Source organism: Choloepus didactylus, chromosome X, assembly GCF_015220235.1.
Source record: "Choloepus didactylus isolate mChoDid1 chromosome X, mChoDid1.pri, whole genome shotgun sequence".
In the NCBI taxonomy this organism is placed as follows: Eukaryota; Metazoa; Chordata; class Mammalia; order Pilosa; family Megalonychidae; genus Choloepus; species Choloepus didactylus.
Genome location: NC_051334.1, coordinates 84,096,822 through 84,168,910, shown reverse-complemented (window position 1 = coordinate 84,168,910; position 72,089 = coordinate 84,096,822). Strand labels below are relative to the sequence as shown.

General features: G+C 38.8%; 2 protein-coding genes across 2 annotated transcripts; both read right to left on the bottom strand.

Annotated features, from left to right (window-relative positions):
• Positions 1-39,431: 39,431 nt before the first annotated feature.
• LOC119522217 (trafficking protein particle complex subunit 13-like) lies at positions 39,432-41,926 on the bottom strand. The gene is given in 3 exon segments (XM_037820839.1): positions 39,432-40,206; positions 40,208-40,316; positions 41,917-41,926. Coding segments are annotated over 3 exon segments (894 nt in total).
• A 27,308-nt stretch (positions 41,927-69,234) lies between these two features.
• LOC119522216 (zinc finger protein 551-like) lies at positions 69,235-70,032 on the bottom strand. Its single transcript, XM_037820838.1, is given in 1 exon segment — positions 69,235-70,032. A coding segment is annotated over 1 exon segment (798 nt).
• Positions 70,033-72,089: the final 2,057 nt, after the last annotated feature.

The window sequence follows — 72,089 nt, the reverse complement described above, 5'->3', positions numbered from 1 at the left end:
TGGCACTTGTATATTTCTGTTTATTTTTTAAATAGTTTTATTCACACACCATACAATCCATCCTAAGTAAACAATCAATGGTTCCTGGTATAATCACATAGTTATGTGATTATAGTTATTCACCACCACAATCTATATGAAGACATTCCCATTTCTTCCACAAAGAAAGAAGAGGGAAAAATGAAGAATAAAAAAATTAAAAATAAAAAGTAGAAACAACAATAACACCAGTAAATTTCATAGTGTTTTAACATTGCCATTTAACTTTTATCATTTACATCTTTCTGCTGAAATTCCTTCATGTTTATGCATCTTGTTCACCTTTTCAACCATATCATGTAATACATTTTATAAGCTTTATAATTATTTTGTATTGCGTATTATATGTCTTGTTTTATAAATGAATATTTTATAAAGAAAATAATCTCTATGATTATTTTAAAGGTCCCACCTGCTAGTTTCAATATCTAAATCACTTTTGAGTCTGATTCTGTTGATTTCTTTATGTCCTGATAATGGTTGTTTTTATTTTTTTCCTGTTTTTTTGTGTATTTCCAAATTTTTTATTGAATGTCAGATAATGTGTTTAGAAGAACAGTAAGGGATAAATTAAATGTTATTTACATTTGGAAAGACAGACCCCCAGTTTCAGAGATTTCTCATGGAGCACAAATGAACCAACATATAGTTGTACTCATGGATAAGATTTATTACAGTGATGTATTAAGGATGTAGAGGAGATCATAAGGGAAAATGACACAGGAGAAGTCTGAAGGAATCCATGAGCAGGCTTCCTTATACACTTTCCTTCCCAGGAGAGATCACACAGAGCTCACTCTTCCCCAAGGAAAAACATGCAGCAACATGTATGCCATGTTTCAGCCCAGGGCAGCCCATTGGAAACCCAGTGCCCAAAATTTTCATTGGAGGCTAGTCATGTAGGCAACCTCTGCCTATAACATATCAAAACTTCAGACTCCTAGAAAAGCAGGTGTTCTTCATTAACCACATTTTTTAAACACCTTTTAGGCAGAGTAAGCTGCTCATCATTTAGGGAAAGTTTTAAATAAGTGTAAAGAAAGTTAACCAAATTCCCAGACTCCTGACAGGGCTAAGCTTGCAAGCAGACTTTTCTAAGGGTAACATTCTCAGGCTTGCTCTATTAATACTTTTCTTTCCATGTTTTTCCTCTTGACCTTTGGCCAAGTCACCTTTACAGCAAAATTATGAACAGTAGGGTCCCACACAAATGGGTGAGACCAACTTGCACCACTGGCATCAGTTAGGCCACCTAGGGGACATGAATTTTGCTATTCAATACAAATTTCATTAATCATAAATGTCTATCTTAGAAAGGCACTTGGCTTCCTACTTGTCCCTGTATTAATCATTTTTACCTGATCCAAATGCATCAATTCAGGCATGAGAAAATTGCACCAGTAAGTTGAAACTGACCTGAAAGCCTTGCAGAGCTGAGGCAGTGACATGATACTTAGGGTACACAAACAAGAAGTATAATCTGAGAGGGCACATGTGGTACCCCTGGAAATAGAGTTTACTACTGTTAGAGCACCCCATTCAGGACATATATTGGTTGGGCAGTACATTTTAACAGGACTCTCAATGGGGTTTCCCACCATGAATCCTCCTGCCCTGTGGTTCTTAGTCTAGTCTGAAAAATTTAATTCAGTCCTTTAGTTCAGATACTGCCTGAAGGCAGTGAGTTCCAAATAATTTTGCTTTCCACTGAACTGTTCCTCTACCTCTTGGGTGTGGATGACACATGGAAGTATTCTTTGTGGAATGTCCAAAAGCTGAGTCCACAACCTGTGGTCTCATAGACAGGGCTGTCTGATATGATCATTGGCTCAGCTTCCAGTTTGAATTCAAAGCACTTGCAGCAACATAAAAGACAACATGGGCACTTTACTTCAAGAGGTGGGGAAACATTTAAAAACAGTTCTGATAAAAAATGATCATTGATGCCTTCTTGGGATATTGTTTTCTTTCTGGTATTACAAAAATCAGTGTGCTCATTCAGCAATCATAATTTCACATTTTAAAATCACCCCATACTCTCAGCCAGACCTTTCATTCTGGAAAGATTGTATGTAAGAGGGACAAAAGCTTTTACTTACAGATACATACACATACATGCATACATCATTTTTATATCATTTAATTAGAAAGATATATCATGTTAAGGAAATGATCAGGAAATTCCTGAATTTTTGAGAAATTTTTCAAAATGGTTTTACATTCACCCCACATTGTTTGTCCTGATCATTTATCCAGTTGAGCACTATAGAAAACATTGATCCTTGTCTGGGCCAGCTTCATTTAATAATCAAATTACATCACTAAGGTGTGGGTATCAGGAGAAAGTTGAGAGTTGTGGATTTGGGCTATCAATTCATTGCAACTAATCCCAAAACCTGAACACAATTCAATAACAGTGAGAGAGGATTGAGATTTGAATCTGTCAGGAATATGGAGAGGGGTCACAGTTTCTATGATGCTCCCTCCCCCAACTTTCAGCTTAAAGCAGGAATCACAAGTTTGCAATGCAATTAGTCTCTATCAGAAATATAGAATCAATCAGTAGCTCAATTGCAAATGGTCCCATCAGAGGTCAAGTCCTTTCCCATGGGTATCTGCAAGTGACCCAAATGGTCCAGTCACATCCAGGATGTTTTCATAGTTTATGGCTCCAGAGAGGGGTGGAAGAATTTGGACCAATTTCTGTTTGGCACAGGTAATGATGAAGCTAAATCTCATAGCAGACAGTATCAGATTTCAGATTAGAATCAGGTCCAGGTAACCAATATCTGTGAATTCAGGATCCAAAAAAATCCAGGAGCTTTTCTTCAGCATCAGCAAAACTATGACCTGCAGGGCAATTTAACTGCAAACAATGCTTTCCTAAGCCCATTCTATCCTGTCAGTCTTAAGAGTCAAAATTGACTCACTGCACATCAGGACAGAAAAGACATCAGCCCCTAAGTTTCAGACATCTACTTTCATAAAAGTTCATAGCAACTAAATACTGCTTTTCTAAACTCCAAAATTAAACTTTTATCCAGATATTGCCTCAATTTCCATGCTGTCTCCCTTTTTCTGGTGCTTCCAATTAACAAAATCCATGACAAAAATCACTGGTTATTGGGGCGTGTTTTGTTTCCAATACTCAGAGTTTAAATTTCAATTTGACCAATGGAAACAAAAAGCAAGAAGTCCCTATCCCACGAACATTTTTTTGCAGCTCTCCCAGATTAGGATGATCCCTCTAGCATTTATGAAATTATAAGCATATAACATTTTTCGTTAATTTTGTCATATACCCAGATGCAATTATCCACAAAGTATAAGCCATTTTTAAATTCTCTTTTTTTCTCATTTCAAGTTTACTCCAACTTATATCAGTAAATTATGAACTAACAGGGTTGGCATTACACCTGCTGGAATAGCCTGTCTTTAATGCAAGGGGAGTGGGCTGCTGCAGCAGCAGCATCTGGAGCATCCCCTCCCTTTTTTCACTTTTGATTTATCTAAAGCCTGGATCTTGTCATAGGAAACTATTTAACTTTCTTAAATGCAGTTTTATTGAGACATATTCACATGCCATACAAACTATCCAAAATATACAAATACTGGCTCACAGTAACATCACATAGTTGTGCACACAACCCCATAATCATTTTAGAACATTTTCAATACTCCAGAAAAGAAATAAAAACAAAAGAGAAAATCCAAATCCTCCCATACCTCCTTGTCACTCCCTATCATTGACCCATAGTATTGCTGTGGTACCTTTGTTCCTGTTGATGAAAGAGAAATAAAATTTTACTGTTATATCTGGAAAATCCTGAGAAATCAATGATACAGCTACTAGAGTTAAGAAACAAACTTAGCAAAGTAGCAGGATACAAGATTAATGCACCTAAGTCAGTAATGTTTCTATATGCTAGAAATGAAAAAAGTGAAGAGACACTCAAGAAAAAGATACCATTTTCAATAGCAACTAAAAAAATCAAGTACCTAGGAATAAATTTAACCAAAGATGTAAAAGACCTATACAAAGAAAACTACATAACCCTACTAAAAGAAATAGAAGGGGACCTTAAAAGATGGAAAAATATTCCATGTTCATGGATAGGAAGGCTAAATGTCATTAAGATGTCAATTCTACCCAAACTCATCTACAGATTCAATGCAATCCCAATCAGAATTCCAACAACCTACTTTGCAGACTTGGAAAAGCTAGTAATCAAATTTGTTTGGAAAGGGAAGATGTCTCAAATTGCTAAAGACACTATAAAAAAGAAAAACCAAGTGGGAGGACTTACACTCCCTGACTTTGAAGCTTATTATAAAGCCACAGTTGTCAAAACAGCATGGTACTGGCACAAAGATAGACATATTGATCAATGGAATTGAATTGAGAATTTGGACATAGACCCCCAGATCTATGGCCAACTGATCTTTGATAAGGCCCCCAAAGTCACTGAACTGGGACATAATGGTCTTTTCAACAAATGGGGCTGGGAGAGTTGGATATACATATCCAAAAGAATGAAAGACGACCCCTACCTCACACCCTACACAAAAATTAACTCAAAATGGATCAAAGACTGTATAATGTGGCAAAAACTGGAGTGGCCAATGACTGTTACTAAATATACAAATATAAAAATGTTTTTGCATGTGGGAAAGCAAATGAATGTCAACCATGTAGAGAGTTGAAAAGGGGATGGTATTCAGGAAAAAACATAATCAAAGCAAACTGGAGTCTATGGTCAACAGTAACATTGTAATATACCTCCATTAAATGTAACAAATGCAATATGCCAATGCTAAATGTATATGAGAGGGGGATATAGGGGAGGAATATGGGATTCTTGGTAGTGGTGTTATTTGCTGTCCTTACTAGTATATTGTATTGTATGACATGTTATTTTTCTTTTTATCATTTTTTTCTTATTGCTAAAAAAAAACAATTTTTCTTGTAGTAATCAATATGTTCAAGTGCTGATTGTGGTGATAAATGTACAACTTTATGATGATACCATGAACAACTGATTGTACACTGTGGATAAATGTATGGTATGTGAATATAACTCTATAAAATTGTAGGAAAAATATATATAGGAGTAAAAGTGTTGGAGAAAACATGGTGAGAGGGATGATGCCTCATGAATATGGACTAACTACAATGTGTAAACTCAAAATTGAATCTTAAAACATAGCCTAACATGGACATAATAATTGTAATAGTCCCTAGATTGTAAGCTCTTACAGCAGTTAACTCTATCCCTGAATTGTAATGCCTATCTCTAAACTTTGAGATGCTGATCCCCTAGCATATAACCTGATTGGTCTCTGGAACAATGCATATCTCTGAGACACCTGAAACTCAGAGCTAGAGCTTGGCAGATATGAATGTCAATATTAGTGCATACAGCCACTGTCAAAAAAAAAAAAAAAAAGCTGAAAAAGAGCCCAGACTTCAATTAGTGATACGAATGAAGCAGATCTGGTTAAGACCAGGGCAAGCCAGGCCAAAGGGTAAAGGTTGAAACTGATTGTGTTTTTAAACTTCAACTTCCATATGAGACCAAGGGAAGAGATATCTATTTGGTACAGGACCTAAATTTTCTAAATGGTACAACTCTACAGTCAATTTGTTCAAACACCACAATTGCATGGAACTTTGGATAGGAAGTGAGATACAGTAGGTTAGTATAGGCTGGAGTGAAATAGTGACATATCCCAGAGTAATTTGGGCAGATAATAAAAAATATATTTACAGCCTCTCCATCCCCAGCTCCAAGGATCTGGGGGGAAGGTGCGGATGTGTTGGACATCATCACCTGGACTGGTGTTGATGTTGTCACAAACATTGGGACTGGTGGTTTGATGTGCTGAGCCCTCGATCATGGGACTTGCCCTTATGAAGCTCGTTACTGCAAAGGAGAGTCTAAACTTGCATGTACTTGTGCCTAAGAGTCTCCCCCTGAGTACCTCTTTGTTGCTCAGATGTGGCCCTCTCTCTCTCTAACTGAGCCATCTCGACAGGTGAACTCGCTGCCCTCCCCCCTACATGGGACCCAACTCCCAGGGGTGTAAATCTCCCTGGCAATGCAGAATATGACTCCCGGGGATGAATGTGGACCCAGCATCGTGGGACTGAGAGTATCTTCTTGACCAAAAGCGGGATGCAAAATGAGATGAAATAGTTTCAGCGGCTGAGAGATTCCAAATGGAGTCGAGAGGTCACTCTAGTGGACATTCTTATGCACTATATAGATAACACCTCTTAGGTTTTAATGTATTGGAATAGCTAGAAGTAAATACCTGAAACTACCAAACTCCAACCCAGCAGTCTGGACTCCTGAAGACAATTATATAATAATGCAGATTACAAGGGGTGACAGTGTGATTGTGAAGACCTTGTGCATCACACACCCTTTATCTAGTGTATAGATGAGTAGAAAAATGGGGATAAAAACTAAAGGACAAATGGGGTGGGATGGGGGATGATTTGGGTGTTCTTTTTTCACTTTTGTTTTTTATTCTTGTTCTGGTTCTTTCTGATGTAAGGAAAATGTTCAGAGATAGATTATGGTGATGAATGTGTAACTATGTCATCATACTGTGGACAGTGGATTGTATACCATGGATGATTGTATGGTGTGTGAACGTATTTCAATAAAACTGAATTTAATAAAAAAAAAAAAACAGCACAGTACTGGCACAAAGATAAACATATTGATCAATGGAACTGAATTGAGAATTTGGACATAGACCCCCAGATCTATGGCCAACTGATCTTTGATAAGGCCCCCAAAGTCACTGAACTGGGTCAAAAAGGTCTTTTCAAAAAATGGGGCTGGGAGAGTTGGATATACATATCCAAAAGAATGAAAGACGACCCCTACCTCACACCCTACACAAAAATTAACTCAGAATGGATCAAAGATCTCAATATAAAAGAAAGTAGCGAAGTTACTGGAGTAGGATATAAGCTCAGACAGAAGGATCCAGCTTGCTACAGCCAAGAGGGACACTTTGAAGAAAGCACAGGAGCTGCAGATGAGAGACAGTTTGAAGACGGCTGTTGAAAGCAGACTTTTGGAAAGAGGAAAAATGCCCGAAGAGCAACTGAGAGTGACATTTTGAGGAACTGCAACCTAGAAAGGAACATCCTGGGAGAAAGCCATTTTGAAATCAGAACTCTGGAGCAGACGCCAGACACGTGCCTTCCCAGCTAACAGAGGTTTTCCGGACACCATTGGCCATCCTCCAGTGAAGGTACCCGATTGTTGATGTGTTACCTTGGACACTTTATAGCCTCAAGACTGTAACTTTGTAACCAAATAAACCCCATTTACAAAAGCCAATCCGAGGGAGGCGGGGCAAGATGGCAGACTGGTGAGCTGTATGTTTTAGTTACTCCTCCAGGAAAGTAGGTAGAAAGCCAGGAACTCCGTGGACTGGACACCACAGAGCAATCTGACTTTGGGCATACTTCATACAACACTCATGAAAACGTGGAACTGCTGAGATCAGCGAAATCTGTAAGTTTTTGCGGCCAGGGGACCCATGCACCTCCCTGCCAGGCTCAGTCCCGGGGGAGGAGGGGCTGTCAGCTCCGGGAAAGAGAAGGGAGAACTGCAGTGGCTGCTCTTATCGGAAACTCATTCTACTGATACAGACTCAAACCATAGATAGACTGAGACCAGACACCAGAGAATCTGAGAGCAGCCAGCCCAGCAGAGAGGAGACAGGCATAGAAAAAAAACAACACGAAAAACTCCAAAATAAAAGCGGAGGATTTTTGGAGTTCTGGTGAACATAGAAAGGGGAAGGGCCCTGAGGCGCATATGCAAATCCCGAAGAAAAGCTGATCTCTCTGCCCTGTGGACCTTTCCTTAATGGCCCTGGTTGCTTTGTCTCTTAGCATTTCAATAACCCATTAGATCTCCGAGGAGGGCCCGTTTTTGGTTTTTTTTTTTTTTTTTTTTTTTTTTTTTTTTTTTTTTTAATCCTTTTTTCTTTTTCTAAAACAATTACTCTAAGAAGCCCAATACAGAAAGCTTCAAAGACTTACTATTTGGGCAGGTCAAGTCAAGAGCAGAACTAGGAGAGCTCTGAGACAAAACGCAATAATCCAGTGGCTGAGAAAATTCACTAAACACCACAACTTCCCAAGGAAAGGGGGGTGTCCAACCACAACCATCATCCTGGTGGACAGGAAACACTCCTGCCCATCGCCAGCCCCATAGCCCAGAACTGCCCCAGACAACCCAGTGTGATGGAAGTGCTTCAAATAACAGGCACACACCACAAAACTGGGTGTGGACATTAGCCTTCCCTGCAACCTCAGCTGATAGTCCCAGAGTTGGGAAGGTAGAGCAGTGTGAATTAACAAAGCCCCATTCAGCCATCATTTCGGCAGACTGGGAGCCTCCCTACACAGCCCACCAGCCCAGAACTGCCCTGGGGGGATGGCACTCACCTGTGACATAGCACAGTCATCCCTCAACAGAGGACCCGGGGTGCACGGCCTGGAAGAGGGGCCCACTTGCAAGTCTCAGGAGCCATACGCCAATACCAAGGACTTGTGGGTCGGTGGCAGAGACAAACTGTGGCAGGACTGAACTGAAGGATTAGACTATTGCAAAAGCATTAAAACTCTAGGATCACCAGGGAGATTTGATTGTTAGAGCCACCCCCCCCTCCCTGACTGCCCAGAAACACGCCCCATATACAGGGCAGGCAACAACAACTACACACGCAAGCTTGGTACACCAATTGGACCCCACAAGACTCACTCCCCCACTCACCAAAAAGGCTAAGCAGGGGAGAACTGGCTTATGGAGAACAAGTGGCTCGTGGACGCCACCTGCTGGTTAGTTAGAGAAAGTGTACTCCACGAAGCTGTAGATCTCATAAATTAGAGATAAGGACTTCAATTGGGCTACAAATCCTAAAAGAAACCTATCAAGTTCAGCAAATGCCACGAGGCTAAAAACAACAGAAAATTATAAAGCATATGAAAAAACCAGATGATATGGATAACCCAAGCACAAGCACCCAAGCCAAAAGACCAGAAGAGACACAGCACCTAGAGCAGCTACTCAAAGAACTAAAGATGAACAATGAGACCATAGTACGGGAGATAAAGGAAATCAAGAAGACCCTAGAAGAGCATAAAGAAGACATTGCAAGACTAAATAAAAAAATGGATGATCTTATGGAAATTAAAGAAACTGTTGACCAAATTAAAAAGATTTTGGACACTCATAGTACAAGACTAGAGGAAGTTGAACAACGAATCAGTGACCTCGAAGATGACAGAATGGAAAATGAAAACATAAAAGAAAGAATGGGGAAAAAAATTGAAAAAATCGAAATGGACCTCAGGGATATGATAGATAATATGAAACGTCCAAATATAAGACTCATTGGTGTCCCAGAAGGGGAAGAAAAGGGTAAAGGTCTAGGAAGAGTATTCAAAGAAATTGTTGGGGAAAACTTCCCAAATCTTCTAAACAACATAAATACACAAATCATAAATGCTCAGCGAACTCCAAATAGAATAAATCCAAATAAACCCACTCCGAGACATATACTGATCACACTATCAAACACAGAAGAGGAGCAAGTTCTGAAAGCAGCAAGAGAAAAGCAATTCACCACATACAAAGGAAACAGCATAAGACTAAGTAGTGATTACTCAGCAGCCACCATGGAGGCAAGAAGGCAGTGGCATGATATATTTAAAATTCTGAGTGAGAAAAATTTCCAGCCAAGAATACTTTATCCAGCAAAGCTCTCCTTCAAATTTGAGGGAGAGCTTAAATTTTTCACAGACAAACAAATGCTGAGAGAATTTGCTAACAAGAGACCTGCCCTACTGGAGATACTCAAGGGAGCCCTACAGACAGAGAAACAAAGAAAGGACAGAGAGACTTGGAGAAAGGTTCACTACTAAAGAGATTCGGTATGGGTACAATAAAGGATATTAATACACAGAGGGGAAAAATTATGACAAACATAAGCCAAAGGATAAGATGGCTGATTCAAGAAAAGCCTTCACGGTTATAATGTTCAATGTAAATGGATTAAACTCCCCAATTAAAAGATATAGATTCGCAGAATGGATCAAAAAAAGTGAACCATCAATATGTTGCATACAAGAGACTCATCTTAGACACAGGGACACAAAGAAACTGAAAGTGAAAGGATGGAAAAAAATATTTCATGCAAGCTACAGCCAAAAGAAAGCAGGTGTAGCAATATTAATCTCAGATAAAATAGACTTCAAATGCAGGGATGTTTTGAGAGACAAAGAAGGCCACTACGTACTAATAAAAGGGGCAATTCAGCAAGAAGAAATAACAATCGTAAATGTCTATGCACCCAACCAAGGTGCCACAAAATACGTGAGACAAACACTGGCAAAACTAAAGGAAGCAATTGATGTTTCCACAATAATTGTGGGAGACTTCAACACATCACTCTCTCCTATAGATAGATCAACCAGACAGAAGACCAATAAGGAAATTGAAAACCTAAACAATCTGATAAATGAATTAGATTTAACAGACATCTACAGGACATTACATCCCAAATCACCAGGATACACATACTTTTCTAGTGCTCACGGAACTTTCTCCAGAATAGATCATATGCTGGGACATAAAACAAGCCTCAATAAATTTAAAAAGATTGAAATTATTCAAAGCACATTCTCTGACCACAATGGAATACAATTAGAAGTCAATAACCATCAGAGACTTAGAAAATTCACAAATACCTGGAGGTTAAACAACACACTCCTAAACAATCAGTGGGTTAAAGAAGAAATAGCAAGAGAAATTGCTAAATATATAGAGACGAATGAAAATGAGAACACAACATACCAAAACCTATGGGATGCAGCAAAAGCAGTGCTAAGGGGGAAATTTATAGCACTAAACGCATATATTAAAAAGGAAGAAAGAGCCAAAATCAAAGAACTAATGGATCAACTGAAGAAGCTAGAAAATGAACAGCAAACCAATCCTAAACCAAGTACAAGAAAAGAAATAACAAGGATTAAAGCAGAAATAAATGACATAGAGAAAAAAAAAACAATAGAGAGGATAAATATCACCAAAAGTTGGTTCTTTGAGAAGATCAACAAGATTGACAAGCCCCTAGCTAGACTGACAAAATCAAAAAGAGAGAAGACCCATATAAACAAAATAATGAATGAAAAAGGTGACATAACTGCAGATCCTGAAGAAATTAAAAAAATTTTAAGAGGATACTATGAACAACTGTATGGCAACAAACTGGATAATGTAGAAGAAATGGACAATTTCCTGGAAACATATGAACAACCTATACTGACCAGAGAAGAAATAGAAGACCTCAACCAACCTATCACAAGCAAAGAGATCCAATCAGTCATCAAAAATCTTCCCACAAATAAATGCCCAGGGCCAGATGGCTTCACAGGGGAATTCTACCAAACTTTCCAGAAAGAACTGACACCAATCTTACTCAAACTCTTTCAAAACATTGAAGAAAATGGAACACTACCTAACTCATTTTATGAAGCTAACATCAATCTAATACCAAAACCAGGCAAAGATGTTACAAAAAAGGAAAACTACCGGCCAATCTCCCTAATGAATATAGATGCAAAAATCCTCAACAAAATACTTGCAAATCGAATCCAAAGACACATTAAAAAAATCATACACCATGACCAAGTGGGGTTTATTCCAGGCATGCAAGGATGGTTCAACATAAGAAAATCAATCAATGTATTACAACACATTAACAAGTCAAAAGGGAAAAATCAATTGATCATCTCAATAGATGCTGAAAAAGCATTTGACAAAATCCAACATCCGTTTTTGATAAAAACACTTCAAAAGGTAGGAATTGAGGGAAACTTCCTCAACATGATAAAGAGCATATATGAAAAACCCACAGCCAGCATAGTACTCAATGGTGAGAGACTGAAAGCCTTCCCTCTAAGATCAGGAACAAGACAAGGATGCCCGCTGTCACCACTGTTATTCAACATTGTGCTGGAAGTGCTAGCCAGGGCAATCTGGCAAGACAAAGAAATAAAAGGCATCCAAATTGGAAAAGAAGAAGTAAAACTGTCATTGTTTGCAGATGATATGATCTTATATCTAGAAAACCCTGAGAAATCGACGATACAGCTACTAGAGATAATAAACAAATTTAGCAAAGTAGCGGGATACAAGGTTAATGCACATAAGTCCGTAATGTTTCTATCTGCTAGAAATGAACAAACTGAAGAGACACTCAGGAAAAAGATACCATTTTCAATAGCAACTAAAAAAATCAAGTACCTAGGAATAAACTTAACCAAAGATGTAAAAGACCTATACAAAGAAAACTACATAACTCTACTAAAAGAAATAGAAGGGGACCTTAAAAGATGGAAAAATATTCCATGTTCATGGATAGGAAGGCTAAATGTCATTAAGATGTCAATTCTACCCAAACTCATCTACAGATTCAATGCAATCCCAATCAAAATTCCAACAACCTACTTTGCAGACTTGGAAAAGCTAGTTATCAAATTTATTTGGAAAGGGAAGATGCCTCGAATTGCTAAAGACACTCTAAAAAAGAAAAACGAAGTGGGAGGACTTACACTCCCTGACTTTGAAGCTTATTATAAAGCCACAGTTGCCAAAACAGCATGGTACTGGCACAAAGATAGACATATAGATCAATGGAATCGAATTGAGAATTCAGAGATAGACCCTCAGATCTATGGCCGACTGATTTTTGATAAGGCCCCCAAAGTCACCGAACTGAGCCATAAAGGTCTTTTCAACAAATGGGGCTGGGAGAGTTGGATATCCATATCCAAAAGAATGAAAGAGGACCCCTACCTCACCCCCTACACAAAAATTAACTCAAAATGGACCAAAGATCTCAATATAAAAGAAAGTACCATAAAACTCCTAGAAGATAATGTAGGAAAACATCTTCAAGACCTTGTATTAGGCGGCCACTTCCTAGACTTTACACCCAAAGCACAAGCAACAAAAGAGAAAATAGATAAATGGGAACTCCTCAAGCTTAGAAGTTTCTGCACCTCAAAGGAATTTCTCAAAAAGGTAAAAAGGCAGCCAACTCAATGGGAAAAAAATTTTTGGAAACCATGTATCTGACAAAAGACTGATATCTTGCATATATAAAGAAATCCTACAACTCAATGACAATAGTACAGTCGGCCCAATTATAAAACGGGCAAAAGATATGAAAAGACAGTTCTCTGAAGAGGAAATACAAATCGCCAAGAAACACATGAAAAAATGTTCAGCTTCACTAGCTATTAGAGAGATGCAAATTAAGACCACAATGAGATACCATCTCACACCGGTTAGAATGGCTGCCATTAAACAAACAGGAAACTACAAATGCTGGAGTGGATGTGGAGAAATTGGGACTCTTATTCACTGTTGGTGGGACTGTATAATGGTTCAGCCACTCTGGAAGTCAATCTGGCACTTCCTTAGAAAACTAGAGATAGAGTTACCATTCGATCCAGCGATTGCACTTCTCGGTATATACCCGGAAGATCGGAAAGCAGTGACACGAACAGATATCTGCACGCCAATGTTCATAGCAGCATTATTCACAATTGCCAAAAGATGGAAACAACCCAAATGTCCTTCAACAGATGAGTGGATAAATAAAATGTGGTATATACACACGATGGAATACTACGCGGCAGTAAGAAGGAACGATCTCGTGAAACATATGACAACATGGATGAACCTTGAAGACATAATGCTAAGCGAAATAAGCCAGGCACAAAAAGAGAAATATTATATGCTACCACTAATGTGAACTTTGAAAAATGTAAAACAAATGGCTTATAATGTAGAATGTAGGGGAACTAGCAATAGAGAGCAATTAAGGAAGGGGGAACAATAATCCAAGAAGAACAGATAAGCTATTTAACGTTCTGGGGATGCCCAGGAATGACTATGGTCTGTGAATTTCTGATGGATATAGTAGGAGCAAGTTCACAGAAATGTTGCTATATTAGGTAACTTTCTTGGGGTAAAGTAGGAACATGTTGGAAGTTAAGCAGTTATCTTAGGTTAGTTGTCTTTTTCTTACTCCCTTGTTATGGTCTCTTTGAAATGTTCTTTTATTGTATGTTTGTTTTCTTTTTAACTTTTTTTTCATACAGTTGATTTAAAAAAGAAGGGAAAGTTAAAAAAAAAAAAAAAACAAGGAAAAAAAAAAAAAGATGTAGTGCCCCCTTGAGGAGCCTGTGGAGAATGCAGGGGTATTTGCCTACCCCACCTCCATGGTTGCTAACATGACCACAGACATAGGGGACTGGTGGTTTGATGGGTTCAGCCCTCTACCACAGGTTTTACCACTGGGAAGACGGTTGCTGCAAAGGAGAGGCTAGGCCTCCCTATGGTTGTGCCTAAGAGCCTCCTCCCGAATGCCTCTTTGTTGCTCAGATGTGGCCCTGTCTCTCTAGCTAAGCCAACTTGAAAGGTGAAATCACTGCCCTCCCCCCTACGTGGGATCAGACACCCAGGGGAGTGAATCTCCCTGGCAACGTGGAATATGACTCCCGGGGAGGAATGTAGACCCGGCATCGTGGGACGGAGAACATCTTCTTGACCAAAAGGGGGATGTGAAAGGAAATGAAATAAGCTTCAGTGGCAGAGAGAATCCAAAAGGAGCCGAGAGGTCACTCTGGTGGGCACTCTTATGCTCACTTTAGACAACCCGTTTTAGGTTCTAAAGAATTGGGGTAGCTGGTGGTGGATACCTGAAACTGTTAAACTACAACCCAGAACCCATGAATCTCGAAGACAGTTGTATAAAAATGTAGCTTATGAGGGGTGACAAGGGGATTGGGAAAGCCATAAGGACCACACTCCACTTTGTCTAGTTTATGGACGGATGAGTAGAAAAATAGGGGAAGGAAAGAAACAGACAAAGGTACCCAGTGTTCTTTTTTACTTCAATTGCTCTTTTTCACTCTAATTATTATTCTTGTTATTCTTCTGTGTGTGCTAATGAAGGTATCAGGGATTGATTTGGGTGATGAATGTACAACTATGTAATGGTACTGTGAACAATCGAAAGTACGATTTGTTTTGTATGACTGCGTGGTATATGAATATATCTCAATAAAATGAAGATTAAAAAAAAAAAAAAAAAAGACATAATGCTGAGCAAAATAAGCCAGGCACAAAAAGAGAGATATTGTATGTTACCACTAATGTGAATTCTGTGAAAAATGTACAATGTTTTATACTGTAGAATGTAGGGGACCTAGAGATACCAATTAGTGGAGGGGGAATGATAATCTAATAAGAACAGATAAACTATGGAGGGTAATCTCAATGCTATGGGAATGCTCAGGAATGATTATGGTTTGTAAACTTTCTTGGATATAGTAAGATCATGTTGGAAGCAATAGAGTTATTTTAGGTTTTTTTTTTTCTCTTATTCCTTTGTTTTCTTAGGGGTTGTTAATTTTCTTGGGGTATGGAAGGAACATGTTGGAAGCAATGTAGTTATTTTAGATTATTTGTTTTTCTTACTCCTCTGTTTGGACATGGTTTATTAATTTTCTTGGTGTATGGTAGGAACATATTGGAAGCAAAGTAGTTATTTTAGGTTATTTGTTTTCCTTAATCCATTGCTTTGTTTGAAATGTTGTGGGGTTTTTTTGGTTGTTGTTTGCCTGTTTGTTTTTAATTTTTTGATAAACAAAGTTAAAAAATTGAAAAAAAATCAGTAGAAAAATGGGAGTAAAAACTAAATGACAAATAGGGTGGGATGGGGGGATGGTTTGGGTATTCTCTTTTCACTTTTATTTTTTATTCTTATTCTGATTCTTTCTGATGTAAGGAAAATGTTCAGAAATAGATTGTGGTGATGAACGCATAACTATATGATCATACTGTGAACAGTTGATTGTATACCATGGATGACTGTATGGTTTGTGAATATATTTCAATAAAACTGAATTAAAAAAAAAAAAAAAAAGAAAGTAGCATAAAACTCCTAGAAGATAATGTAGGGAAACATCTTCAAGACTTGTATTAGGTGGCCACTTCCTAGACTTTACACCCAAAGCACAAGCAACAAAAGAAAAAATAGATAAATGGGAACTCCTCAAGCTTAGAAGTTTCTGTACCTCAAAGGACTTTCTCAAAAAGGTAAAGAGGCAGCTAACTCAATGGGAAAAAAATTTTGGAAACCATGTATCTGACAAAAGACTGATATCTTGCATATATAAAGAAATCGTAAAACTCAATGACAATAGAAAAGGCAGCCCAATTATAAAATGGGCAAAAGATATGAAAAGACAGTTCTCTGAAGAGGAAATACAAATGGCCAAGAAACACATGAAAAAATGTTCAGCTTCACTAGCTATTAGAGAGATGCAAATTAAGACCACAATGAGATACCATCTCACACCAATTAGAATGGTTGCCATTAAACAAACAGGAAACTACAAATGCTGGAGGGGATGTGGAGAAATTGGAATTCTTATTCATTGTTGGTGGGACTGTATAATGGTTCAGCCACTCTGGAAGTCAGTCTGGCAGTTCCTTAGAAACCTAGATATATAGATACCCTTCGATCCAGAGATTTCACTTCTCCGTATATACCCAGAAAATCTGAAAGCAGTGACACAAACAGGTATCTGCACACCAATGTTCATAGCAGCATTATTCACAATTGCCAAGAGATGGAAACAACCCAAATGTCCTTCAACAGATGAGTGGATAAATAAAATGTGGTATATACACACGATGGAATACTATGCAGCAGTAAGAAGGAATGATGTTGTGAAACATGACAACATGGATGAACCTTGAAGACATAATGCTGAGTGAAATAAGCCAGGCACAAGAAGAGAAATATATCCTACCACTAATGTGAACTTTGAAAAATGTAAAACAAATGGTTTGTAATGCAGAATGTAGGGGAACTAGTGATAGCAATTAAGGAAGGGGGAAAGATAATCCAGTAAGAACAGATAACCTATCAGTAAATTTAACGTTCTGGGAATGCCCAGGAATGACTAGGCTCTGTTAATTTCTGATGGGTATAGTAGGAACAAGTTCACAGAAATGTTGCTATATTAAGTTACTTTCTTTGGGTAGAGTAGGAACATGTTGGAAGTAAGGTGGTTATCTTAGGTTAGTTGTCTTTTTCTTACTCCCTTGTTATGGCCTCTTTGTAATGTTCTTTTATTGTATGTTTTTTTATACTTTTTATTTTTTTATTTTTTATACAGTTGATCTAAAAATAAAAAGAGTTAATTAAAAAGAAGAAAAAATATGCAGAGCCGCCTTGAGGAGCTGGTTGAGAATGCAGGGGTATTGGCCTGCCCCACCTCAATGCTTGCTAATGTGCTCACAGACATAAGGGATTGGTGATTTGATGGGTTGAGCCCTCTACCACAGGACTTGCCCTTGGGAAGACTGTTGCTGCAAAGGAGAGGCTAGGCCTCCCTATAATTGTGCCTAAGAGCCACCTCCTGAATGCCTCTTTGTTGCTCAGATGTGGCCCTCTCTCTCCAGCTAAGCCTACTTGGCAGGTGAAATCACCGCCCTCCACCCTACATAGGATCAGACACCCAGGGGAGTGAATCTCCCTGGCAACGTAGAATATGACTCCTGGGGAGGAATGTAGACCTGGCATTGTGGGATGGAGAATATCTTCTCGACCAAAAGGGGAACTGAAAGGAAATGAAATAAGCTTCAGTGGCAGAGAGATTCCAAAAGGAGCTGAGAGGCCACTCTGGTGGGCGCTCTTATGCACAATGTAGACAACACTTTTTAGGTTCTAATGAATTGGGGTAGCTGACGGTAGATACCTGAAACTATCAAACTACAACCCAGAACCCATGAATCTTGAAGATGATTGTATAAAAATGTAGCTTTTGAGGGGTGACAATGGGATTGGGAAAGCCATAAGGACCACACTCCCCTTTGTCTAGTTTATGGATGGATGAGTAGAAAAATAGGGGAAGGAAACAAACAAACAAAGGCACCCGGTGTTCTTTTTTACTTTAATTGCTCTTTTTCACTTTAATTATTATTCTTGTTATTTGTGTGTGTGTGGTAATGAAGGTGTCAGGGATTGATTTTGGTTATGAATGCACAACTATGTAATGGTAGTGTGAACAATAGAATGTACAATTTGTTTTGTATGACTGCATGGTATGTGAATATATCTCAATAAAATGAATATTTAAAAATATATTACTGTTGACTATAGTCCATATTTTGCTATAGGTACATTTTCCCCATAAACCCATCTATTATTAACTCTTTGTAATAGTGTCATACATTTGTTCTAGTTCATAAGAGAACTTTTCAATATTTGTACAACTAATCATAGGCATTGTCCAACACAAGAGTCACTGTTATACATTCCCATGTTTTAAACTCCAACTTTCCTTCAGGTGACATACATGACTCTAATCTTCCCTTTTCCACCACATTCACACATCATTAAGCACTGTTAAATTATTCTCACAATAATGTGCTACCATCACCTGTGTCCATTTCCAAATATTTAAGTTCAACCTAAACTTTCTGTACATATTAAGCAACCACTCCTCATTCTTTAGCCTCATTCTATATCCTGGTAACCTATATTCTATATTTTATGTCTGTGAAATTACATATTATAATTAGTTCATATCAGTTATGTCATACAATATTGATCCTTTTGTGTCTGACTTATTTCACTTACCATAATGTCCATGGGGTTCATCCATGTTTTTGCATGCTTTAAGACTTCATTAGTTCTTGCTGTTGAATAACATTCCATTGTATGTCTGTACTACATTTTTTTATCCATTTATCTGTTAATTGACTCGGGTTGTTTCCAGCTTTTGGCAATTGTGAATAATGTCACTATGAATGCTGATGTGCAGATGTCTGTTCATGTCCCTGCTTTCAGATCTTCTGCGTGTATCCCAACCCAAGTAGTGGGATTTCTGGTTTGTAAAGCAACTCTATACTTAGCTTCCTGAGGAACTGCCAAACCATCCTCCACAGTGGCTGTACCATTTTACATCCCCACCAGCAGTGAATATGTGTTCCAATTTCTCCACATTTTCACTGACACTTGTAGTTTCCTGTTTGTTTAATAGTGGCCATGCTACTAGGTGTGACATGGTATCTCATTGTGGTTTTGATTCACATTTCCCCAATAGCTAGTGAATCGGAGCATCTTTTCATGTGATTTTTAGCCATTTGTATTTCCTCTTTAGAAAAATGCCTCTTCATGTCTTTTGCCCATTTTTTAATTCGGTTGTTTGGTTTTTAATTGAGTTGTAGGATTTCTTTATATGTTCTGGATATGAAACCCTTATCAGATATGTGGTTTCCAAATATTTTTCCCATTGAGTTGGTTGCCTTTTCACCCTTTTGACAAAGTCCTTTGAAGCACCAAAGTATTCAACTCTGAGGTGTTCTCATTTATCTACTTTTTCTTTTATTGCCTGGGCTTTGGGTGTAAAGTCTAAGAAACTACCACATATCACTAGATCTTGGAGATGTTTCCCTACATATTCTTCTAGGAGTTTTATGGCATTGGTTCTTATATTTAGGTCTTTGATCCATTTTGAGCTGATTTTTGTATAGGGTGCAAGATAGGGGTCATCTACCATTCTTTTAATTACAGATTTCCAGTTTTCCCAATACTATTTATTGTAGGGACTGTTCTGCCACAGTTGAGTTGGCTTGGGAATCTTGTCAAAAATCAATTGACCATAGATCTGAGGATCCATCCCTGAGTTCTCAATTCTATTCCATTGATCAATATGTCTACTTTTATGTCAATACCATGGTGTTTGGGTCACTGTGGCTTTATAATATGCTTTAGGAGGTGGGGCAAGATGGCGGACTGGTGAGCTGTATGTTTTAGTTACTCCTCCAGGAAAGTAGGTAGAAAGCCAGGAACTGCGTGGACTGGACACCACAGAGCAATCTGACTTTGGGCATACTTCAGACAAAACTCATGAAAATGTGGAACTGCTGAGATCAGCGAAATCTGTAAGTTTTTGTGGCCAGGGGACCCGCACCCCTCCCTGCCAGGCTCAGTCCCATGGGAGGAGGGGCTGTCAGCTCCGGGAAGGAGAAGGGAGAACTGCAGTGGCAGCCCTTATCGGAAACTCATTCTACTGATCCAAACTCCAACCATAGATAGACTGAAACCAGACACCAGAGAATCTGAGAGCAGCCAGCCCAGCAGAGAGGAGACAGGCATAGAAAAAAGCAGCACAAAAAACTCCAAAATTAAAAGCAGAGGATTTTTGGAGTTCTGGTGAACATAGAAAGGGGAAGGGCAGAGCTCAGGCCCTGAGACTCATATGCAAATCCCGAAGAAAAGCTGATCTCTCTGCCCTGTGGACCTTTCCTTAATGGCCCTAATTGCTTTGTCTCTTAGCATTTCAATAACCCATTAGATCTGTGAGGAGGGCCTTTTTTTTTTTAATCCTTTTTTCTTTTTCTAAAACAATTACTCTAAGAATCCCAATACAGAAAGCCTCAAAGACTTGCAATTTGGGCAGGTCAAGACAAGAGCAGAACTAAGAGAGCTCTGAGACAAAAGGCAATAATCCAGTGGCTGAGAAAATTCACTAAACAACACAACTTCCCAAGAAAAGGGGGGTGCCCGCTCACAGCCATCATCCTGGTGGACAGGAAACACTCCTGCCCATCGCCAGCCCCATAGCCCAGAGCTGCCCCAGACAGCCCAGTGTGATGGAAGTGCTTCAAATAAGAGGCACACACCACAAAACTGGGCATGGACATTAGCCTTCCCTGCAACCTCAGTTGATTGTCCCAGATTTGGGAAGGTGGAGCAGTGTGAATTAACAAAGCCCCATTCAGCCATCATTTCAGCAGACTGGGAGCCTCCCTACATAGCCCAGGATCTCAGAACCGCCCTGGGGGGATGGCACTCACCTGTGACATAGCACAGTCATCCCTCAACAGAGGACCAGGGGGTGCACGGCCTGGAAGAGGGACCCACTTGCAAGTCTCAGGAGCCATACGCCAATACCAAGGACTTGTGGGTCAGTGGCAGAGACAAACTGTGGCAGGACTGAACTGAAGGATTAGACTATTGCAAAAGCTTTAAAACTCCAGGATCACCAGGGAGATTTGATTGTTAGAGCCACCCCCCCCCTCCCTGACTGCCCAGAAACACGCCCCATATACAGGGTGAGCAATACCAACTACACACGCAAGCTTGGTACACCAATTGGACCCCAAAAGACTCACTCCCCAACTCACCAAAAAGGCAAAGCAGGGGAGAACTGGCTTGTGGAGAACAGGTGGCTCATGGACGCCACCTGCTGGTTAGTTAGAAAAAGTGTACTCCACGAAGCTGTAGATCTGATAAATTAGAGATAAGGACTTCAATTGGTCTACAAATCCTAAAAAAAGAACCCTAACAAGTTAAGCAAATGCCAAGAGGCCAAAAACAACAGAAAATTATAAAGCGTATGAAAAAAACAGGCGATAAGGATAACCCAAGCCCAAGCACCCAAATCAAAAGATCAGAAGAGACACAGCACCTAGAGCAGCTACTCAAAGAACTAAAGATGAACAATGAGACCATAGTATGGGAGACAAAGGATATCAAGAAGACCCTAGAAGAGCATAAAGAAGACATTGCAAGACTAAATAAAAAAATAGATGATCTTATGGAAATTAAAGAAACTGTTGCCCAAATTAAAAAGATTCTGGACACTCATAGTACAAGACTAGAGGAAGTTGAACAACGAATCAGTGACCTGGAAGATGACAGAATGGAAAATGAAAGCATAAAAGAAAGAATGGGGAAAAAATTGAAAAAATCGAAATGGACCTCAGGGATATGATAGATAATATAAAACGTCCGAATATAAGACTCATTGGTGTTCCAGAAGGAGAAGAAAAGGGTAAAGGTCTAGGAAGAGTATTCAAAGAAATTGTTGGGGAAAACTTCCCAAATCTTCTAAACAACATAAATACACAAATCATAAATGCTCAGTGAACTCCAAATAGAATAAATCCAAATAAACCCACTCCGAGACATATTCTGATCACACTGTCAAACACAGAAGAGAAGGAGCAAGTTCTGAAAGCAGCAAGAGAAAAGCAATTCACCACATACAAAGGAAACAGCATAAGACTAAGTAGTGACTACTCAGCAGCCACCATGGAGGCAAGAAGGCAGTGGCACGATATATTTAAAATTCTGAGTGAGAAAAATTTCCAACCAAGGATACTTTATCCAGCAAAGCTCTCCTTCAAATTTGAGGGAGAGCTTAAATTTTTCACAGACAAACAAATGCTGAGAGAATTTGCTAACAAGAGACCTGCCCTACTGGAGATACTAAAAGGAGCCCTACAGGCAGAGAAACAAAGAAAGGACAGAGAGACTTGGAGAAAGGTTCAGTACTAAAGAGATTCGGTATGGGTACAATAAAGGATATTAATAGAGACGGGGAAAAATATATATGACAATCATAAACCAAAGGAAGATGGCTGATTCAAGAAATGCCTTCACGGTTATAACATTGAATGTAAATGGATTAAACTCCCCAATTAAAAGATATAGATTCGCAGAATGGATCAAAAAAAATGAACCATCAATATGTTGCATACAAGAGACTCATCTTAGACACAGGGACACAAAGAAATTGAAAGTGAAAGGATGGAAAAAAATATTTCATGCAAGCTACAGCCAAAAGAAAGCAGGTGTAGCAATACTAATCTCAGATAAAATAGACTTTAAATGCAGGGATGTTTTGAGAGACAAAGAAAGCCACTACATACTAATAAAAGCGGCAATTCAACAAGAAGAAATAACAATCATAAATGTCTGTGCACCCAATCAAGGTGCCACAAAATATATGAGAGAAACACTGGCAAAACTAAAGGAAGCAATTGATGTTTCCACAATAATTGTGGGAGACTTCAACACATCACTCTCTTCTATAGATAGATCAACCAGACAGAAGACCAATAAGGAAATTGAAAACCTAAACAATCTGATAAATAAGTTAGGTTTAACAGACATATACAGAACATTACATCCCAAATCACCAAGATATAATATGCCTTAAAGTCAGGAAGCATGATAACTCCACTTTCTTTCCAAAATGTTTTTAGCTATTCAAGGCTCCTTGCCCTTCCAAATAAAATTGATATTTATCTTTTCCACATCTGCAGAATAGTCTGTTGGAATTATGATTGAGATTGCATTGACTCTGTAGATGAATTTGGATAGATTTGACATCTTAACAACATTTAGCCTTCTTATCCATGAACACAGGCTGTCTTTCCATCTATTTAAATTTTTTTCCTCCCACTTCGTGGACAAAGTATCCAAACTTTAATTTTTGGGGCCCCAAAACTGAACTTTGGGGATATTTTTACCTTTCTCCTCCACCTGGAAGAAAAATTTTAAAAATCACAGGCATCTCCTTGGCTGTACTTCCCCCTTACTTAAGCCATCACAGCTGAAAACAGTCAGAGGATCCAGCAAGCCAACCTTCCTGTAGTTAGATCTATCATTTCCAAATGTGATAGATAGCTTTACCTCTTAGAACAGACAGCAGGTCTGCTGCTGTTTCATACAATGAGTGACTTGGTAGCCATCATGGCATCAAAGTTTCTTCATGTCATGCCTTTTCATCTTTCTTTTTCCTAAACAATGCATTTGGCACATTTCATTGAGTCAGGGTTCTAGCTTGTCTCACTTCTGACACCAACTATAATGGAGACCCTCAAGACTACCCCATTTTGGTGTGTTGCTCACAGATTTCAAGGGACGCAGCATATAATTGTGCTTATTTTAATGATGTACTAAGGATACATTGCCAGATCATAAGGAAAAATAACACAGGCAGACTCCAGGTAAACCCATGGGCAAGCTTCTTCATGCTCTCTTCTTCCCATGAACCATCACACAGAGTACATTTTTCCCCCTGCAGCAAGCATACAGCAACATAGCAACATGTGTAGAATATTTATTCTCATGGAAGCCCATTAGAGACACTTTGTGCAAGGTTTTGAGTGGGGGCTGGGCACATGGGCACTTTCTGTCTAGCACATACCAAAATTTCAGACTCTCAGAAGAAAAGCAGGTGTTAAGCACAAACCATACAGTTTGTAAAGAGTTTGGGAACAGTGAGCCACTCTTGACATTTAGGGAAAGTTTTACATCAGTGTAAGTAACTGTTTACCAGCAAAGTGTCAAATATCAAACAAGGGCTAATTTTGCAACTATTATATAAATATAGCAGTCTCAAATCTTTTATGTTAATTATTTTCTGCACAATTGATAGTGCTTTCTACTTTGTGCTAGGCTTTTTTTAAGGAAGGAGGTGAACTGTTTTGTCTTGTTCATCATAATTCTTAGCTTCAAGGGTGAATCTTTCTCAGCAGTCCTGCTCCTGTCACAGATGAACTCTGCCTTCTGTCTATAGTTGGTCTTGAGGAAGAGTTTCCACCCCACTCCCAGCAGTAAATGATCCTGTTAGTCTAAGAGTTTTGTTACAAGATATTTTCCTGTCCTTTTCCCAGAGGTAAAGGCTTTTTGCTCTACTACTGCAGAAGCAATACATATCTTCGTGTTCCCTGGTTAGAGAGGGTTTGATGAACTTCCCTCTCCAGGTTAAGATTATCACTTCCTGCCATGCATTGCTAATGATGAAAGAGTTCATGTGTCTCATTCCTTCGAGAGGCTAATCTTTCTTTGGAACTAAGTCAATTTGGCTGACCTGCAACCCCAGCTCTCTGAGCTCAAGTAGAGTTATGATTTTGTAGAGGGTTCTATTTGATAAAATAGGAGTGAAGTTCTTTGCAGCTTTCTCCACTTTAGGTAGAAAGGGAAGTCTGCCCATTTTATTTTCTCTAGAGATCATTGTTGAGTAAAGCTTGAGGGGTAGACTTTATCAAGGTACTCTTGTCAATTCAGTCTTAAATTTTTTAAAATTTTATTCTGCTACTGTTTTCAAGACTGCAATTTTCTCATTTTTCATTTTTAATTGATCAATAGAATTCTGCCTCTTTTTTCATGAATCCAGATGAGATGTTTAGAAAGTAGAATTGAAAAAAAAATGTACTCCCATCATCCAAATCTCAAACAACTGGAAAGTTTGTTCCCTTAAACCAATCCATCTACACTGACACTTGGCTTTTTCAGAGCAATCACAGTGACCTTTAAAAATGTAAATCAATTTACAATTCTCCCTCACTTAAAACATTCCATGACTTCTAATTAAAATTAATATAATATTAAAAATCTTTATTATGGTCCCAAAATCCTGAGTGAGCTAGCTCCTGCCTATCTCTCCAACTTCATCTCATTTCATTCTTCCAATTGATAATGATACTACAACCACAAAAGATGAATTCCTGTTCTGTAAATGAGTCAAGAATGTTTTTAATTGAAAGCCATCACATATACCATCCCCTGTCTGAATTTTTCTTCTCCCTACTCTTGGCCAGCCTTAGTCTCATTCAACATATAGGTATCACTTAAACATTGCTTCTTCAAAGAGATCTTCTTTGATGATGCCTCATCAGCACAAATATCTTTCTAATAACACCAAACAGTTTTTTCTTTATAGCATACAACATTTGCACTAAGATATTTACTTGTATGGCCATCTTTATCCTTAAAAACTTTTATCTCCATTACACACAGAATTTATTCAATAAATATTTTTGAATAAATAAGCAAGTATTGCATCCTGTTAATAGTGCTCAGTGTAGATAATATACATCAATTAACATATTTCCATTACATAAGCTACTTTTTTCCTAAATAACCATTTGAATTATCAAAATGATTATATTATATTCATTTACTTGAATATCATGTATTTTACTCCATTTTAAAATTATCATACATGCAATAACTCTTAGTCAAGTGTGAGTCTTATGCAAGAAAAATTGATATATAAAACTGTAAAATTAGTGTATGATATAGCATTATACTCTCCTTAGTTGTATTTTATTGCAGCAATAAATTTTGCTAAGTACTAACAGCCAGTAACTTGTAAAATTTTAGCCATATTTCAAACTTTGCACAATAGAACCCCAAATACAAATGATAATACTATGTTATAGGTCTAAGCTTAAGTGAATTTAATCTCAATATAATTCCTATGGAAAACACTTTGTAGTGTGGAGGGAAAAGTTATATTTTTATAGCATTGCTTACATAGAAATACCTCACCTGCTGTTGCCTCCTGGTTTTAGTCACAGGCTCATCCTCTTATAACCAGTCATTAAATGTAGGAGTTCCTTCAAGTCTAGTTCTAGGTCAACTTTTCCTATCATTCTGTATTATCAGTTCAGGAATGTCATCCACACATGAGGCCTAAGTTATAACTTCTATAGAGATGATTCACACTCTAACCCTACCCTCTCTTCTGAGCTTTGTTTATTCCCCTATCTTGTGAACATCTTCTGTTTTGTGATGTTTCAAAGACATCCTAAATGAATCATATCCTCCCACACTCAAATACCCAGACCTGTTCTCCTCCCAATGTCCCCTATGCCAATTAATAACAATACCAAGCATTAATAGTGCATGTTAGAAATTCAAAAGTCAAACTCCTCGTATCTTTCTATCCCCCTCTTCCATATCAGATGTTTATAATTAGCCAATTTATTCCTAAATGTCTGTGAAATATGTTAAACTCTTTCCATCTCATCACCATGCTAGAGCAAGCTACAGTAATGTCTTTCCTTCCAACTGGAAAACTCACTGACTGGACTGAGTTCTTGTCTGGAGGCTTTGGGAGAAATCAGCTTCCAAGCTCATTCCTTCCTTTGCAACAGTAGGACTGAAGTCCCTGTTTTCTTGCTAGCTGTCATACAGGAGCTACTCTCAGCTCCTGGAGGTCACTCACATTCCTTACTACACGGCCCCCTTCATCAACAATCCTGTCATGACACATCAAATCCTTCTCATTCTTTAAATCTCTGATTTCCTTTCTCTGACCAGTTGGAGAAAAAGAAATCTTCAGAGTTCCCTTAGAATTCTGACTACAACAGTCCACACTCTGGCCCCTAAATATTTACATCTCTCTCAAATGCAATATGCATTCAACCCCTCCCAAGGTTCCCATTACAACATCAGCTCAAATCCAAAATCTCATCTAATTCTCATTAGCTCAAAGGCCCCAAATCTCATCATCTATATAATCAAAATCAGGTGTGGATGAGATCCCTGTGTATAATATGTTAAATATGACTCCTGAGGCATAATTCCTCTCTATCTGTAGACCTGTGAAACTAGCAAGATATTTTTATGGCAGCACCCCACTTCTTGGTAACAAAATCTGCATTAGTTTTCTATTGCTGTATAACAAATATAACAATACCAACTCACATTTATTATCCTACAGTTCTGTTGGTAATAAGTTCAACACTACATGGCTGGCTTCTCTGTCCCCAGCACTCCCAATGTACAATGCTGGGGCAAGCATATGAATAAAATTATAGACATTTCCATTCAAAAAGTGTTCAGCAAAGAGTTGTATAGTCACACATTCAGCCTTTTCTCTATGGCATGCTTTTGGTAGCCATTTCTGACTTTTAGCAATTTTTCCTTCTGGGGAAACAGAATTTTCAAATTATCCAGTCATGGTTCCTTTTTATTTAACAATTCTTCCCTCAAGGTAGCTCTCTCATCTCTCATTTTATGATAAGCAGCAAGAAGAAACCAAGCAGCACCTTCAACATTTTATAATAAATGTCCTTAGTTCTATATACAGGTTCAACACTTACAAATTCCACATCACTTCAGGGCACAATTTCATTAAGTTTTCTTTCACCACAAAACAAATATCTGTACTCCTCCATATTTTATGACAATTTTTGGCTTTCTCTAAAGCTATTTATTTCCTTATAACACTCCCCTCTTCTCAACCTTTACTAGTAGCACCTTAACATCCATATTTCTACTACCAATCTACTCAATTCAATCTAGGCTTTTCTACAATGTTGACCAAAATTCTAGCAGGCTCCATCTATCCCCTGATTCCAAAACCACTCCCACATTTTGGATATTTTTTATGGCAGCACCCCCTTCTTCGTAACAAAATCTGCATTAGTTTTCCACTGCTGTATAACAAATCAAGAAAAACATACCATGTTGGAAGTGGGGCAATATGGTGGAATGGTGAGATGTATGTTTTAGTTACTCCTCCAGGGAAGTAGGTAGAAAGCCAGGAACTGCATGGACTGGACACCGCAGAGCAATTTGAGCTTAGGCATACTTCATACAACACTCATGAAAATGTTGAACTGCTGAGATCAGTGAAATCTGTAAGTTTTTGCAGCCAGGGGACCTGTGCCCCTCCCTGCCAGGCTCAGTCCCATGGGAGGAGGGGCTGACAGCACTGGGAATTAGAAGGGAGAACTGCAGTGGTGGCACTTATCAGAAACTCATTCTACTGATCCAAACTCCAATCATAGATAGACCGAGACCAGACACCAGAGAATCCAGGAGAAGCCAGCCCAGCAGAGAGGAGATAGGGATAGCAAAAACAGCAAGAAAAACCCAAAAATAAAAGCAGAGGCTTTTTGGAGTTCTGGTGAACATAGAAAGGGGAAGGGCAGAGCTCAGGCAGAGTGAGGCTCATATGCAAATTCAGAAGAAAAACCGGTCTCTCTGCCCCCTGGACCTTTCCTTAAAGGCCCTAATTGCTTTGTCTCTTAGCATTTCAATAACCCATTAGATGTGAAAGGAAGGCCCTTTTTTATCTTTTTTTTTTCTTTTTCTAAAACAATTACTCTAAGAAGCCCAATACAGAAAGCCTCAAAGACTTGCAATTTGGGCAGGTCAAGACAAGAGCAGAACTAAGAGAGCTCTGAGACAAAAGGCAATAATCCAGTGGCTGAGAAAATTCACTAAACACCACAACTTCCCAAGAAAAGGGGGGCATCCTCTCACAGCCATCATCTTGGTGGACAGGGAACACTCCTGCCTGTCCCTGACTTTGAAGCTTATTATAAAGCCACAGTTGTCAAAACAGCATGGTACTGGCACAAAGATAGACATATTGATCAATGGAATTGAATTGAGAATTTGGACATAGACCCCCAGATCTATGGCCAACTGATCTATGATAAGGTCCTCAAAGTCACTAATCTGGGTCATAGCGGTCTTTTCAACAAATGGGGCTGGGAGAGTTGGATATCCATATCCAAAAGAATGAAAGAGGACCCCTACCTCACACCCTACACAAAAATTAACTCAAAATGGACCAAAGATCTCAATATAAAAGAAAGTACCATAAAACTCCTAGAAGATAATGTAGGGAAACATCTTCAAGACTTGTATTAGATGGCCACTTCCTAGACTTTACACCCAAAGCACAAGCAACAAAAGAAAAAATAGATAAATGGGAACTCCTCAAGCTTAGAAGTTTCTGTACCTCAAAGGAATTTCTCAAAAAGGTAAAGAGGCAGTCAACTCAATGGGAAAAAATTTTTGGAAACCATGTATCTGACAAAAGACTGATATCTTGCATATATAAAGAAATCCTACAACTCAATGACAATAGTACAGACAGCCCAATTATAAAATGGGCAAAAGATATGAAAAGACAGTTCTCTGAAGAGGAAATACAAATGGCCAAGAAACACATGAAAAATGTTCAGCTTCACTAGCTATTAGAGAGATGCAAATTAAGACCACAATGAGATACCATCTCACACCAATTAGAATGGCTGCCATTAAACAAACAGGAAACTACAAATGCTGGAGGGGATGTGGAGAAATTGGAACTCTTATTTATTGTTGGTGGGACTGTATAATGGTTCAGCCACTCTGGAAATCAGTCTGGCAGATCCTTAGAAAACTAGATATAGAGTTAACCATCAATCCAGAGATTGCACTTCTCAGTATATACCCAGAAGATCTGAAAGCAATGACACAAACAGATATCTGCATGCCAATGTTCATAGCAGCATTATTCACAATTGCCAAGAGATGGAAACAACCCAAATGTCCTTCAACAGATGAGTGGATAAATAAAATGTGGTATATACACACAATGGAATACTATGCAGCAGTAAGAAGGAACGATGTCATGAAACATATGAAAACATGGATGAACCTTGAAGACATAATGCTGAGCGAAATAAGCCAGCCACAAAAAGAGAAATATTATATGCTACCGCTAATGTGAACTTTAAAAAATGTAAAACAAATGGTTTATAATGTAGAATGCGGGGGAACTAGTGATACAGAGCAATTAAGGAAGTGGGAACAATAATCCAATAAGAACAGATAAGCTATCGTGGGTAAATTTAACGTTCTGGGAATGCCCAGGAATGACTAGGGTCTGTTAATTTCTGATGGGTACAGTAGGAGCAAGTTCACAGAAATGTTGCTATATTAGGTTACTTTCTTGGGGTGGAGTAGGAACATGCTGGAAGTAAAGTAGTTATCTTAGGTTAGTCGTCTTTTTCTTACTCCCTTGTTATGGCCTCTTTGAAATGTTTTTTTAAATTTTTTAATTTTTTTTATTTTTTATACGGTTGATTTAAAAAAAAGTTAAAAAAAAAAAAACAAGGAAAAAAATATGCAGAGCCACCTTGAGGAGCTGGTGGAGAATGCAGGGGCATTGGCCTGCCCCACCTCAATGCTTGCTAATGTGCTTACAGACATAGAGGACTGGTGGTTTGATGGGTTGAGCCCTCTACCACAGGACTTGTCCTTGGGAAGACTGTTGCTGCAAAGAAGAGGCTAGGCCTGCCTATAATTGTGCTTAAGAGCCTCCTCCTGAATGTCTCTTTGTTGCTCAGATGTGGCCCGCTCTCTCTAGCTAAGCCAACTAGAAAGGTGAAATCACTGCCCTCCCCACTATGTGGGATCAGACACCCAGGGGAGTGAATCTCCCTGGCAACATGGAATATGACTCCCAGGGAGGAATGTAGACCCAGCATCACGGGATGGAGAACATCTTCTTGACCAAAGGGGGAAATGAAAGGAAATGAAATAAGCTTCAGTGGCAGAGAGATTCCAAAATGAGCCAAGAGTTCACTCTGGTGGGCACTCTTATGCACAATATAGACAACACTTTTTAGGTTCTAATGAATTGGGGTAGCTGGTGGTAGATACCTGAAACTATCGAACTACAACCCAGAACCCATGAATCTTGAAGATGATTGTTTAAAAATGTAGCTTATGAGGGGTGACAATGGGATTGGGAAAGCCATAAGGACCACACTCCCCTTTGTCTAGTTTATGGATGGACGAGTAGAAAATTGGGGAAGGAAACAAACAAACAAACAAAGGCACCCAGTGTTCTTTTTTACTTTAATTGCTCTTTTTCACTTTAATTATTATTCTTGTTATTTTTGTGTGTGTGTGGTAATGAAGGTGTCAGGGATTGATTTTGGTTATGAATGTACAACTATGTAATGGTACTGTGAACAATCAAATGTATGATTTGTTTTGTATGACTGCATGTTATGTGAATATATCTCAATAAAATGAATGTAAAAAAAAACATACCATGTTGAAACAACTCACATTTATTATCCTACAGTTCTGTTGGTAATAAGTTCAACACTACATGGCTAGCTTCTCTGCTCAGGGCATCATGAGGCTGGAATCAAGGTGACAGACAATCTAAGTTCTCATCTTGAGGCTATGGGAAAAAGTCTGCTTCCAAACTCATTCTTATTTGGGGCAAAATTCAATTCCTTGGTGTTGTAGGACTGAGGTCCCCATTTCATTGCTCTTGTAGCTGGGGGCCTCTCTCAGCTCCTAAAACCTGTGGGATTCTTTATCATATGGCCTCCTTACCTTCAAGTCAGCAACAATGCATGGAATCATTCTCATGCTTCAAACATTTGACTGCCTTTTCTCTGACCAGCCAGAAAAAAACCCTTTACTTTTAAAAGGCTCATGGGGTTAGGTCAGGACCACCCAGGTCAATTTTCCTGCTTGAAGATAAATTGCACCATATAAATATACCTTAAACACAGCAATAAAATCCATCATATTCATATTCACAGTCTCGTGGATTCTACAGAGGTGGGAAATCTTGAGGGCAAACTTAGAATTCTGCTTACTACATATAAGAATTATATAGAGTATATTATACCTTAAAGAATAATAATAAAATGAGTACCAAAGTACCCAATCCAAGATTAAGAAAAAAGCCTCACTGCTACTTTGGAAGACTCTTGTGTACCTCTGCTTGATAGCATATCTCTTCTTCCTCTCCCTCTCAGAGAAAAACTTTATGTGGGCTTTTGTGTTAATTATTTGATTACTCTTCTTTATAGTTTCACCAACTGTGGTTTATATAATTTGGAAATACATATAAATGATATTATATTGTGTGTATTCTTCTGTTACTTGCTTATTTTGCATATGCTGTTTAGTTGAGATTCCTGTGGATGTGTGGCTCTAGTTCATTAACTGTCACTGCTAGGTTATTTTAATTTCTATGAATATACCAGAATTTATTTATATATTAGTATTGATGGTCAATTTGTTTTTTCCCATTTTTGTTATTACAAAAATGCTGGCATAAATATTCTATCTTATGCCTCATAGTGTAAATTTGCAAGAGTTTCTCTTAAAGTATGCCACCTATGAGTGGAAATGCTGGATTGTAGCAATGAGTATGTTTATATGTACCATGCAATTACAGTCTCTTTTCTTTCCACAACTTCAGTCATTTCCATTATTGTAAGATACAACATACATACAGAAAGATGTCATCTCTCAAGGTACAGCTCAGCAAGCAGTCATATAGGTAATTTCAAAAATTGTTATGGGTTACAGTTCCACAATTTCAGTTCTTTCCTTATTATGCAATACAAGGTATATACAGAAAGGTGAACACCTTCAAGGCGCAATACAATGAGCAGCTATAGAGCAAATCCCAAGGGATGCTATAGGCTACAGTTCCACTATGTCATTTACTTCTTTCCAGCCATTCCAACAGCCCAGCATCATATATATATTTATATTTATATTTATATTTATCAATATTCATAAACCTTTGTTCAATCTTATCTTCTTTGTTGCTACTCCTTCCTCTCACTAAATCTCTCTCTTTCTCCATCTTCAGGGATGTCTAGGCAGTGAGCATCCTAACTTGTTCATATTAAAAGGGGGTGTTGACAGTATGGAAGAGGGGGTAACATCTGATAGTTGATCTTAAAGAGGCTGTTGCCTCTGGGTTTTAGGACTTGTCTGGTATAGGAATGCTCTAGTGGATTTAAGTTTCTGAAATGTAAAACTTAGTAAGTGATGCATCACTGATATTTATAATCTCATTAACATAACGTAGTCACTCCTGACTATTCCCATAACATTAAGATCACCCTCATTATCACATCTGTACATATTAGATTATTGTTCTTCCTTCACTAGTTTCTATCTCTAGATCCCCTATATTGTACTTTTAAGACACCTATTTTACATTTTTCAAAGAGTTCACATTAGTGGTAACATGCAATATCTCTCCTTTTGTGTTCTGGCTGATTTCACTCAGCATTATGTCTTCAAGTTTCATCCATGTTGTCATATGTTTTATGACCTCATTCTTTCTTACTGCCACATAGTATTCCATCATGTGTATATACCACATTTTGTTTATCCACTCATCTGTTGAAGGACATTTGGATTATTTCCACCTCTTGGCAATTGTGAAGAATGCTGCTATGAATATCAGTGTGCCAGTTTGGATGTATTATGTCCGCCCCAAAACACCATGCTCTTTGATGCAGTCTTGTAAGGGCAGATGCAGTAGTGTTGATTAGGTTGGAACGCTTTGAGTGTTTCCATGAAGATGTGACTCAATCAACCATGGGCGAGATCTTTGGAAAATTTCCATACAGTTGTGGCCCCACCCATTCAGTGTGGGTCTCAATTGAATCACTGGAGCCCTATAAAAGTGGGTTGTGTTCTAGCACCTCTCTCAGTTCCTGTGCATTCTTCAAAATGTTGCTCTTGGGGTGTTTTGTCCTCTCTTAGCTTCTCCAGAGCAAACTCTGGGCTAGCTTCTCCAAAATGTCAGCAAAAGTCTGCTTTCAGCTACCGTCTCCAAAATGTCACTCTCAGCTGCTCTGTGGTCCTTCTGTTTGTGAGCTGTTTTATAGAACTCCAGTGATTAAATCAAGACCCACCCTGAATGGTTGGGCTCCATATCTCAATGGAAATAATTTAATCAAACATTTCACCCACACTTAATTGAGACATAACTCCATGGAAACACTCAATCAAAAGATTCCAACCTAATCAACAATAATATGTCTGCCCCCACAAGATTACATTAAAGAACATGGTGTTTGGGGGGACATAATACATCCAGACCAGCACATCTTCTATAACTTTATATTGACTTTTAAAAGTTGTTTTTCTTTTCTGAAATTCCACTTCAAAGAAAAGGGACAGATGTATTGTTTCCTATTCCTCCTGTAAAGTACAGCTGAGAATCCTTGGCCATATATATTGTTCCAACCCAGCTTGGCCCCAAGATCAAAAAGCATGCTAGCCATGGAGTTAGACATGAGTTTAATGAGACTTATGGACAGGAGAGATGGTTTCACAGTGGCAGCCAGCAGGGAAAGTTGGAAGCTAGTGCCCCACAAAGAGCTGGGTGTGCCAGGGGGTGGTTTATAAGGGTGTTAACAAGGTACCCTTCCCTGATCTGGCTGAAGCAGTATCAAAGGAGGCCCACTGGAGAGTCAGAATTTTTACCACCACTGAGTGGTAATAAGAATAACCCCCATGGAGTCAGTGGAGGCCCAGAGGGAAGCATTAATGAGGTGGCACTCTCCTTCCTACTTGTATTATTCAACTTATATGAAATATCTAGAATGAGTAAATTCATAGAAACAGAAAGTAGATTGGAGGCTTTCAAGGAGCTGGGGGGAGGGAGGGAGGAATGGGGAGTTATTGCTTAATGGGTAAATTTTCTGTTTGGGATCATGAAAAATTTTGGCAATTGATGGTTGTTATGGTAGCAGAACATTGTGAACATAATTAATACCACTGAAGTGTACATTTAAAATGATTAAAATGGGATTTTTATCATTATATATGTGTATTTACTACCACAATAAAAAATGAAAATGAAAACACAACACAGAGTATGGGAGAAAATATTTGCAAATCATATATCAGGTGAGAATTTAGGATCCAAAATATATCCATTCTTACATCTCAACAGAAAACAAAACAACCAACCAATTAAAATATGGGGAAAGGACCTGAATTGACATTTATCCAAAGGACATATACAAATGGCAAAGTACATTTAAAAAAAGGATAATAACACATGTTGGAGATGATGTGGAGAAATAGATAATCTCATTCATTTTTGAAGGGAATGTAAAATAGTGCAGCCCCTGTGAAAAAGAGTTTGGCAGTTCTTCAGAAAGTTAAGTATGGAGTTACCATAGGATCTAGTAATCACACATCCAGGTATATTACCAAAGGAATAGAAAGCAGGTACTCACCCAATGTTTGCACAATGCTGTTCATAGCAGCATTATTCACAATTGCCAAAAGATGGAAACAACTCTAGTGTCCATCAACAGATAAAAGATAAACAAAATATGGTGTATACATACAATGGAATACTTTCAGCTCTAAAATAGAATGATGTTCTGATACATATTTGAAAATGGATGAACATTGAAGACATCATGTTGAGTGAAATTAACCAGATACAAAAGATAAATATTTTATGGTGTCACTGATATGAAATAATTAGAATAAGCAAATTACAGAGTCTAGCTATATACACCAAAATTTGTACATAAATAATCTATCTGAATTATTCACAATAGCCAAAAAGTGGAAACCACCCCAAAGTGAAACAACTGATGGATGGTGGTCTAGTTTGCTAATGCTGCCTTTATGCAAAATACCAGAAATGGCTTGGCTTTTATAAAGGGGGTTTATTTGGTTACAAAGTTACAGTCTTAAGGCCATAAAAATGTCCAAGCTAAGGCATCAACAATAAGGTACCATCACAGAAGAACACCGATGGCATCTGGAATGCCTCTGTTGTCTGGGAAGGCATGTGGCTGGCATCTTCTTCCTTTGCTCCCAGGTTGTGTTTCAAAATGGCTTTCTCCCAGGACATTTCTCTCTGGGGGTATTCTCTTAGTTTCTCCCAGGCAAACTCTGGAGTAGCAAAAGTCTACTTTCAATGGCCATCTTCAAAATGTCTCTCCTGGCTGCAACTGTGTTGAGCTCCTTCTGTCTGATCTTTTATGGGGCTCTGGTAAGCTAATCAAGACCCATGCTGAATGGGTGGGGCCACACCACCAAAGAAATAATCTAATAAAAGTATTACCCATAGTTGGGTGGGTCACATCTCCATGGAAACAACCTAATCCAAAGATTCCAACCTAATCAACACTAATATGTTTATCGCACAAGATTGCATTGAAGAACATGGCATTCTGGGGGACACAATACATCCAAATAGGCACAGATGGAGAAATAAAATGTGATATATCCATACAATGGAGTATTATTCAGCCATTAAAAGAAATGAAGCATAGATACATGCTATATCCTGGTCGACTCTTAAAAATATTATGTTAATTGAAATAAACCAGTCACAAAGAGCCATATATTGTGTGATTCTAATTTTGTGACATGTCCAGAAGAGATAAAATCATAGAAACAGTAAGTAGATTAGTGTTGGCCCCGTGCCAAGGGTACAGGGTATTGGAGGATAACTGTTAATGTGTATAAGGTCTTTCTGGGGTGAAGAAATTATTTTGGAATTAGATAGCAGTGACACTTGCATGACTATGTGAATATAGTAAAAATCACCAAATTGTACAGTTTTAAATAGTGAATTTTATGGTGTTTGAGTTATAACTTCAAATAAAACAAGTGTTTATTAGTTAATATAAGATGTTTGGAATAGTGCCTTGTGCTTAGTAATGCCTAGAATTTAAGAATGGATTTAAAAAGCATTATCCACATAATCATACTGAAAATTGATGGATTTCCAGAAAAGGAAATAATTTGCAAATGCAGCTGGGAAAATTAAAATTAATACAGGCTCATGTGCTCACACACATCTTAATTTTTAAATACTGTTCCTCACCATGAAAACCAGAGTCCCTTGAAGAAATGGTTCATTCCAGGTTTGCAGCAAAAAGTACAAGGAAACCTTGGAACATTTTGTGCCAGAAAGCAAGGAAGGACTCAGAAACAAATGTACGCATATCAAATGGACCAAGGGTCATGTTGAAGGAGGTTCTAGTTTGGGACATTTTGAATATTAAAACAGTAATGACTGTAATTGATTATAGTACACTGGAATTTTTTAAAAAACTTTAGTCCTTAGTGCTACTCATGGTGGAGGTGGACAGGGAAAGCCCTTCAACACAGAAAAATGCCTGTTAATAAATATAAAAGTATTAATAGGTTGCCATTTGTTACCCAATGTAATAGCTGATTCAGGCCAATATCAGCAATGGATGTAAAAAACCATTGGTAAAGTTGTGAGGAACAGGATATTCACAGTCTAAAGGTATGACCCAGCAGATTTTTTTATTAATTACAGAAGTCAAAAACTACATTTGATAGAGAGAAGCTAGTGGATACGTCTTTAAGCAATGATCAAACAGAACACTCACTAGTTAAGTGGCCTCTTTGGTTTAGAGTTCCAGACCCCTTACCAAAATTTATGAACTCATGAAATCTACCTTATGAAATAAAGTGACACATTTTCAGTCTCAAAATAAAAGGCTGATATTTGACTTTGAATAAAAGAGAAATAATATATTCCACTAATTGTTAAAAAAAAACAACTAAGTAGTCCAGGTAGTTTTAATAAGGCCCACACTGTAGGAATAACAACTGATGAAAATAAGCCCACTCCCCAGTGTGTAGAATTCTATTAAGATGAGTAAATGAAAAAGAGTCAGTTCAACATGCCACATAAAGTTAAAGCTACAGCCCCAGTAATTTAAAGCACTATTAGAAAAGATCACCTCTTTTCCAAGAAGCAAATGTCAACAAGTTTAAATAATGAAGAATATCCTCAATTATTTTTTATTGTGGAATATAATATATTTACATAGAAGTGATAACTTTCCAAGTGCAATTTAACAAGTTGTTAGCAAATTTCAAAGAATATTATGGGTTACTGTTCCACAGTTTATTTCCTTATTGTGAAATATAACATATAAGCAAAAAGGTGATAACATTCAAAGTATGATTTAACAAGTAGTTATATAGGAAATTTCCAAGAATGTTATGGGTTACAGTTCCACCACTTTAGTCCCTTCCTTCTAGCTGTTATAATACCCAGGTGAATGATTCTCCCTGGTGACATGGTACATAGATTCCAGAAATGAGCCTGACTCTGGCATTGAGGGGTTGAGAATGCCTTGTTGACCAAAAGAGGGAAAAGAAAGGCAACAAAATAAGGTTTCAGTGACTAAGAGATTTCAAATGAGTTGAGAGGCTGTCCTGGAGTTTACTCCTAAGCAAGCTTCAGCTAAATATCCCAAATGGCCACAGTATGATAAGCCCAAGTAAACAGTAGTCCCAAAAATTCCTAAAGAATACCCAGGTCCCTATCTGAGAGTCTATAAAATTTCAAACACTATGTTTATTCTTCAGAAACTTAAGTCCTTCAGAGAGCTCCTATGCCTGTTAAGTCCCAAAACCCAGAGGCAACAGCCTCTTCAAGAACATCAACCAACAACATTTTCCCACAATGTTGACACACTTTTTCAACATGAACAAGTTATGGTTGTCACTGTCTAGATATCCCTGAAGATCAGGAAAATGATTAAAGTAGAGGAAGGGGTAGTAACAGGTGAGATAAAATTTATCCTCAATTATTTTAAGCATTATTATTGATAGTTCTCTGTTGACCAAAAAGAAGAGTGGAAAACAGGAAAATTTGAAATCTTATCAAATGAATTGTAATTATTTTAATTAAAATACCAAATGATTTCTAGCAAATTTGTATATTCTCTTAATGCCTGCTTTACTGAAACATTAAATGTCAAAACATCATTAAGGATTCCTGAAAGCAGATATCATTTTTTACATGATGTCCTCATTCTCAAAAAGAAAAGCCCAGTGGCCATCTGTAATGACCTTAATAAAGTAATAACAATGATGAAATATGCAACTGTATAATTAGAAACTACTTTATATATGATAAAAATCAAAAGATTGCTGTTTTTAAATACATGTTTAATACTCAAAACCATTCAAAGTCTCACAGGAAATTATTTCCTTCATATTTGCTGTTAGTTGAGGATTTTGCTGCTGACAAGAAATGAAAAGCTTTTCTGTGAAATTCCCTGGAAAGCATAACTTTGGAAATTTTCCTCATTTTTTCATTTTAAAATGGAAGGTATTACACAGACTTTTGCAATATCATTATATTCATATGTTCTCTTCAATAATTTGTCTGTTATCCTTATGCCAGAGATGCTTTGAAGGCCCAGTTTTAAGGTTAAGAGTGTCAGGGTGAAACAGAGAGATGAATTTGGAGGCAGTTTTCCAAGATACTTTCCTGAACTTCCACACCAACGAACAGAATCTCTGTCACACATTTTCAAAGCCAATTTCATTTTCCTATTGCTGTAGTTTGTTATCTTACAGGTAATATGAAAAGGCTTTTCTAGAATTACAGTATCTGGAATTGTCTCCAAAGAAAGCCTCATGTTTCCATAACCTGGAGCTTCTCTTTCAAGTTGGATTGTCTGTACCATTGCCATTTCACCTAGATTTCTTTTCCACACTATATCCAACTTTCCCATTTCTGTTAGTCCTCTAATGATGCCAGCTTTCTCTGCAAATTCCTGTTTGAGCTGAAGGTGGTATAAGTACTGGCGTCCTTCCATTGATTGCAAAACTGTCCTGGTTCCAAAGGTGCACTCATCTTCTCCAGCTTGGTTGAGAGTATTTAATTCTGTTACAATGTACATTAAAGATGAATCTAGGGAAACCTTTTGTATAAACACAGTTGATGATGAAATATTCTGAATCTGGACTTCGAGATATAAATCATCCATCTCCAAATTGTAAAACTTGGTTTTAACATCCAACAGTGGGATGAAAGAAAATAAGTTTAGTTTCCTAAAAAACATCCTTTTTCTACCCGAATTGAATAGATACTACACACAGAGGGACATCTCTTCTAATGCCCTTTATTTTGTTGTGTATGAAATCATCACTATGACAATTGGATTCAAGTTCTGCCGCTATAACCTTGGAGACTGAAAGATGTAAGGATGAAGATCAGCCTTTCAATAAGATTTTTACACCTTAATTGTTATCATTGAGAATTTGCATATAACTGAAATTTTTTTCTCCCAAAAATGTAGCTGTGAGGTTTAATGGTAAAGTCAACCTTTCCCCTAAACATTTACATTTCTGGGGATGGCCACATCCCATAAGCTGGTTAAAGAAATTACCAGGACACAGTAGGAGGAGACAGATGGGGAGAAAGATGACTATGTGATGGAGGCAGAGAATGAGTTATGGATTGCTAGCAAGCCACCATCAGAAAACTACAGACTTCAGAGAAAGCACAACCCAGCCAATACCTTGCTTTGGACTTCTAACTGTAAGACAATAAACTGTTGGGTGGCTTAACCACAGGAATTTATTAGCTCACAGTTTGAGGCTAGGAAAAGTCCAAAACCAAGATGTCAGCAAGGCCATTAAAAAAAAGAGAGAAATTACAGGCAAGTCTCTGCCTTCACTTGTGTCTGGAAAATTGGTTAATAAATTTGGCTTAGTAGACAGCATCACTTAGAGTGTCAGAAATATCTCCTGTCTAGGTGGATTCCTTTCCATTTTGACCCACGATATTGTTCCATTGGCTGGAGTCACTGGAGATAGGAAGAAGTTAGGGCACACCCCTCCCCAAATGTCCAGAAGACTATGCACAAAGGAGAGGTCCTACCCTCAGAACAATTCCTGAATTAGTCAGGGATCAAAAAGAGAAGCAGAACCAGTAGGAGATGAGATAGATGATTTTAATGATGAAGATAGATGATAGATAGATAGATAGATAGATAGATAGATAGATAGATAATAGATTCATAGATAGATACAAACACTAGCTATTACAGGGAATTGGTGTACACAATTGTAATCACTAGTTAAACAGTTCCTGTAGTGCTGTCTCCATATTGATGTAGGAGCTTGAAATCCACAGGGCAGGCAGAAGGAAGATCATGAGGAGGCTGGAACCCCATAAGCACAAGCTGAAACACCATAGGATGGACTGAAGCTCATGTCCATTCCTGTTGTCTCTGAATTTATTGAAGAATGCAGAAGTCATTGCACTTTGCCATGGAGCTAAATACAAACAACTGGCTCAGCTGCTGCTTCATACTGAGATAAGCCAGCAGATGAGCAATAAAATGTTTTTGTTACCAAAATGCTGCTGCCTCCCTTCCACCTTCCAAAGTCTTGTAAAATCTCCCTAGTGGCCTATCTTAACTGGAAACATACTAAAAATGGAATTCTTGGAAATAGTAGTTCAGCTTAGTATAGCTAACACATTACAAATTCATCATATGACTGACCTTCATCCCTGCCACATGGCCACTTTGTTCATGAGCCCACTGGGCAATGGCAGGAATGGCTGTAGAAAGAGACTGACTGACAGCCACAGAATGGGTTATCTTTACCTGATTGTTGAAATCCTCCTCTACTGAGGTCACCATTTCATCAGCATTTATATTGTTCACAAATATCCTCAGATTCTGTGCCCATCTAGAGAGTTCTATCCTTTGATCTTTTCTCCAGACCACCTTGTCTCTGATTTTCTAATATCATTCCTTCCAAGACCCTGATCATCCTCACCTCTGGCCATTCCCCTTCCAGGCAAAGTGAACAAGCAGGTGCACTGCTCAACATTCTGTGCATTGGGAGGATTTCCATTCATTACTTTCATTACTGACCTTTAGGATTGTCCCAGAAGAGACTGGCAGTGCTATAGATGCCCACCTTTTGGTCATGAATGCATTTCATGAAGAACCATATGTAAGCTAAGCCAGATTTTTTGTTTCCTTAGTCACTCGGCCATAGGAAACTACCAGTGGGGTCATAGGGGCAGACTGAGTAAGAGAAAGGAATGTAGCAGAAGTAGGTACTTCATGAAATTTATGTGGGTCTTCAGAACCTGCTTGAATCTCATCTCATATATACCTCTTCCACTTAATAAAGGAGTGTTATGCACACCAACTTTATGGCTGTATAGTTTGGGTCAGAAAATACCCAGTTCCCAATGAGCAGCTCAAGTCATATGGTAAGTTAATGGCACATGGTGGGGCATTCAGTCTTTTCTAAGGCCCAGTATCAAACCAAAAGTTTCTTCTCAAAAGTACCTATCCACAGAGGATTTGCTCCAAAATCCTAAGGGTCTGTACTGTTATTAACCTATAAGGCTCCAAACAGTATCTCTATATGTCACTTACTCTTCAAGCACCATCAAATATGCTGGACTCAAATCTGCATGAGAGACGGTGCCACTTGCATGGCAGCCTAGACCCATTACAGAGTCTTTTCTTGTTCTGGCCCCCACTCAAACTAGTCAATCAATAAATGGGTCATAGTGGCACACCTGATGAGATATATATTGCTTCCAAAATCCAAACTGGCCTCCTTTATAGTGGCAGAAGGAGCTGGGTGCAAGAACTTATCCTTCATTTTGGAAGGGATATGTTGATGTGCTCCAGACCACTGAGCCTCTAGAAATTTCACTGAGGTGAAAGGCATCTGAATTTTGGTTGGATATATTTTCCATCTTCTGGCACATAAGGGTCTTGCAAATGTATCTAGTATAGTTTCTACTTCCTGCAAACCATATTTGGTCAGCATAGTGCCATATATCTAATGGATCAGTGTGATGTCCTGTGGAAGGGGAAGGCCATCAAGGTCTCTACAAACTAATTATAACAGGGCTGAAGAGTTGATATATGCCTGAGGTAGGACAGTATATGTGTATTGTTGGAAATGCCAGCTGCAAGTATCTTGCTTCTGATGGCCCTTTCTAACAAAGAGAGAGATAAATAAGCAATTGCCAGATCAATAAATGTATATTGGGTTCCGGGGAATATATTGATTTGCTAAAACAATAAAATCACATCTGGAAGGGCAGCTGTAAACTGAAGTCACCACCTGATTAAACTTATGAGAATTCATTACCATCTTACAAGATCCATCTGTCTTTTGCACTGGCCAAATAAGAAAGTTGAATGGGGATGTGGTAGGAATCACTACCCCTGAATCTTTCAAGTCCTGATGGTGGCACTAAGGTCAACAATCCCTCCAGGAATGTGATAATCTTTTTAACTTACTACATTTGTAGGTAGAGACAGTCCTAGTAACTTCCACTCAACCTTTCTTACCATAATAGCCCTTACTCCATGGGTCAGGGAACCAATGCTGGGATTCTGCAAGTGGTTGAGTATGTCTATTCAGATTCTGAGTTCTGGAACTGGAGAAGTAATGACACAGTGGCTTGGGAACCCACTAGAGCACTGAGAGATGGATGTGAGTTAAAACTCCATTGATCACTTGAACCAGAAAGCCCTATTCTGACTTGTGTATGTTCACAGAGAGACCACATTTTGCGTCTCTAGGAGAGAATGTCCGTTCAGAATCAGTCTCCAGTAATCTACCAAAATATGATTTTAACTCTCTTCCCAATGCATCCCTTTGGAGAAGGCTGGGAGAAAGATTAACAGTATAAGTTGTTGGCAGTATAGCAAGTTCCTGCCTCAAGGGGACCTACTCAGCCCCTTCACTCAAGGAGCTCTGGGTCTGTAAACTGGCTCAAGCCTGAGAATTTATTGAGAATTTATGACTATGTTTTCATGATCCAAGTTAGGCTTGTAATAATTAGACTTAGATTTCTTCTGCTTAGATTTATCAAGTAATAACTTAGAAAGCTGCCCATCTAGGTCAGTTCTAGTGACACCATGATCAACTAGCCAATGCCATAGGTTTCTGTCAGTCAGACTTTTCTGATTACTGGTTTGGCTCCATTGCCCATTACAATAACTACACTCATCTTTGGCTGGCCCCATCCATACAGGGTTCTCATTATCTCCATCGAGTTTAGGGATCCCTGTTTGGGGGTGACAGTTCTCACTGTAATTTCTGACCCAAAGAGAAGACTGACCACAGAGCTCCTCAAGTATGCTGAAGCTCCTCTCACAAGTACTTTTTTCACATTCATGGTGAAAAAGTTGTTCACTGGATCCTCCTGTGGCAGGTGAGCAAGTAGTTCATGATAAATTCATTCTAACATTCTAATCTCCTATAACTTGGACCTTACTCTATCACATATCAAGGCAGTTCTGGGATTTCAACTTCATTTAATATAGGCCACATTTGGGCCCATGTTTCAGCCAACCAAACAAACCATTAAAGCCCTTCCTAACCCTTTGAGCTAAATCACTGATTGTAGAATCTCCGCTTAGTGGACTCATATCGATAAATTCATCCTGATCCAACATTATATCTCCACCACCACCACCATGAGCCACACACTAAAATCCATTCCCACAAATATTCCCCAGATTTCTGTCTATGTAAATTGGAAAAATCATGCCACTTTTCTCACATGTATCACATCTCCTCTCAGGCCACACTTTGTACATCACCTTTTGAGCCTGCTTGAACCAGTTATAGGTCTAGAAGCAATGAGAGATGGCAGGGTTAGGTCCTGTGCAGAATCAGCAGTGCTTTGCAAGTCAACCACTTCATGGGAGGTCCTTATAAGTTCTTCAGGTGAAGGGGTAGTAACATCCTCAGGCAGGGTGAATGGGCTCCTTCTACTGGCAAAGAAGACTCAGCAGAATTTAGAGGTTTGATGACCCCAGCTTCATTGGGATCTGCCCACATGAACCCATTCCAATTTTCAAGATCCCCTTCCTTCCCAACCAATGCCCTAATTTTAACAGAAGAGACCCTGTCAATCCACTTGTGCTGTAATTCAGCCACTTACATGATGAGATTCTGGGTTTGGCTTTCAGAAATGTCGGCTCTCTGGCTACAGGAGTTTAGGATTTCTTTCAGAGCAGATATAGATGCTTTTGGATCATATTTGTGGATCTTGTACTGAGAATTTGAAGCTCTGAACTCATCCTTTTCTTTCCTCCACTTACTCCCGCACAGTTAGAAGCAAAAAGCTAGCCCCATTATACTCCTCATTTTGACAATATTCACAGTCTTGCATTCTAAGAGTGACAATTTGAGCAACTCTTTTGCCATCTCTTACCATGGACTACCAGTGTGGTCTTTATCTCTGGAAACAGAGTAATTAGTGCCTCTAAATGTATTTAGATTAGAGAATCAATCCCAGAAAACCCCAAACCAATTCAGAGGATATGTCTTTAAGACTGTTCCTCTGGAACTACTCTTGGTACCAAACTATTTATCAGTCAGGGTTCAGTCAGAGTTCAATCAGAGAAGTAGAACCAATAGGGCAGAATATATATAAAATTGGCTTGCACAAATGTGGGGGCTCATTAAGCAGTCACTGTAATGCTGTCTCTGCATCTGATCTTGCAGTCCACAGGGCTGGCAGTCAGGAAGGGAAGATCTTACACAAGGGCAAACTGAAATTCCACAAGGAAAGACTGAAGTCTGTGTCCATTCTCATTGCATCTGACCTTGGTGAAGAGAGTATCATGCAGATCCACAGCCCTTTGTTATGGAGCTATATGCACACACACACACACACACACACACACACACACACACACACACGGCTGGGATGCAATGAGTTGAGTCAGCAGATCAGCAATAATATGTATATGTTACAAAATGGCTACTGTCTCCCTTCTGCCTTCCCAAATCTCACAAGAATCTCCTCAGTGGCCCACCCTAATTGGAAACGTACAAGAAAGGGAAATCTTGGGCAAGTTGACACATTGCAAAGCCATCATAACTCTCCTACCAATTCTTCCTCAGGCCATATTCTACATTCCCCTTACTACACCCAATGGCTCCATTTCATGAAAGCCATCCCTTTTCCATTTCTCAAAAACCTATAAATACAACTAATTTTTCTATCTCCCAGCTAAGAAAACACATTTTCATTTCTCAGAACTTACCACTGGTAATAGGATCTCCCAAAAGCCTATACTGTAGTGGATTCATTGGGAAATTTCCACATACTGAGGGAAGTAAATATAGAGAAGTAAATGGGTTAGTATAAAATTTTGCTACCAAAAAAAAATCAGCCCCACTGTGCCAGTTTGAATGTATTGTGTCCCCCAAATGCCATTATCTTTGTGGTCTTGTGGGACAGACGTTTTGGTGCTGGTTAGATTTGCTTGGAATGTGCCCCACCCAGCTGTGGGTGGTGACTTTGGTGGGATACTCCCATGGAGCCGTGACCCCACCCATTCAGGGTGGGCCTTGATCAGCTGAGCCATATAAAACATGCTGACTCAAAGAGACAGGAAGGAGTGCAGCTGTGAGTGACGTTTTGAAGAAAAGCAAGCTTGCTAGAGAGGAATGTCCTGGGAGAAAGCCATTTTGAAACCAGAACTTTGGAGCAGATGCCAGCCACATGCCTTCCCAGCTAACAGAGGTTTTCCGGACGCCATCGGCCATCCTCCAGTGAAGGTACCTGATTATTGATGTGTTACCTTGGACACTTTATGGCCTTAAGACTGTAACTGTAACCCCAAATAAACCCCCTTTTTATAAAAGCCGATCCATCTCTGGTGTTTTGCATTCTGCAGCATTAGCAAACTAAGACAGATTTTGGTACCAGAGAAGTGGGGTGCTTTTGCTGCTGAGTTTGCAGATACCAAACATGTTGGAACAGCTTTTTAAATGGATAATGGGGAGTTTCTGGAAGAATTGTGAGGAGCTTGATAGAAAAGGCCAAAACTGCTTTAAAAAGACTGTTTATGGAAATATGGACTCTAAAGATACTTCTGATGAGGACTTAAGCAGAAATGATGAATGTGTTGTTGCAAACTGGAAGAAAGGCGATCCTTGTTTTAAAGTGGCAGAGAATTTGGCAAAATTGAGTCCTGGTGTCAGATGGAAGGAAGAATTTAAAAGTGACAACCTGGAATACTTAGCTGAGGAGATCTCCAGACTACCTGTGGAGGATGTAACCTGGCTTCTCCTTGCAGCTTATAGTAAAATGCGAGCAGAGAGAGATAAACTTAGAACTGAACTCTTGGGTTCAAAGAAACCAGAAGCTGATGGCTTGGAAAATTACAAGCTTCCAGGGGGTGGAATCCCAGAAGCTACAGCCCAAAGTGACGATGCAACTGAACATGGAACCCAGCCACCATTTCAGTACAAGCCAAGATTGGACATGGAATTATCCAGAAAGGATTTGTGGAAACTCCTATTGTCTGATGGCTTTGACCCCTGTGTGCTTCATGCAAAGCCGACAGAATTTTTGCGAGAACTTTATAGACAGAGCCATTGCCGGTCTGGACTGGAGGAAACAGACAAGGAACAAACTGAAGGAAAAATTTCTTCAAAGACAGAGCCATGGAGGTTGAGGTCTGGAGTCAGGAGGTCTCCGGCTGGGAGAGTGGAGCAGCCCACATGCATGGAAAGGGTGAGTTTGCCCTGGAGGTCGAGGGCGGGCTTTCCGCCTCAATGCTCTGGAACAGTTTTGCCACCTCAGGTCCCAAAGAGGTTGGAGCACATTCCCAGGGAATTGAGGAGAGCCTGGCTGCCACCACACTGTTCTGAAGGGGTTGAGCATGTACCCCGGAGATGGAAGGGAATCCGGGAGCTGCCCCGATGTTTGAGGAGGGTGGGGCCGAGAAGGTGGTCTCCCCAATGTGTGGGTATGTTGGAGCACTCACCTAAGCATTTGGAGAGGAAAGGGCTGCCGAAAAGGCCCTTAGGAAGGGTTAGGCTCCCGCTCTCTCAAGCCCCAAGGACGCAATGTTGTTCTGTAAATGACTCTCAGACTTTGAAATCTAATGGAGGGAGGTGGGGCAAGATGGCAGACTGGTGAGCTGTATGTTTTAGTTACTCCTCCAGGAAAGTAGGTAAAAAGCCAGGAACTGCGTAGACTGGACACCACAGAGCAATCTGTCTTTGGGCATACTTCATACAACACTCATGAAAACGTGGAACTGCTGAGATCAGCAAAATCTGTAAGTTTTTGCGGCCAGGGGACTCGCGCCCCTCCCTGCCAGGCTCAGTCCCGGGGGAGGAGGGGCTGTCAGCTCCGGGAAGGAGAAGGGAGAATTGCAGTGGCTGCTCTTATCGGAAACTCATTCTACTGATTCAAACTCAAACCATAGATAGACTGAGACCAGACACCAGAGACTCTGAGAGCAGCCAGCCCAGCAGAGAGGAGACAGGCATAGAAAAAAAACAACACGAAAAACTCCAAAATAAAAGCAGAGGATTTTTGGAGTTCTGGTGAACACAGAAAGGGGAAGGGCGGAGATCAGGCCTTGAGGCGCATATGCAAATCCCGAAGCAAAGCTGATCTCTCTGCCCTGTGCACCTTTCCTTAATGGCCCTGGTTGCTTTGTCTATTAGCATTTCAATAACCCATTAGATCTCTGAGGAGGGCCGTTTTGTTTTTTTTTTTTTAAATCCTTTTTGCTTTTTCTAAAACAATTACTCTAAGAAGCTCAATACAGAAAGCTTCAAAGAATTGAAATTTGGGCATGTCAAGTCAAGAGCAGAACTAAGAGAGCTCTGAGACAAAAGGCAATAATCCAGTGGCTGAGAAAATTCACTAAACAACACAACTTCCCAAGAAAAGGGGGGTGTCCGCTCACAGCCACCATCCTGGTGGACAGGAAACACTCCTGCCCATCGCCAGCCCCATAGCCCAGAGCTGCCCCAGACAACCCAGAGTGACGGAAGTGCTTCAAATAACAGGCACACACCACAAAACTGAGCGTGGACATTAGCCTTCCCTGCAACCTCAGCTGAATGTCCCAGAGCTGGGAAGGGGGAGCAGTGTGAATAAACAGAGCCCCATTCAGCCATCATTTGAGCAGACTGGGAGCCTCCCAACACAGCCCAGCAGCCCAGAACTGCTCTGGGGGGACGGCACTCACCTGTGACATAGCACAGTCATCCCTCAACAGAGGACCCGGGGTGCACAGCCTGGAAGAGGGGCCCACTTGCAAGTCTCAGGAGCCATACGCCAATACCAAAGACTTGTGGGTCAGTGGCAGAGACAAACTGTGGCAGGACTGAACTGAAGGATTAGACTATTGCAGCAGCTTTAAAACTCTAGGATCATCAGGGAGATTTGATTGTTAGGGCCACCCCCCCTCCCCGACTGCCCAGAAACACGCCCCACATACAGGGCAGGCAACACCAAATACACATGCAAGCTTGGTACACCAATTGGGCCCCACAAGACTCACTCCCCCACTCACCAAAAAGGCTAAGCAGGGGAGATCTGGCTTGTGGAGAACAGGTGGCTCGTGGACGCCACCTGCTGGTTAGTTAGAGAAAGTGTACTCCACGAAGCTGTAGATCTGATAAATTAGAGATAAGGACTTCAACTGGTCTACAAACCCTAAAAGAACCCTATCAAGTTCAGCAAATGCCACGAGGCCAAAAACAACAGAAAATTATAAAGCATATGAAAAAACCAGACGATATGGATAACCCAAGCCCAAGCACCCAAATCAAAAGACCAGAAGAGACACAGCACCTAGAGCAGCTACTCAAAGAACTAAAGATGAACAATGAGACAATAGTACGGGATATGAAGGAAATCAAGAAGACCCTAGAAGAGCATAAAGAAGACATTGCAAGACTAAATAAAAAAATGGATGATCTTATGGAAATTAAAGAAACTGTTGACCAAATTAAAAAGATTCTGGACACTCATAGTACAAGACTAGAGGAAGTTGAACAACGACTCAGTGACCTGGAAGATGACAGAATGGAAAATGAAAGCATAAAACAAAGAATGGGGAAAAAAATTGAAAAACTCGAAATGGACCTCAGGGATATGATAGATAATATGAAACGTCCGAATATAAGACTCATTGGTGTCCCAGAAGGGGAAGAAAAGGGTAAAGGTCTAGGAAGAGTATTCAAAGAAATTGTTGGGGAAAACTTCCCAAATCTTCTAAACAACATAAATACACAAATCATAAATGCTCAGCGAAATCCAAATAGAATAAATCCAAAAAAACCCACTCCGAGACATATACTGATCACACTGTCAAACATAGAAGAGAAGGAGCAAGTTCTGAAAGCAGCAAGAGAAAAGCAATTCACCACATACAAAGGAAACAGCATAAGACTAAGTAGTGACTACTCAGCAGCCACCATGGAGGCAAGAAGGCAGTGGCACGATATATTTAAAATTCTGAGTGAGAGGAATTTCCAGCCAAGAATACTTTATCCAGCAAAGCTCTCCTTCAAATTTGAGGGAGAGCTTAAATTTTTCACAGACAAAGAAATGCTGAGAGAATTTGCTAACAAGAGACCTGCCCTACTGGAGATACTAAAGGGAGCCCTACAGACAGAGAAACAAAGACAGGACAGAGAGACCTGGAGAAAGGTTCAGTACTAAAGAGATTCGGTATGGGTACAATAAAGGATATTAATAGAGAGAGGGAAAAATATGGCAAACATAATCCAAAGGATAAGATGGCCGATTCAAGAAATGCCTTCACAGTTTTAACGTTGAATGTAAATGGATTAAACTCCCCAATTAAAAGATATAGATTCGCAGAATGGATCAAAAAAAATGAACCATCAATATGTTGCATACAAGAGACTCATCTTAGACACAGGGACACAAAGAAACTGAAAGTGAAAGGATGGAAAAAAATATTTCATGCAAGCTACAGCCAAAAGAAAGCAGGTGTAGCAATATTAATCTCAGATAAAATAGACTTCAAATGCAGGGATGTTTTGAGAGACAAAGAAGGCCACTACATACTAATAAAAGGGGCAATTCAGCAAGAAGAAATAACAATCGTAAATGTCTATGCACCCAATCAAGGTGCCACAAAATACATGAGAGAAACACTGGCAAAACTAAAGGAAGCAATTGATGTTTCCACAATAATTGTGGGAGACTTCAACACATCACTCTCTCCTATAGATAGATCAACCAGACAGAAGACCAATAAGGAAATTGAAAACCTAAACAATCTGATAAATGAATTAGATTTAACAGACATCTACAGGACATTACATCCCAAATCACCAGGATACACATACTTTTCTAGTGCTCACGGAACTTTCTCCAGAATAGATCATATGCTGGGACATAAAACAAGCCTCAATAAATTTAAAAAGATTGAAATTATTCAAAGCACATTCTCTGACCACAATGGAATACAATTAGAAGTCAATAACCATCAGAGACTTAGAAAATTCACAAATACCTGGAGGTTAAACAACACACTCCTAAACAATCAGTGGGTTAAAGAAGAAATAGCAAGAGAAATTGCTAAATATATAGAGACGAATGAAAATGAGAACACAACATACCAAAACCTATGGGATGCAGCAAAAGCAGTGCTAAGGGGGAAATTTATAGCACTAAACGCATATATTAAAAAGGAAGAAAGAGCCAAAATCAAAGAACTAATGGATCAACTGAAGAAGCTAGAAAATGAACAGCAAACCAATCCTAAACCAAGTACAAGAAAAGAAATAACAAGGATTAAAGCAGAAATAAATGACAGAGAGAACAAAAAAACAATAGAGAGGATAAATATCACCAAAAGTTGGTTCTTTGAGAAGATCAACAAGATTGACAAGCCCCTAGCTAGACTGACAAAATCAAAAAGACAGAAGACCCATATAAACAAAATAATGAATGAAAAAGGTGACATAACTGCAGATCCTGAAGAAATTAAAAAAATTATAAGAGGATATTATGAACAACTGTATGGCAACAAACTGGATAATGTAGAAGAAATGGACAATTTCCTGGAAACATATGAACAACCTAGACTGACCAGAGAAGAAATAGAAGACCTCAACCAACCCATCACAAGCAAAGAGATCCAATCAGTCATCAAAAATCTTCCCACAAATAAATGCCCAGGGCCAGATGGCTTCACAGGGGAATTCTACCAAACTTTCCAGAAAGAACTGACACCAATCTTACTCAAACTCTTTCAAAACATTGAAAAAAATGGAACACTACCTAACTCATTTTATGAAGCTAACATCAATCTAATACCAAAACCAGGCAAAGATGCTACAAAAAAGGAAAACTACCGGCCAATCTCCCTAATGAATATAGATGCAAAAATCCTCAACAAAATACTTGCAAATCGAATCCAAAGACACATTAAAAAAATCATACACCATGACCAAGTGGGGTTAATTCCAGGCATGCAAGGATGGTTCAACATAAGAAAAACAATCAATGTATTACAACACATTAAAAACTCGAAAGGGAAAAATCAATTGATCAACTCAATAGATGCTGAAAAAGCATTTGACAAAATCCAACATCCCTTTTTGATAAAAACACTTCAAAAGGTAGGAATTGAAGGAAACTTCCTCAACATGATAAAGAGCATATATGAAAAACCCACAGCCAGCATAGTACTCAATGGTGAGAGACTGAAAGCCTTCCCTCTAAGATCAGGAACAAGACAAGGATGCCCGCTGTCACCACTGTTATTCAACATTGTGCTGGAAGTGCTAGCCAGGGCAATCCGGCAAGACAAAGAAATAAAAGGCATCCAAATTGGAAAAGAAGAAGTAAAACTGTCATTGTTTGCAGATGATATGATCTTATATCTAGAAAACCCTGAGAAATCAACGATACACCTACTAGAGCTTATAAACAAATTTAGCAAAGTAGCGGGATACAAGATTAATGCACATAATTCAGTAATGTTTCTATATGCTAGAAATGAACAAACTGAAGAGACACTCAAGAAAAAGATACCATTTTCAATAGCAACTAAAAAAATCAAGTACCTAGGAATAAACTTAACCAAAGATGTAAAAGACCTATACAAAGAAAACTACATAACTCTACTAAAAGAAATAGAAGGGGACCTTAAAAGATGGAAAAATATTCCATGTTCATGGATAGGAAGGCTAAATGTCATTAAGATGTCAATTCTACCCAAACTCATCTACAGATTCAATGCAATCCCAATCAAAATTCCAACAACCTACTTTGCAGACTTGGAAAAGCTAGTTATCAAATTTATTTGGAAAGGGAAGATGCCTCGAATTGCTAAAGACACTCTAAAAAAGAAAAACGAAGTGGGAGGACTTACACTCCCTGACTTTGAAGCTTATTATAAAGCCACAGTTGCCAAAACAGCATGGTACTGGCACAAAGATAGACATATAGATCAATGGAATCGAATTGAGAATTCAGAGATAGACCCTCAGATCTATGGCCGACTGATCTTTGATAAGGCCCCCAAAGTCACCGAACTGAGCCATAAAGGTCTTTTCAACAAATGGGGCTGGGAGAGTTGGATATCCATATCCAAAAGAATGAAAGAGGACCCCTACCTCACCCCCTACACAAAAATTAACTCAAAATGGACCAAAGATCTCAATATAAAAGAAAGTACCATAAAACTCCTAGAAGATAATGTAGGAAAACATCTTCAAGACCTTGCATTAGGAGGCCACTTCCTAGACTTTACACCCAAAGCACAAGCAACAAAAGAGAAAATAGATAAATGGGAACTCCTCAAGCTTAGAAGTTTCTGCACCTCAAAGGAATTTCTCAAAAAGGTAAAGAGGCAGCCAACTCAATGGGAAAAAATTTTTGGAAACCATGTATCTGACAAAAGACTGATATCTTGCATATACAAAGAAATCCTACAACTCAATGACAATAGTACAGACAGCCCAATTATAAAATGGGCAAAAGATATGAAAAGACAGTTCTCTGAAGAGGAAATACAAATGGCCAAGAAACACATGAAAAAATGTTCAGCTTCACTAGCTATTAGAGAGATGCAAATTAAGACCACAATGAGATACCATCTAACACCGGTTAGAATGGCTGCCATTAAACAAACAGGAAACTACAAATGCTGGAGGGGATGTGGAGAAATTGGAACTCTTATTCATTGTTGGTGGGACTGTATAATGGTTCAGCCACTCTGGAAGTCAGTCTGGCAGTTCCTTAGAAAACTAGATATAGAGCTACCATTCGATCCAGCGATTGCACTTCTCGGTATATACCCAGAAGATCGGAAAGCAGCGACACGAACAGATATCTGCACGCCAATGTTCATAGCAGCATTATTCACAATTGCCAAGAGATGGAAACAACCCAAATGTCCTTCAACAGATGAGTGGATAAATAAAATGTGGTATATACACACGATGGAATACTACGCGGCAGTAAGAAGGAACGATCTCGTGAAACATATGACAACATGGATGAACCTTGAAGACATAATGCTGAGCGAAATAAGCCAGGCACAAAAAGAGAAATATTATATGCTACCACTAATGTGAACTTTGAAAAATGTAAAACAAATGGTTTATAATGTAGAATGTAGGGGAACTAGCAGTAGAGAGCAATTAAGGAAGGGGGAACAATAATCCAAGAAGAACAGATAAGCTATTTAACGTTCTGGGGATGCCCAGAAATGACTATGGTCTGTTAATTTCTGATGGATGTAGTAGGAACAAGTTCACTGAAATGTTGCTATATTATGTAACTTTCTTGGGGTAAAGTAGTAACATGTTGGAAGTTAAGCAGTTATCTTAGGTTAGTTGTCTTTTTCTTACTCCCTTGTTATGGTCTCTTTGAAATGTTCTTTTATTGTATGTTTGTTTTCTTTTTAACTTTTTTTTTCATACAGTTGATTTAAAAAAGAAGGGAAAGTTAAAAAAAAATAAAAAAAGAAAAAAGACAAACAAGGAAAAAAAAAAAAAGATGTAGTGCCCCCTTGAGGAGCCTGTGGAGAATGCAGGGGTATTCGCCTACCCCACCTCCATGGTTGCTAACATGACCACAGACATAGGGGACTGGTGGTTTGATGGGTTGAGCCCTCTACCATAAGTTTCACCCTTGGGAAGACGGTTGCTGCAAAGGAGAGGCTAGGCCTCCCTGTATTTGTGCCTAAGAGTCTCCTCCTGAATGCCTCTTTGTTGCTCAGATGTGGCCCTCTCTCTCTGGCTAAGCCAACTTGAAAGGTAAAATCACTGCCCTCCCCCTACGTGGGATCAGACACCCAGGGAAGTGAATCTCCCTGGCAACGTGGAATATGACTCCCGGGGAGGAATGTAGACCCGGCATCGTGGGATGGAGAACATCTTCTTGACCAAAAGGGGGATGTGAAAGGAAATGAAATAAGCTTCAGTGGCAGAGAGATTCCAAAACGAGCCAAGAGATCACTCTGGTGGGCACTCTTACGCACACTTTAGACAACCTTTTTTAGGTTCTAAAGAATTGGGGTAGCTGGTGGTGGATACCTGAAACTATTAAACTACAACCCAGAACCCATGAATCTCGAAGACAGTTGTATAAAAATGTAGCTTATGAGGGGTGACAATGGGATTGGGAATGCCATAAGGACCAAACTCCACTTTGTCTAGTTTATGGATGGATGTGTAGAAAAGTAGGGGAAGCAAACAAACAGACAAAGGTACCCAGTGTTCTTTTTTACTTCAATTGCTCTTTTTCACTCTAATTATTATTCTTGTTATTTTTGTGTGTGTGCTAATGAAGGTGTCAGGGATTGATTTGGGTGATGAATGTACAACTATGTAATGGTACTGTAAACAATCGAAAGTACAATTTGTTTTGTATGACTGCGTGGTATGTGAATATATCTCAATAAAATGATGATTAAAAAAAAAAAAAAAAAGTAGAAGAGGCAAGTCTCTGGGAGAGGTGCAGATGGAAGAAAGACCAAGAAAGATACAATGTAGCTGGTTATGAAGATGAAGGAAGGCAGCCATGGGCCAAGAAATGCAGGTGTATCTAGAAGCTGGAAAAAGCCAGAATGGATTCTGCTCTGGAGCAGAAAGCAGCCCGGTGGACCCCTCGGCTGTAACCTAATGCTGCCCGTATCAGACCGCTGACCTCCAGAACTGTAAGATAATAAATTCATGTTATTTTAAGCCACAAAAAAAAAAAAAAAAAAAAAAAAAGAAATCTAATGGAGTTTGTCCTGCAGGTTTTAAGAACTGTTTTGGTCCTGTTAACCCTGTTTTCCTTACTGTTTCTCCTTATGGCAATGAGAATGTTTATCCTATGAATGTCCCTCCTTTGTATATTGGAAGTATATAACTTGTTCTAAGTCCACAGATCCAAGCTAAAGGAAAAGTATGCCTTAGGACTGACCATGCCTATATTTGATTTTGATGGGATTTTGTACTTAACTTTTGTTACTGAAATGGTTTAAGTTTTTGTGATATTGTGATGAAATGAATGTATTTTGTATTTGGAAAGATAATGTCATTTTTGGGTCCAGGGGGTGGAATGTGCCAGTTTGAATGTATTGTGTCCCCCAAATGCCATTATCTTTGTGGTCTTGTGGGACAGACGTTTTGGTGCTGGTTAGATTTGCTTGGAATGTGCCCCACCCAGCTGTGGGTGGTGACTTTGGTGGGATACTCCCATGGAGGCGTGACTCCACCCATTCAGGGTGGGCCTTGATCAGCTGAGCCATATAAAACATGCTGACTCAAAGAGACAGGAAGGAGTGCAGCTGTGAGTGACGTTTTGAAGAAGAGCAAGCTTGCTAGAGAGGAACGTCCTTGGAGAAAGCCATTTTGAAACCAGAACTTTGGAGCAGATGCCAGCCACATGCCTTCCCAGCTAACAGAGGTTTTCCGGACGCCATCGGCCATCCTCCAGTGAAGGTACCTGATTACTGATGTGTTACCTTGGACACTTTATGGCCTTAAGACTGTAACTGTATAGCCAAATAAACCCCCTTTTTATAAAAGCCGATCCATCTCTGGTGTTTTGCATTCTGCAGCATTAGCAAACTAAAACACCCACCATTTATGTATGCACTTGTATGAATAAGATTATGTGAGCATGGAGAAAGATATGGAAGAAACCACCTTAGGAAGGGGTTAGGTTGGGGACACAATCATGTGAGGGGAGATGCAAAACAAAAACAAAAAATTAACCTATCAAGGGTAGAAGGAGTTGTATTCTATACAGCATGTATAGAATATATACATAAGCTCTTTTAAGGGAAAATCACTAACGAGGCTAAGGTAGTCATCACAGGATGAGGGAGTCTCAGTTGATTGCTATCATATCTGTAGACTTCCCATTTATCTATTTTTTATAATTAGTGCATATTTTATACATCAGTTTTCACTGTGAAGAAAAATTTAAACATCTATAAACAAAATTATGATAATTAAAATACACACACATGACCAAACTTGGAGAAAATATTTGAAAAAATATAAAACAGATAATTTTCAAGAATATATAAAAGATCTCACATGAATTAAAAAGTAAAAGAGACATGATCCAGAAGAAAATGTGCAAAAATGAGGAATGGAAAATTCACTACACATGAAACCAAAATGGTCAATATACCTGAGAAATGTGCCTAATCCCAATGATTGGAAAAATGCAAATTGAAATAAGAAATAAGCATTTTTCTCATTTTATCCCAACAAATGTTTAAAAGTTTAATAATGTCAAGTGTTCATTTATAGGGCAGGCTTCTGCCCAAAAATTAGCCCACTGACTTTTTTAAATGAAGTTTTATTAGAACACAGCCAGGCTCATTAATTTATGTGTAGTTTATGTGGTAGTTTTCACCACCACAGCAGGCTTGAGTTGTGACAGAGACTGTATGCCCCACAAAGTCCAAGATGTTTGCTATCTGGCACTCTACAGAAAATATTTGCCAATCCTTGATCTAGAACAACAGGAACTAACATTCTTTGCTGACAAGAATGAAAATTTGTACAGCCATGTAGGGGTAGTTGGAAATTTAGAATAATATTTTTCTACAGGTGCACTGAAGCAAAATTGACATACAGTGAACTGACAAATCAAGATAATGAACATACCCATCATGTCCAAAAGGTTCATTTTGCCTTTCTGCAATCATTCCCTCCTGCCTCTCCAAGACAATCACTGATCTGCTTCCTGTCATTATGAATTATTTTGCATTTTTGAGAATTTTATATGAATGGAATCATTCAGTAGGTAGTTTTTTGCCTGGCTTCCTTCACTCAGTATAATTATTTTGAGGTTCACCCATGTTGTTGCATGGATGAATAGTTTATTCTCTTTATTTCTGCATAATATACCATGATATGAATGCCACAAAGTGTTAATCTTTTCATCTGTTGTTGAACATTTGAGATATTTCCAGTTTAGGTCTATTACAATTAAAACTACTATGAACATTTTTGTACGAGTATTTGTATGGATATATGCTTTAATTTCTCTTAAATAAACAAATAACAGTGGAATGGTTGGTCATAAGGTAGGTGTTTTAGAAACTGCCAAATTATTTTCCAATGTGATTATACCATTTTACACGTCCAAGAGCAGTGTATTAGAGAAAGCACCAGAAAATGAAGAAATTATACCAATTCTACACAACCTCTTGTGGAAAATAAAAGAGCATGGACCACTTCCCAACCCATTTCATGGCACCAGGATTTTCCTGTTATCAGAACCAGAAACAATTGCAAGAAACGAAAATTACAGAGCAGTATCCCTGTAAACATGGACATAGAGATATTCAACAAAATGTTAGCAAGTTGAGTCAAAAATTACACAAATAGAGTAATACATCATGATGAAGGGGGATTTATTGTTGGAATGCAAGGCTGGTACAACTTTTGAAACTCAATGTCACTCACCATATCAATAGACTAAAACTGAAAAATCATAAGCTTTCCATAGGTACAAAAAAAGCATTTGGAAATAATTGAGCATCCATTCATGATTAAAACACTCAGAAAACTGAGAATAAATGAAACTTCTTCAGTCAGATAAAGGGATTCTACAAAAAAAAAAAACCCAATGCTAGCATAATTCTAAGGGCATGACAAAGCAAAGGCTATCCATTCTCACCATTTCTATTTAACAGCATATGGTAGGACCTCCCAGCTAATATAATAAGGCTAGAAAAAGAAATAAAATGTGCACAGATTGGAAAACTAGAAATAAAATGTGTATATTCACAGTTAACTTTGTTGTGTAGAAAGCCTTATGAAATTTACAAAAAATTATTAGAACTAATAAGTGAGTATAGTAAGATTTCAGGATGCAAAAGCAATATACAAAAATCAATTGTACTCCTATATACTTGCAATGAACAATCAAAATTTCATTTTTAAAAGCAGTACCATTGCCAATAGCATCAAAAATATGAAATACTTAATGATGAATTTGACAAGGCGTGTTGAAGATCTGCACACTTCAAACTTCAAAACATTGATGAAAGAAATTAAAGAAAATCTTAAAAATGGAGAGATATGTCATGTTCATGGATCAGAAGACTCAATCTTGTTAATATTGTGGATAATAAATTTCCACAAATTGATCTACATAATCAACTCAGTCCCAGCCAAAATCCCAGAAGACATTTTTGTGAAAGTGAACAAGCTGATTCTAAACTACATATGGAAAAACCAAGGACAGGTAAGAGCCATCCTATCAAACAACAAACAAAGGATGAAAAGGAAAAACAAAGTTGAAGGACATAAAGCATCTGCTTTCAAGATTTTTAAAAAAAAAATCTAAATTATTAGAGAAAATAAGGTGCTTGTATTATGACAGACAAGTAAATCAATGGAGAAGAATGGAGTTCAGATATAGTCCCATATATATATTCAATAGATTTTTTTTAAAAAATGTTAAGGGATTTCAACACTTCAAGTGTTGAAGTGTTTTTATCAAAAAGGGAATTTGGATTTTGTTGAATGATTTTTCAGCATCTATTGACATGATCATTTGATTTTTCTCTTTTGATTTGTTAATGTGTTGTATTACATTCATTGATTTTCTTATGGTGAAACATCCTTGCATGCCTGGAATGAACCCCATTTGGTCATGGTGTATGATTTTTTTAATGTGTCTTTGGATTCAATTTGCAAGTATTTTGTTGAGAATTTTTGCATCTATATTCATTAGGGAGATTGGCCTGTAGTTTTCCTCTTTTGTAGCATCATTGCCTGGTTTTGGTATTAGATTGATGTTAGCTTCATAAATGTGTTAGGTAGTGTTCCATTTTCTTCAATCTTTTGAAAGAGTTTAAGTAAGATTGGTGTCAGCTCTTTTTGGAAAGTTTGATAGAATTCCCCTGTGAAGCCATCTGGCCTTGGGCATTTATTTGTGGGAAGTGTTTTGATGACTGATTGGATCTCTTTGCTTGTGACTGGTTGGTTAAGGTCTTCTATTTCTCTCTGTTCAGTCTAGGTTATTCATATGTTTCCAGGAAATTGTCCATTTCCTCTATATTATCCAGTGTGTTGGCATACAGTTGTTCATAGCATCCTCTTATATATTTTTTTTAATTTCTTTGAAATCCACAGTAATATCACCTTTCTCCTTCACTATTTTGTTTGTATGGGTTGTCTATATTTTTTATTTTGTCCTTCTAGCTAGGGGCTTGAAAATCTTGTTGATCTTCTCAAAGAACCAACTTTTGGTGTTATTTTTTCTCTCCATTGCTTTTCTGTCCTCTGTGTCATTTATTTCTGTTTTAAACTCTTAATTTCTTTCCTTCTTCTTGATTTAGGAGTAGTTTGTTGTTCATTTCTACCTTCTTCAGTTGGTCCATTAGTTCTTTGATTTTAGCTCTTTCTTCCTTTTTGATGTATGCATTTAGTGCTATAAATTCCCCCTTCAGTACCGTGTTTGCTGCATCCCATAGGTTTTGATATTTTGTGTTCTCATTTTCATTCATCTATATATATTTAGCAGTTTCCCTTGCTATTCATTCTTTAACCCACTGATTGTTTAGAAGTATGTTGTTTAATGTCCAGGTATTTGTGAATTTTCTGTCTCTGATGGTTATTGACTTCTAATTGTATTCCATTGTGGTCAGAGAATGTGCTTTGAATAATTTCATTTTTTAAAATTTATTGAGGATTGTTTTATGTCCCAGCATATGATCTATTCTGGAGAAACTTCCATGAGCACTAGAGAAAAATGTGTATCCTGGTGATTTGGGATGTAATGTTCAAATCAAACTCATTTGTCAGATTGTTTAGGTTTTCAATTTCCTTCTTGGTCTTCTCTCTGTTTGATCTATCTATAGGAGAGAGTGACGTGTTGATGCTTCCCACAATTATTGTGGAAACATAAATTGCTTCCTTTAATTTTGCCAGTGTTTGTCTCATGTATTTTGTGGCCCCTCGATCAGGTGCATAAACATTTATGATTGTTATTTCTTCTTGTTGAAATGCCCCTTTTATTAGTATGTAGTGGCCTTCTTTGCCTCTCATAACATCCTTGCGTTTAAAGTCTATTTTATCTGGGATTAATATTGCTATCCCTGCTTTCTTTTGTCTGTAGCTTGCATGAAATCCTTTTTTCCATCCTTTTACTTTCAATTTCTTTGTGTCTCTGTCTCTAAGATGAGTCTCTTGTATGCAACATATTGATGGTTCATATTTTTGATGCATTCTGTCAATCTATATCTTTTAATTGGGGAGTTTAATTCATTTACATTCAACATTATTACTGTGAAGGCATTTCTTGAATCAGACATCCTATCCTTTGGTTTGTGCTTGTCAGATATATTTTTCCCTCTCTCTCTTAATGTCCTTTAATGTACCCATAGAGAATCTGTTTAGTACTCAACCTTTCTCCATATCTCTCTCTCCTTTCTATGTTTCTCTGTCTGTTGGGCTCCCTTTAGTATCTCCAGTAGGGCAGGTCTCTTGTTAGCAAATTCTCTCAGCATTTGTTTGTCAAAAATTTAAGCTCTCCCTCAAATTTGAAGGAGAACTTTGCTGGATAAAGAATTCTTGGTTGGCAATTTTTCTCTCTCAGAATTTTAAATATGCCTTTTCACCTCCATGGTGGCCACTGTGTAGCCACTGCTTTGTCTTATGCTGTTTCCTTTGTAAGTGGTGAGTTGCTTTTCTCTTGCTTCTTTCATAACTCACTCCTCTTCAGTATTTGAGAATCTAATCAGTATATGTCTTGGAGTATGTTTATTTGGATTTATTCTATTTGGAATTAGTTGGACATTTATGGTTTGTGTATTTATGTAGTTTAGAAGGTTTGGGAAGTTTTCCCCAACAATTTCTTTGAATACTCTTCCGAGACCTTTACCCTTCTCTTCCCCTTCTGGAACACCAATGAGTCTTATATTTGGATGTTTTATATTATCTATCATATCCCTGAAGTCCATTTTGATTTTTGATTTTTTCCCCATTCTTTCTTTTGTTCTTTCATTTTCCCATCCTGTCATCTTCAAGGTCACTGATTCACTGTTCAGATTCCTCTAGTCTTGTACTCTGAGTATCCAGAATTTTTTTAATTTGGTCAAGAGTTTCTTTTATATCCATAAGATCATTTTTTTTTTATTTACTCTTGCAATTTCCTCTATGCTCCTCTAGGGTCTTCTTCATGTCCTTTATATCCTGTGCCATGCTCATGTTGTTTGTCTTTAGTTCTTTGATTAATTGCTCCAAGTACTGTGTCTCCTCTGATCTTGTGCTTTGGGTGTTTGGGTTTGGGTTATCCATATCATCTGGTTTCTACATATGCTTTAAAATTGTCTGCTGTTTTTGGCCTCTTGACATTTGCTTAATTTGATAAGGTTCTTTTAGGTTCTGTAGACTTATTCAAACACTTTTCTCTAATTTGTCAGATCTACAGCTTGGTGGCATACATTTTCTGTAACTAACCAGCATGTGGCATCCGTGAGTCCCCTATTCCCCTCAAGCCAGTTCTCCCCAAATTTGTCTTTGTGGTGAGTGGGGGTCTGAATCTCGTGGACATCCAATTGGTGCACCAAGTTTTCATGTGTTGTTGATGCTGCCTACCCTGACTGTGAGCTGAGTGCCTGGAAGTTTAGGGAGGGAGGGAGGCTTTAATAATAAAACCTCCCAGGTATTCCTGGAGATTTAAATTGTTGCAAGAGTCTAAACCTTCAGTTCAGTCTTGCCACAGTTTGTCTGTGCTGCCGACCCACAAGTCCTTGGTATTGGTGTATGGGACATCTGAGTGGGTCTCTCTTCCAAGCCATGCCTTCCTAGGGCCTCTGCTGAGGGAAGACTGCTACATCACAGTTAAGTGCCATCCCCCAAGGGAAGTTCTGGGCCAACATGGCCATGTAGGGACATTCCCAGTCTGCTGAAATGATGGCTGTATGGGGCATGTTAGTTTCCACATTTTCACCCACTTCTGCCTTCCTAGCTCTGGGACAATTAGCTGTGGGTGTGTGAAAGTCTATCATCCATGCCAGATATTGTGGCATGTGTGCGTGTTGCTGGAAACTTTTCCTGTCACACTGGGTTGTTTGGCACAGCTCTGGGCTGTGGCACCAGAGCCAGGCAGGAGCATTCCCAGCCTGCCAGGAAGATGGCTGTATGGGACGTGGTTATTTTCTCCTTTTGGCTAACGTCTGTGTTCCCAACTCTGAGACAATTAGCAGGTGTGTGAAAGGCTATCATCCATGTCAGATATTGAGGCATGCCCACAAGTTGTGGGGATGCATTTCCCACCATGCTGTTGGGTTTATAAAACTAGTCAAACTCCAAATGCCAACCCATGGTTTCTCCAGACCACAGCATGGCTGCCAGTTATTCAGCAGGATCACTCACTCATTTCAGAACATAGACTCCAAGTTTCACCAAGTGCATGGTCCCTGTGGATTTAGCAGATCTTGTCCAGCTGGTGCATGGCTGGAACTGCTGTTCTGGGTCACTTTCTCTCTTTTATCTAGTATTTTTCATGGGGATGTTTTTTTCCCTGTCTCTCCTAACTGCCATCTTCCAGAAGTCCCTGAAAACATTCCCTTTAAGATCATGAACAAGACGGGGATGCCCACTATCACCATTGTTATTCAACATTGTGCTGGAAGTTCTAGATAGAGCAATTAGGCAAGAAAAGAAATAAAAGACATCCAGATTGAAGAAGAAAAAGTAAAACTTTCACTGTTTGTGGACAACAAGTTCCTCTATTTAGAAAATCCAGAAAAATCTACAGCAAAGCAACTACAGCTAAAATATGAATACAGCAAAGTGCCAGGCTACAAGATCAACATGCCATAATCAGCAGCTTTCCTACACACAAGTAATGAGCAACAGAAGGAGGAAATCAAGAAAAAAATTTCATTTGCAATAGCAACCAAAAGAATCAGATATTTAGGAATAAACTCAACCCAGGCCACAAAAGACCTATACAGAGACAACTATTAGAAACTGTTAAAGAAAATGGAACAGGACCTAAAAAAATGGAAGGACATACTATGTTTATGGAATGAAAGACTAAACACAGTTAAGATGACAATTCTACCTAAACTTATTTATAGATGTAGTGCAATACCAATTAAAATACCATCAACTTACTTTGTAGAAATAGAAAAACCAAAAACTAAATTTATCTGGAAGGGCAAGTTGCCCTGAATAGCCAAAAATATCTTGAGAAATAGGAAGAAACTGGGAGGTCTCTCACTACCTGACTTTGAAACATACTACAAAGCAACAGTGGTCAAAACAGCATGGTACTGGCCTAAAGATAGATATACCAAGCAATGGAATCGAATTGAGTGTTCAGAAGTAGACCCTCTCATCTAGGGACATTTGATCTTTGATAAGGTACTCAAACCAAAATAGCTGGAACAGAGCAGCCTTTTCAATAAATGGTGTTTTGGGAACTGGATATCCCATATCAAAAGAATGAAAGAAGACTCCTCTCTCACACTTACACAAAAATTAACTCAAAATGGGTTAAAGATCTAAACATTAGTGATAAGATAATATTTTTTAATTAAATTCAGTTTTATTGAAATATATTCACATACCATACAATCATCCATGGTGTACAATCACCTGTTCACAGTACCATCATACAGTCATGCATTCATCACCCCAATCTATTTTTGAACATTTTCCTTACATCAGAAAGAATGATAATAAGAATAAAAAATTAAAGTAAAAAAGAACACCCAAGTCATCCCTGCATCCCACCCTATTTTTAATTCAGTTTTTGTTCCCATTTTTCTATTCATCCATCCATACACTAGATAAAGGGAGTGCAATCCACAAGGTTTTCACAATGACACTGTCACCCTTTGTAAGCTACGTTGTTATACAATCATCTTCCAGAGTCCAGACTGCTTGGTTGAGTTTGATAGTTTCAGGTATTTACTTCTAGCTATTCCAATACATTAAAACCTAAGTGGTGTTATCCGTATACTGCATCAGAATGTCCACCAGAGTGACCTCTCAACTCCATTTGAAATCTCTCAGCCACTGAAACTATTTTGTTTCATTTCATATCCCCTTTTGGTCAAGAAGATATTCTCAATCCCATGATGCCAGGTCCAGATTCATCCCCAGAAGTCATATCCTGCATTGCCAGGGAGATTTACACCCCTGGGAGTCAGGTCCCATGTAGGGGGGAGGGCAGTGAGTTCACCTGCTGAGGTGGTTTACTTAGAGAGAGAGGGTCACATCTAAGCAACAAAGAGATACTGAGGGGGAGACTCTCAGGCACAATTATATGCTAGTCTAGCCTATCCCTTGCAGTAACAAGCTTCATAAGGGCAAGTCCCATGATAGAGGGCCCAGCACATCAAACTGCCAGTCCTCAATGTCTGTGACAACATCAGCATCAGTCCAGATGAGGAAGTCCACCTCTTCTGCACTTTCCCCCAGTTTCTCAGGGGGGACCTGCAAATATATTTTTATTCTCTGCCCAAATTACTTTGGGATGTGTCACTGTTTCACTCTAACCTATACAAACCTACCATATCTCACTTCCTATTCAAAGTTCCAGGTAATTGTGATGTTTGAACAAACTGTAGAGTTATACTGTTTAGAAAGTATAGATCCTGCACCAAATAGACATCTCTTCCCTTGGTCTCATATGGAAGTTGAAGTTTTAAAATACAGTCAGTTTTGACCTTCACCCTTTGGCCCAGTTTGCCCTAGTCTTAACCAGATCTGCTTCATTCATATCACTAACTGAAGTCTGGGCTCTTTTCCAGCTTTTTTTTAACAGTTGCTGTATGTGCTAATACTGACATTCATATGAGCTGAGCTCTAGCTCTGAGTTTCAGGTGTCACAGAGATACCCAATGTTCCAGAGACCAATCAGGTTATACACTAAGAGATCAGCATCTCAAAGTTTAGAGATAGCCATTACAATTCAGGAATAGATTTGACTGCTGTAAGAGCTTACAATCTAGGGTCCATTGCAATAATCATTCCCCTCTTAGGCTGTGTTCTAAGATTCAATTCTGAGTTTACACATTGCAGTCAGTCCATATTGGTGAGGCATTATAGAGTTTGCCTTTCCTTCTGACATACTTTACTCAAAATGCTGTGTACAGGATCCATTTACATCATTGCATGTCTCACAGTTTCACTCCTCATAGTTGCTCAAAATTCCATTGTATGCTTACACCACAGTTCACCATTCTGTTCCTCAGTCTATGTTCCCTTAGGCCACGTATACCCATTGCAAATCATGGATACTGCCTCCATGAATACCAGTGTGCAAATGTCCATCCATGTCTCTGCTCTCAGATCTTCCAAGTACATACCCCATAATGAGGTCGCAGGACCTTCTGGCCCCCATATACTTAGCTTTTTGTGGAACCAACACACTGACCTCCAGAAAGGTGACACCATTCTGCCTGCTCATCAACAGTAGACAGGTACATCCCTGTCTCCATGTTTTCTCCAGCACTTTTACTATTTATATTTTCCTACAATTTTATAGAGTTATATTCACATACCATACATTTTTCCACAGTGTATAGTCAGTTGTTCATAGTATCATCATAAAGTTGTACATTTCTCACCACAGTCAGCACTTGAACATATTGATTACTACAAAAAGAAGCTTTTTGTTTCTTTTTTTTAGTGAATAATAAAAAAAGATGACAAAAAGGAAACTAACATGTCATACAATACAATATAATAGTAAGGATAGAAAACAACACAACTAACAAGAATTTCATATCCCTCACTTATATCCCCATCTCATACACACTTAGCTTTGGTATATTGCTTTGTTACTCTTTTTGGCTTTTACAAAGGGAATTTATTAGGTTACAAATTTACAGTTCAAAGGCCATAGAAGTGTCCAAAGTAAGGCATCAACAAGAGGTTACTTTCACTGAGGAAGGGCTGATGGCATCTGGAACAATTCTGTTAGCTAGGAAGGCATGTGGCTGGCATCTGCTGGTCCTTTGCTCAGATGTTGCATTGCTTTCAGCTTCTGATCTCAGTGGCCTTCTTTTAAAGTCTCTGTGGATTCTCACTCAGCTTCTACAGGGCAAATTCTGGGCTTCATCTCTTAGCTTAGCATCTCCAAAAATCTGGTTTCAATGGCTGTCTCAAAAATGTCTCTGAGCATTTTCTCTCTAAGCATCTCTTTGAACTTTCTTCAAAATGTCTCAGCCTTTTATCTTCTCAGAGGGTGCCAGTAAACTAATTAAGGCCCACCTTGAATGGGTGTGGTCACATCTCCATGGGAACAACCTAATCAAAAGTCCCACCCACAATAGGTCTTCATCCACAAGATTGCATTAAAGAACATGGCTTTTAATGGGGTACATAACAGATTTAAACCAGCACACATGTCAATTACATTTTAATAAAGCTTTAAAAATGTTTCAAAACAAAATCCTAGGTCTTGCACTCTTCTTGGGAAATCAGATTTGACAGCCCTTTTTTGACTCCATCATCACTCTCTTCATGCTTTGGGAGGGGCAGCACATATTTGTGAATAATGAATGCCATTTCCACCTGAGTCACAAGAAATGATGGCTGGGTCACAAAAGCCATATCCCTGGATTCATGGATTTCCCTTTTCTCTATTTTTCTTTTCCTGTCTGTGAAGAAATGGCCTGTGGGTAAAAAGCCCAGATAGGCTACAGAAATCCACAAAACCTGAAGACTACTTTCTTTCTCCAATGATGACCTTAGTTACAAAAGATACACAAGTCTGGAGGTCCTGTGAATCTCTTTATCTATTAAGGTTACCCCTGGCCCCTTGGAGTCTTAAAACCAGTTAAGACTAACATACCAATCTCATCAAGGCACATGGTCCTTGCAGGATCTTGGGAAGAGATTTCCCTCAACAATGCTGGGCATTATAAGATATACCTTGGGAACAAGGGAAAAATTCATGCTGTTTCCAAAAGCATGGGAGATTTCAACAAACAACTGCTCCCTCCTCAGGGTGAACAATGAGCCCACAAAAAATCTTGGTCACAAATCAAGACCAGAAAGCCTTGCAGCCATTCCTATGAGGACTCGGACAGGAATGCAAATTAGGTCAAATCTGAGAGAGATATTTTCTGCCATTAAATGGCCCCATCTGAGGCACACAACATTTGGAATCCCCACAAATGTTGTTAACCCCTTCAACACTGGCAAAACTCAATTCTCTTTTCAATAACCCTATGCAGAGAATAGAACCCTCAAGTTTAAAATGGCTTAAACAAAAAGAACTTTATAGTTAAACAAGGCAGAACAGTGCTGGCAAGCAGTTCCCTGGCTGTTGACTTGGAGGCAGGGAAAATCATCACAAGAATCATATGTAACTAACAATGTCCCTGAAAAAAAATCCTCTGCATGCTGCTGGCAGGACATAGATCAGGTCCTCTAGGGCAAAACTGGGTCAGGTTTTGCGCTAAATAGTGAGGGTGAAGGGAATGAGAACCTCCACAAGGGCCCAGACTACATATGATGCTCTCCAGTGAAAGGTGAGCTGAAAGGTCTGAAACAGAGAGCCCATTGGGGTGTGTGATGCACACTGTGTGGACCTTCCAGGTGCATAGATAAATAAGGAAAATGGCTTATGTCACATAAACTGGCAGTGACATAAATCTGGCAAGGGCCTGAGCAGATGAGAAAGTGAAATGCAGCTGTCTAAAACTCTGTGCATATCTGGAATGTTGAAGGAATTTACCATTGTTGATGTAAAGATGTATGGGATTTAATTCAGGTAGATGGCACCCTCACACAGGCTCTGCTCCATTGTCATTATGATGAACAAGGAAATAACCTATTCTCTATACACCTAAGTCCTTTCTCCAGTATGAATTATCTGGCATTGAAGGAGCCTCGAGTTCTATCTACAGGATTTCCCACAACCACTACACTCCTTTCTCCAGTGTGAATTCTCCAGTGTTGAATGAGGGCAGATCTTTGTTGAAAGGATTTCCCACATTCACTGCATTCATAAGGCTTTGTTCCAGTGTGAATTCTCCCATGCTGCATGAGGTCAGATTTGTGACTAAAGGATTTCCCACAATCACTGCAGTTGTAAGGCCTTTCATGAGTGTGAATTCTCCAGTGTTGAGTGAGAGCAGAGCTTTGACTAAAGGATTTCCCACATTCACTGCATTCATAAGGCCTTGTTCCAGTATGAATTCTCCAGTATTGCATGAGGTTGGATTTGCAGTTAAAGGATTTCCCACAATCACTGCAATTATAAAGCCTTTCATTAGCATGAACACTCCAGTGTCCAGTAAGCCCAGATCCTTGGTGAAAGGATTTCCCACATTCACTGCATTTGTAAGGTCTTGCCCCAGTGTGAATTCTGCAGTGTTGCATGAGGATGGATTTGGAGTTAAAGGATTTTCCACAATCACTGCAGATATAAGGCCTTTCATGAGTGTGAACTTTCTGGTGTTGCATGAGGACAGAACTTTGACTAAAGGATTTCCCACATTCACTGCACTCATAAGTCCTTTCTTCAGTGTGAATCCTGTGGTGTTGAAAGAGGCCAGATCTATGCTTAAATGACTTCCTACATTTGTTACACTCATAAGGCCTTTCTCCAGTTTGAACTCTTCAATGTTGAATGGGGGTGGAGTTGTAAGTAAGAATTTTCCACATTCACTGCATCCATTGGAACTTCCACCCAATGAGGCTAAAAGTGCAAAGTTCTCCAGCATCACTTCATAGTACAGGAGCCTTTGATCCTCATCAAGGAGCCCCCATTCCTCCTGGAAGAAGTAAATGGCCATGTCCTCAAAGGTCACAGAGCCCTGCCGTAGGAGCCTGTGGGTGCAGTGGAGCCAGGGTGATGGGTGGGTGCTCGGTGGATCCACCACCAACCCTCACACTTTCTGTGCAGTGTGGATGATGCTTCCTTGCGTGCCTTCCAGCTCTCCTCACACCAAATCCAACCCCACGTGCCTAAAGCTCTAATAGTTTGCACAAACCCAACAGCAGCTAAAACAACCACTGCAAACACATCTCCAAAACTCCCTCCCCAATGTCTGCTTTGTTACATTTAATGGAAACATATTACAATGTTACTGTTGACCATGGACTCCAGTTTGCTTTGATTATGTTTTTTCACAAATACCATCACTTTTTCATTACTCTGCATGCTTGACATTCTTTTGTTCTCCCACATGTAAAACCATTTTTATATTTGTACATTTAGTAACAGTCATTGGCCACTCCAGTTTTTGCCAAGCTATACAGTCCCAGTCTTTTTCATCTGTCTTTACGTCTGGTGTCATGCATTCTCCTATCCCACCTTTTTCAGCTTTACTCACAGATATCTTTGTTAAGTGTACTTACAATACTGTGTGACCATCACACAGTATTATGCTATTTCTGGATCTGTACAATCAATCCTGCTAAACATTCTGTAGTCCTTCAGCATCAAATGCCTGATTTCTACCCTCTATCCCCTGACAGCCTGTGTTATCAGCTTTTAACTCTCAAGTTTGTTCACCAATGTTTGTTCATATTAATGAGACCATAAGGTATTTGTCCTTTTGTTTTCAGCTAACTTCACTCAACATAATGTCCTCAAGGTTCATTCAACTTATTATATGTTCCACATCTTTGTTCTGTCTTGCAGCTGCATAATATTCCATCATGTGTATATATCACAGTTTGTTTTTCCACTCATCTGTTGATGGGCATTTGGACTGTTTCCATCTCTTGGCAATCATGAATAATGCTGCAATAAACATCAGTTTACAAATGTCTGTTTGTGTCTTAACTTTCAGTTCCTTTGAGTATATATCTAACAATGGAAAAGCTGGGCCATGTGGGAGATCTATATTTAGCTTCCTGAGGAACCTCCACACTGTCTTCCAAAGTGGTTTCACCATTCTACATTCCCACCAATGAATAAGTGTGCCTCTTTCTCCACATCCTCTCCAGCACTTGTAATTTTCTGTTTATGGGTAATGGCCATTCTGGTAGGTGTGAGATGATATCTCATTGTGGTTTTGATTTGCAGTTCCCTAAAGGCCAGTGAAGTTGAGCATTTTTTCACATGTTTTTGAGCCATTTGTATTTCCTCTTCAGAAAAGTGTCTATTCATGTCTTTTGCTCATTTTTTTAATTGGATTGTTTGTTTTCCTGTTGTTAAATTGTAGGATCCCTTTATATATTCAGGATATTAAACCCTTATCTGATATGTGATTTACAAATATCATCTCCCATTGTGTAGGTTGCCTTTTTACTTTTCTGACAAAGTCCTTTGATGTACAAAAGTGTTTAATTTTGAGGAGATCCCATTTGTCTATTTGCTCTTTTGTTGCTCACACCTTGGGTGTGAGGTGTAGGAAACCACCTCCTATTACAAGATGTTTAAGAAATTGCCCTACATTTTCTTCTAAGAGTCTTATGGCCTTGGTGCTAATGTTTAGGTCTTTGAACCATTTTGAGTTAATTTTTGTATAAGGTGTGAGATAGGAGTCCTCTTTCATTCTTTTGGAAATGGATATCCAGTTCTCCAAATACCATTTATTGAAGAGGCTGCTCTTTCCCGGTTGCTTTGGCTTGACTGCCTTATCAAAGATCGATTGTTTGTAGATCCAAGGGTCTACTTCTGAACACTAAATTTGATTCCATTTGTTTATATATTTATCCTTATGCCAGTACCATGCTGTTTTGACCACCACTGCTTTGTAATATGTTTCAAA